Genomic DNA, 72089 nt, shown 5'->3' on the forward strand with positions numbered 1-72089 from the left:
CATTTCTTTGATGGGGCCAAGAAAAGTCATTGATTTTCAATTTGTCTAGCTTTTTTTCTTATTGTAGGACAGGAGTGATGGAGTTCCAAGCTCTTTTCATGTTGAACCAGAAACCTAATTTCTGTCAAAGGTTTTAAATAAAGAAATGGTATAATTCTATTTGTCTTTTTAAAAGATCACTCTAGTTTGCAGAGTAGATTGAAGGTGAGCCACCATGGAAGCAAGGAGATGGGTTAAAAGGCCATTATATTCAATGACTTTAGTAAGAAATGTTGCTGGCTTCTAATGACAAAATAATCTGATGTTGCTGAAGAGATGTAAGGGACAAGAACATACTATATGTTGAGATCAGAGAACTGAGATACTCTGGATAGATGAGTTCTGTGTCACGATCTTGAAGTTTTTCAGTATGAGTATAGAAATTGGTTTGGAGAGAGACATGGAAGCAGAAGAGAAATGCTTCAATAAATGAAGTAGGGCAACAGAAAATTGTTGGATGACAAAATGAATTAAGTAGCATATTCAAATAGCATGAAACTGACTATAACATAATTACATCTATGTGTTTATTTTTCATATCAAGCTGGATGTATAGTGGTCTTACAGTAAAGTGGAGAGAGACAGAGACACCTATTCCTGTTGTTACCTTTAAGCACACAGGGTAAGGGAAAATAAGCAACTTCTGCTTGATAAAAATGAGGAAAATGTGGAGAACTCTAGCTTTCAGAAGAAAATACAGGAGAACCCTAGGTTTCAGTTAACGACCTGCAGGTGTAGGGGAAGTATAGAAAGATTAAGACTACAGTGGAGCTTATTGACCTTCGAATAGGTTCTGAAATTCAGAAGTCTTTTGAGAAAAGTGGAGAGTGTAACATTTGATTGGATATAGGAAACAGAATGCCAAAAGGATGACTACAGTAGGGAATTAGTTGTTTTAGAGTATGTGACAAGCAAGAAGAACAGGGATATGGGCAAGGTGATTATAACTCAGCAACGCTTACAGTTTATGTACCCTCTGACTTCAAATTCCTCTGAGTTTTACCAAAGCATGGGTGACTTCAAGGAGTCATAGGCCAGGCAGATGGCAGCTGTGCTAGGCAATTGTAATTAGCATGCATCTGTAATTCGATAGCAAGCTACAGTGGGCAGAGACAAGAGGCTAGACATATACTCACAAAGGTGTGGGCATTAAGAGTGGGCAGAGGTACTGGAGCATTCTATCGCTGGACTTCCTAAGGGGTAGTTCAGGGCCTTAATGCATACTAACTTCTCTCAACAATAACAGAGTCCGCATTTCTGTGAAAAAGGACCTGAGTGTATCAATTGCATTAAAAGTGAGGGTGTAAGGTAGCTTGAGAACATACCTTAAGACTGCATTTTAGCGCAAGCACATTAATTTTATCAATTTTATATTTATTGTTATGGGAAAGTTGGTAAGGCTTCCTAAATCTCTCTTGGTACCCTGACATTGAAAATTAATAAGACCATTCATCTTGTGGCAGCCACCAAAATTAAACAAATATAAACATTTGCTCTTTTTCTCTTGCTGTTTTTGGCTTGTTATATCCTTCCCCAAATCCTCAGGTATGTATGGCCTTTTTTCAGACTTCCCTCACTTAAACTGGTCTCCCTACTGTCCAACCCCTTACCTGGAGCATCACTCTTTGGGCCTCTCTCCCTGTGTTCATTAGTTCTCCAGCTCTTGAGAATTGGGACTTTTGTATATATTCAATGCAGAATTCTCAATAATAGAATTTTAGGTCTTGCTAATAAGAAAGATTTTGCCTTATTTTAACTTTGTTTTCCCAGGGGGGCAAAAAAACAGCATTACCTGCAGAGAGAAGTGTCTGATGGTAGCATAGCACTAATTATAATTCAGTACATTTATTATATTAGAACAGAAACATTTCATAGAAAAAAGGTTTTTTGTTTTGTTTTGTTTTTGAGATGGAGTCTTGCTCTGCAGCCCAAGCTTGGAGGCAGTGGCATGATCTCAGCTCACTGCAACCTCCGCTTCCCAGGTTTAAGCAATCCTCCCACTTCAGCTTCCTGAGTAGCTGGAATTACAGGCATGTGGCCACCATGTCTGGCTAATTTTTGTATTTTTAGTAGACACGGGGTTTCACCATGTTAGCCAGGCTGGCCTTGAACTCCTGACCTCAAGTGATCCATCCACCTCAGCCTCCCAAAGTGTTGGGATTACAGGCATGAGCCATCTCGCCCGGCCTTTTTTTTTTTTTTTAATTATTTTTGCAATAGTTGTTTTCTAGGGGTTCCAGAGCTACTATTTAAGCGTGGGATCATGGATGAATTACACCTACATTAAGATTTCTTAGAGAATCCAGAACAGTAAATTATTTGCTGACAAGTCTATAAGCAAAAAGTTCCAATCAAATGTTGCAAAAAGTAAATTTTTATTTTTATGGATGTTTCCATTATTTAACTAGTATGTAAAATAGTCATTCATTTTTAATCATTCCATAGGAGAATTCATATAGCTCCCAGGAAACACAGACATAAGAAGTATATTTTCCTTATGAAAATTTTTTTCTGCTAGAGCCCTTCTAAATGACAGTCAAGTATAAATGTGAATTGAGCAAAAGAGTTATCTAGAGTCCCTTTTAGCATATAATTTAGAAGTCAACTGATCAATTGGTTTCACGTTATATTTCAAACACAATAATGTCACTACTGCAGAATTATACAGTTCATCAGAAAGACCCTTCAAAAACTTTATACAAATTTGAATAACAGTGTACAATCCTTTGACAGCAACGTCTGGCGGGCTACCTGGTGGATACAATGCGAATAACTCTGGCTAAAATGGCAACAGTGCAACGTTTGTTTTTTATTCCATTCATTAAGTTCATATATGAAAACTTCAAAGAATAGGTTTCCAAAGACAATAATGACCTAATCTAAAAGCCAAAAAAGTAAAAGTAAATTAAATAATGGGTTGTTGATAAAAGAATATATTCTAGGCTACTGTATTAGTTTTCTATCACTGCTATAATAAGCCACCACAAACCAAACAGCTTAAAATGACATAAATTTATTACCTCATAGTTCTGTAGGTCAGAAGTATGGATTGGCTCAGACAATTTTTCTGCTCCAGTTACAGAGGCCCAAATCAGATTGTCTGCTGGCTGGTTTCTCAACAGGGGACTCTGGGAAGAATCTATAGTTGCTTGCAGCTGAAGGTCTGAAGTCCTCCTTTGCTTGCTGGCTGCTCCTAGCTGAGGCTTCTCCTAGTAAGGCCTCTCTCCAGCCCTTGCTCATGGGCCACTATTGCCCAGGGCTGGCAACAACAGGGGATCCTTCTCATGATTGTAATATCCCTCCTTCTCTTTCTGCTAAATCTCTCTTTTGCTTCTAGCCAGAGAAAGCTCTCAGCTTTTAAGGGTTCATGTGATTATATTGTGCCCACCTGAGTCATTCAAGATAATCACCCTATTTTAAGATGTGTAACATTGATTACACTTGCAGACTCCCTTTTGCCATTTAGTGTAAGATAGTCACAGATTCTAGAATTTGGGGCATGAATATCTTTGGGGATCATTATTTAGCTTACCACACCCACTGAAAATAAGAGAAAAATGCAAAATTACAAAATAAAAGATCTATGAAAAGAGTGTTACACATGGTACTTTTTTTATAAGAAGTATTCTCTGAAAGAATAGCAAAATAATTTATGACATATCAAACTACAAAATATTATGTGGCCCTTAAAAATATCTTATCTTTAAAGTGTATTTAACCATATCAGATTTACATAATATAATTTAAGCAAAATTAAAGTATGTATATTTTAGAAAACATATTTCACCTGTATATATATATACATATATTTGCAGATATATTTGTCTTTATATGCATATTCACATATTTATAAAATGAATATTCACATTTTATATATATTCACATATATATAGAAGTATCTATATATGTGCATAATTTATACAGGACATATATAAATCTTTGGTAGTGTATACCAAAGATACCAAAATATTAGCATGGCAATCTCTGGGTAATAATATTATGCTTCTTTCTTCACATTTTCTATGAGCATCATCACATTTTCCAAAACATTATAATCAGAAAATAAAACTCAATATTTAAAAAAGGGAATAGTATCATACATGCTTTCTCATATAAAATGGAATTTTCTGACAAGAGAATTCAATGAGTCTTACACTCTTTACTGGTCTCAGTTTATTATGAATGAACTACAAAAGGAAATGTGGTACCCTGAGACAGGAACAGGGCTAGAGGAGGACAATTCATACCTTATTGAGAGACAAATCACAGAAGGCGATTGAGGGTTCACAGAAGCTTCTCTACTAGGTAAAATATTTTCTGACTTCCATTTGAAGTCTTTTCTAAGTGTAGTATAATAGGGTAGCAGCCTTTTTTTTGTATCTTGATTTTACATGTCTGAATGTAAAGAATTCTAAGATATGTTGCACATCAGGGTCTTTAGAAGTGTTTCAAGTCCCCACGTGGTGTTCCAAGACCCTTACACCACCAGATTTTCTGATGCAACATCATTGGCGTTCTCTGTTGATGAGGAATAAAGCAAAGGAAGAGACAATAATTCCCTCACCCTGGACGTCAAGTAACTCTAGATTATGAGTTAGAAGAAGGAGCTAGAACCCTTTGACTATAAAAGAAAAATTTCCCGTGCTTCTCATGCATTCCCAATGTCGAAGACATTTCAAAAGGATTTCTATTATCACCTTTTTCTTTGAACAGTAAATCATTACCAATGCAGTTGAGCTCAATTCTAAGCCCTGTTTCATGCCTTTATATTTTATTAATATCAATGAGTCTACTTTAAGTGGGGAACACTGACATAGGTCATTACAATGGGTTTTTACTGTTATTGCTCCATTTTTCTGAATTTCACTAAGAAGACAGTCACTACCCTTTGGTCTAAACAGTACTCTTCTTCCCAGAAGGGAAAAGTTCACAAAAAATTGAGTACTTTTAGGTATGATAGGTAGGCCACATGCACTAAGACTCAAAGACAGCAGAAAAAAGGATCAGAGAATTTGATAATTCTCTATCTTTCCTTAGCAAACCTGACCCACAGAATTGTGGTACGACTGTAACTTTACGTGTTTATTTTTACTTGATTTCAATTTTTAAGGGAGGCGAGCATTGCATAGAAGTTAATCCTTCAATAGAATGCATTGCCACAAACTGAAATGGTTTCTTAGTCACATGCTACAAGTTGAAGACTTCTTATGAGGGTCAAGGTACTAAAGCCCATCATAAGGATCAAGAGAATACTTTGTACTTTGCTGGCATATGTAGCCAAGATTGATTGAATAGTTTTCTTATTTCTCCACTTCATATTATACATGTCTCTGGTTGTAGCTTAATGGTTCTAAAACAAGTCCTAGAAATTGGAATATTTTTATAATCTCTTCTTGTGGATTGATGACTCTCATACTTCAGTATGTATAAGGATTACACGGAAAAAATTATTTTAAAAAATGCCTCCAGGGCTCATTCCTCAGATATTCTGTGTTAATAAGTCTGGGACAGTCTTCTAAATCTGTATCTTGATGCATGTTCAGAAACTATGTAACCGTATAAGAAAGGAATAAAATAGAGGTCCTTTAAAAACTTGGATGAAAATAAAAACATTATCTGGAATATAAATATGAAGGCAACACCTGATGCACCAGAGACTGATAGTGAAACTCTTCAAACTTCTCACTCTTTCTCACTGTCCCGTGTCTCCTTTCAGGGAAAGAATACCCTGACCAGCAAGCAGAAGTGTTTGTTCCCCTTGACAGTTGTGTGTCTTATTGGCATTCTTGGTTGTAGTCTATCTCTGTGAGGCCACACAATGTGAACCTGTTTCTTAGAGATGGATCTGTTTATAGTGGGTTGATCAGCTGATATCTGGCCTTGAGTATGCAGAAAATGAGCAGAGCCTAGACCACAATGAATAAATCAAGGTATTGAATATCCACCCTGGGGACTCTGGGTTGGCAGCAGGCCTGCCCATGGAGTTATCCACTGTATTGCAACTTTGGGGTCACTTTTCTTGATCTTCCACAATTGCTTTTTTTTTCAGATTAATGGAATTAATGGTCGTTTTGTCATCTGAGAGCTTCTGAGGGCAGAGACTAACTATGCTTCATTAATTTCTCTGTCCTCAAAGCCTAGCACAGGGTTCAATAAATAGGTGTTGAATAAATGACTGGAAGCAGGGAAGACAACTACAGAAAGAGATAAGAGAGAGAGAGAAAAAAAACTAGTGCCTTAGGAAGAAATGACTTCATCCTTTACTCCATCCTGATTTACCCCAGACTAAATCCTGCATTTTATTACTCTTCACTTGTTTCTAGTGACATAACCCCCTCAAAACCTTTTTCAAAAATAGGACAGGACATTTGGTTTATGCCATGAAGAAACCCTTCTATATATTTCATATCTGTTGTTTTAAAATCTCTTTTATTTCCTCTTTAGAAATCCACTGATGAGGTAGTGTTAAAGAGCTCAGAATAGAACTGCTTTTTGAAGTCTAATATATGTTCTGTTTGAAAGAACTGCTTCTGGTGTCTAAGAATAATTAACAACACACTTTAATTTATGAAAGTCTTTGCCCAGAGGTCCTCATCTGTGGGAGGGATAGAGAGAGAACCAAAGACTGGTAGGCTAATGGAAAACTTTCATGTCCTTGTGCTTAGCTCTGGTGTAGCATCTGGGAGTGGTATCGAAGAGGTCAGAGGAAACGCTGCTGAGCTCTGTTTTATATATGTGCATTATAAATTGTAACCTCCATATTTTAGATCTTAGACAACCCTCTCTCCCCTCCAGTGGGTATGATTTAAGAATAACAGTGTGACATGAACATTGAGATGAGAGGATACGTGAATAAAGAAAAAGGATGGTGTTGAATAATTAAAAGGAGGGGGAGAGGAGAGGAGGAGAAAGAGACTGACTCATGGGGGAGCAAAATGTATTCATCTTTTCTTTGTCTTTTCCATACACTGTACCTCTCAACCAGGAAAGCAGATGTCTTGATTCTTAAAGAAAATAAAGGTGGCAATTAAATACTGACAAGAAAAATAATAAAAATAAGAAGAAAGAAAAGAACAGAGAAGGAAAGACCGCCTCCTCCCTCAACTGTATACAGCGATCCTGACATCTCCTCTCTATTTATCAACATAATAAAAGTTGGAGAATTCTCTTAAGGGCCTGGGCTGTGGAGATTTTTGAACCACCTGATATATAGGTCTGGTTCCTTTTCACAACCTTCTCACCTGTCCATCTTCCACTCCCCATCCATCCCTATGTGTCAGCTGCTGGTCTTCGGTGAACCCACAAGCCCCACTGCAGCAGTTCCATTAGGCCACTCCTACACATCTAACTGGCCCCGTCTCATGACCACAGCCCTGCTATCTGCTGCCAGCTGCCTCTGTCAATCTCCCACTGCCCCTGACTGTCTTTGAATACTGTGCCACCCAACCTTCGATCACCCCCACTATTTACTATCCGCATGCCTCCCTACATTGTGAGTGCTGAGGAAAAACGCCAAACCAAAAGATCTGGTCTTGAAGGACATTTTCTGTGATTATTTCAACTTCCACTTCCCAGTAAGACTTTTATTGTATGTTACCTACAATTATGCTTCAAACAGCTCTTCTCAACCTCCCTTGCCATAAAAAGATGTTCTAGAGTCTTGGTTAACATTAATTCCATTTCTTCCTACTATGACCAGGCCTTGGTGTGGCCCTAACTGCTCTCTAACTTCATTACCTCGGAACAATCTCCCTCCTGTCCTCACTAGGGTATTGAGTTCGCCAGTGAGCCCCAGTCTACAGGCATAGACCCGAAATTGAAGCAACATATTTCATTGCTGCCCCATTTCTGTGTACTTCCAATGTGCTACCTTCTTCTTGGCAACCTAGTTTTCTCCTGAGTCACACACATGCAAAGTGCATCTGTACCTCAGGTCTTTGAAGTCACAAAGCCTTGACTTTAAGCCTTTGCTTTTTCCCACAATAGCTTTACCTTGCTAAGTCATACACCTCTTTGAGCCTTGCATTGCTGATTTGTAAAGTGAAGACCATGATGACCTCATAGTCATGTCACTGTCAAATAGTGAGAGCCTTATATTCCTTCTCTAGCACTTCAGTACCGAACACAGAACTAAGCACATTACAGGTTCTCAACAAACTAGGGCAGTGGGTAATAGTGCATGGCTCACCAGTGAGAAATGACCTGAACAACAAAAAGAAATAGGATCAAATATAGAAAGAGGGGAGACATTGCTAAGAAGGTTGAAGCAGCTCTTTATGGATATTTAAAAAAATAAAAGATCTGCAAAGTAAAAGGCTCTCTAGTAATCCTGTTGTGAACGCTCCAAGTAAAAAGGCTTACATTAAAGTAGCATAAAATGAGTCAAAGGAAAGTTTCTAGTGTTTCGTGAGAAATTCACAGAGAAGTTAGGGAGGCCATGCTGCATCTATTATCTGCCTTTCAATTTTATTCTTCTTACCTTTTAATGGGGAGTAGGCCCATTTTCTACATTTTCTCTTTAGTTTCAAATGAGGCAAGAACAACACTATGACAAAGGAGATGCTACCCCTCTGCTTTCTGGTTCCCACAGCTTTTAAGCCTATAATTCTGCCTTTGATCACTGCATAATTATCTTCATTATATTAGATCATCATATTATCCTCATTTCATAATGAGGAAACTGAGGTTCAGAAAGATTAAGTGACTCACCTTGTTAAGAAGTCCTCTTAAGACACTAATGTGATTAAATCCCTGTTCCTACAATAGGCCAATTGTAAAAAGCTCCTGCATCAGGCTTGAATGACAGAGAAGTACAATGCAAAATCACTGTTAAGAAAAAGCATCTAGTTGACAGTCCTAGACAGTATCTATTTTTGTACCCCAGAAACATAAAGTTCCTTCTGTTGGAGTGGCTGAAATATGTAAATTCAAGACCAATCTTTGGGGTGGTATGTACCATACTCTTTTACATTTTTTTCGCATCTAAATTAAATAATTAGCTACACCTCAGCTGTGACAAGTTGAGGGATCTTTAATGTGGAGTTTTCAGAGAGAGGAGCTGACTAAAATCTAGAAAGACCAAGGCTGGGAACTAAGCTTTTCAGGTTTGACCTTACAGGGATTAACCAGTTGACCAGTGCTCAAGGTTCTAGGTGGTCTGAAGCTAATCAACAGACTGTGATCTGAGTGGTAAGACATGACAATAGGCTAAGTATATGCAGAAAATGGCAATATTTGGCATCAAAAGTATAGATAATCCAATTGTCAGGGAGCATCAGTCACTTTCATGCAGGATCACAGAAGGAAAGGAAAGGCCCAGATCTTGGAAAACAAGAGGTTGGAAAGAACCAGAGAGATTAGAGATTATCAGGACCCCAGGGAGAGATCTGATGCTTAGAAGACTTCAATAAAAGAAAGGAAATGGCATTATGAATTACAAAATTGATGTACTTTATTAGTAATAATATAAATTAGTAAGGACGATGTCAGAGGCACTGTTTTAGGCATTTTGCCTATAAAATTCAAATAAATTCTTCCTTTCAGTCACTATAAAAATAGTTTATAAGAGGTGGTAGAGTGAAGTTTTAAAAGCCACGAAGTGAATTTTAGTAAAATAAGGATAAAAAATTACCTATGATGAAGGACTTCAAAGAATATCTGGCAAATATGAAGCAATGAATGAATGCTAATTCCTAGTTACTAAAAATAATAAGTAAATATTAATAAAAAAAGAAACTGAGATGCAAAATTCTTAAGAAACTTGCCCACGGTTACATTACTACTAATTGGTTTGAGCCAAGATGTGAACCCATCTTTGTCTGATTCCAAATATTGAGTCCTTTAACCCTGGACTACAGAGCAGAAACCCAGTCATATCTATGAGGCACACATAGGGTCGTAGTGAGCAGTGGTTGCAGCTCGGTGGACATAGAGCCAAAAACATCATCCAGGCATGTAGTGATTCAGGCTTTGAATATAAAAAAAAAGGTTTCAATCATGTTTCAAGAATGGTGTTCCTATTACCAGTAAGGTTTTGATTAGGCTAGGCTCTGGATCTGGATATAGCTGACCTGCTGGGTGAAGTTTAGCAGTATTGGTAGCTAAAGGGACATGAACCATTAAAAAATGTCTGAAAGATATATGGGGAAAGGGTAGTGGTTCCAGATTTTACCTGGCAGATAGTGGGGGTGGGAGATTTGGAAAAGATTAGGGAATAATTTTATACATTTAAAAGCAAACTCTTTAAGCCATATTTTTGAATTATTTCCAAGTACAGATTATGAACACACTCCTGGCCTATTGTCCAGTCTTCAGTCTTACGTTGAATAGTCGGCACAAAAATGGCCACTAATAATGACCACTGTTAGGGCTGCCCACTAACTCCTACTGATTTAATAGTTTAGGACCTTTTATGATCAATGTTTTGTCTCCAAAATTTTGCATCAAATATTGCAAACACTTTGACCTGTGTTTATGGATACCTTTACTACAGCATTGTACCTAATCTGCCAGAGGCTTTTCATTCATTAATTGTGAGAGTTAAGGTGGTATACAGAAAGAGGTACTTCCAGCACTGTCTCTTAAATGGCCAGAAATATGAGTGTATGTGAAAGCTAGTACATTAAATCAGGCATTAAAACAACCCAAACAAATATTTAAAATACCCCAAAATGTAAAAAAATTGCTCTTTATGCTTCACTAACCCACTTTATATGGTGTTAGACACAATATCAGCATGTAAGAAAAGAAGACAACACACGCAAACAATTCTGTGATTGTTCTGATACTTACATATTTTTTTCCTTCTGCAAGTGAACCTTGCTCAAACTCTCTTGAGATGGAAGTTTAAAAAGTGACACATTCATTAACACACACACACACACACACACACACACACACACACACCCCTTCCATCCATCACCTCCCATGGAAATTTGAATAATTAAATAAATATTAAAAACGTGCAAAACTGTATTCTTATATCAAATTAGATAAAAGTTGAATTGTTTCAGATAAAGAGTTTCTCTTTTTTCTTTTTTAAACAATTCTTGACAGACTACCATTAAATCAGGTGAGCACTGCAGCAAGTAATGATATTTAAAATTAAAGAAACTTTTCCATTTCACTGATGCCAATTTTAACATTTTACAATAGGTCTTTTTGGCAGTCTAATTATTATTCCAATCCTATTAACAATTTATGTATAGAATTACCTTCTAATGATTACTAAAATTTTTCATTTGGAATTGTATCACTTCATTAATCTTGATTACTTATAATTAATCAAAAAAGTCTTTTTCTCACATTTAGGTTTCAGAAATGTTTATCTATACTTATTTTATGAATACTTGACTAAATCTATGTTGAAATTTTTTAGAAAATCTGGAAGCTCAATAGGCTTCCTCAGCTGAGAGATGATATAGCTTAATGGTTAAAATCTGACTCTGGAGTCAGGCTATTTAGATTCAAGACCAGTTCATTCCAGCTGAGATTGATGGAGCAAGTTATGTAGCCTCTGTGTACCTATTTATTTTAATCTATAAAACTGCAATCATAGTAATAAAACCTAACTCATAGAGTAATTATATAGATTTAATAAAATAATCTGTGTAACACAGAACAGGGCCTGATACATAGTAAATTTTCAATAAAGTTATATTTTATATTATTTGTAACATAGAAACAATTAGTAAATTGTGGTGTGTCTTGGCCTTTGAAATCAGACAAGTATGAGTTTTAATTCTTGCTCTTTGTTCTTCTAGCTGCATGGTATTATGCAAGTTATTTAATATTCTTGGATTCAATGTTCTTCTAGATATAGACATGGATATACACATGTAGATATAGATATTAAGACTACTCAACTTTGTTAGGAGATTAAATAAAAATACAATTAATATGTTTATCATTGGTTATATAGTGGTTATAATTTATAAAAACTTTTTAAATTTTACATAAAGCTAAAAAGTATATAAAATGCTATCTGGAATCATTTATAATGTTAGATATTTTTCTTGTAATATAGAGAAAAATGCCTATAAGATGTCCAGTATTCATTCATCATATTTGAATGGCTACTATATACCAGGCACTGTGCTAACAACTGAAGATAAAGTATTACAAAGCAGAGACCCCATCTTCCAGGGAGCTCTAGGACTACAAAGCTAGGGAAATAAATAATAGACAATAATGAAACAGCCTATATGCTGTAATAGAGGCATTGGTAGAAGGTAATTGAAGACTAGAGGAGGAGCAAAAAAGCTTCTTACACACGTGGGGTCTAAGCTCATTCTTGAAAAAGTAGGTGTTACCTAGATAACAAATAGAGAAAGAAGAGTCCAGTTAGAGAGAACAACTTATGTAAAAGAACTTAGAAATCATTTTGTCAAGCCTGCAGGTGTGGTGCAAAGCAAACAGTCTGAGTTGAAGAGTCAACAACAAGTCATTAGAAGCACACAAGAAATGGGGAACCTGGGAAAAGTTCATCCAGGGGACTTATATGAGTTGATTTGAGTTTAACAAAGATTACTTGTGTAGGAAATGGGAAGTGGCCAGAAGGAATTAAAAAAATGAGACAGAAAACTTGGTCAGGAAGTTGTATGTAGATAGGAAGGTAGCAAATTATTGAACTCACATTATATATATTTATATTTGTATTTATATATTAATTATAACTTAAAATTGGGAAAATATCCAAAATGCTTCACATGATGCTCATCATAAGCTTTCTTCAATGTTAGCAAATATTCTTTAAAACAATGTTTTACATTCATTTCATGCGATCAGAATCCAAGGAGTACTGGAGTGGATGCTACGACCCATACAGAGTAGGTATGCAACAGAAGCCCCACTGTGAAGAAGCTGCACGTGGTCCCTTCCCTCAAGGCATTCACAGACTAGAGGGAAGTACAGACAAGTAAATTGTGGATCATATTTCAGTGTTCAAAGTGCTCTATGGTGGCCCAGTGAATTGCCACAGGAGCACATAAGAGGATGGCTCCCAAAGGTCTGGATGCAGAGAAGACCACATAGGAATGGATGTTTTACAGACAACTGAAGGATTAGTAGGATCTAGCCTAAGGAGGCCCGAAACAGAAAAGTGTTACAGGCAAATTTACATATGACGGTACAAAGGACAGAGAAGATTTGGCCCCATCTAGGAAAGGAAGAGTTTGGTATGTCTGTGGTACGTCTGGAGTATGGAGGAGGTTGACGTACAAAAGCCAAGGCAGGAGAGATAAGGAGGAAGCACATCACCAAGGGCCCAGGCATCCTGTTAAAGAAATGGGACACAAACTTTTAATTTTAATAATTTCATCCAGGCTACTTTATTACGAAAGGGAATGTTGACTGTCTGGGGATGCCAGGTACCTAAGCAGAAATCTAAATGACTAGACCAGACTACAATCCCCAAGAACTAGAAATGGGATTTCTGTCACGTCATCAATAACCAGCACAGTGGCAGCTAATAGTAGAAACTCACAGGTTTTTTAATAATTGAAAGAATTGAAAAAAACTAGATGCCCAAGGGAAAGTTCATTGAACGAATTGAACTAATTTTCTAATTTTCTTTTTCTTTCTTTTTTTTTTTTTTTTTTTTTTGAGTCGGAGTCTCTCTCTCTGTCGCCCAGGCTGGAGTGCAGTGGCGCGATCTCTCACCCCACTGCAACCTCCACCTCCGGGTTCAAGCAATTCTCCTGCCTCAGCCTCCCGAGTAGCTGGGACTACAGGCACCCACCACCAAGCCTGGCTAATTTTTTTGTATTTTTAGTAGAGACGGGGTTTCACCGTGTTAGCCAGGATGGTCTACATCTCCTGACCTCGTGATCCGCCCGCGTCGGCCTCCCAAAGTGCTGGGATTACAGGCGTGAGCCGCCACGCCCGGTTGAATTGAACTAATTTTCTATTACTCGATAGTGCTTTCTCATTTCTCTTCTATTTTAAATCATGCTGAAATGAACATCCCTGAATTTAAATCTTAAACTACATCTAATTTACTTAAAACAGCATCTTAGTAATGGAATGACTGTTTAATAGTATAAATATTTTTAAGACTCACAATACACTACACTGAAAAAAGAGGACATTCCAAATATGCTCTAACCAGCAAATACTTGAAAGTGCCTATTTCCTCACATCATCTACACAGTTGGACATTTGATAATGATCTGCAATTATTGCATAAAATCCTGGGGAAGGGGATTGTGTCTTTTGATCTATGTCTATTTCTTTTGTCGAATTCCTGAAGTCATGTCCTGCACCCAGTACAAAATGGTTTATTGATTTTACTTGTAATTTGTAATGAAAATATTTTGGCCACAGCTTTACTTGTGAGTCAGTTTTTTCTAAATCTCATAATACATTAATCTGCTGCTTAAATTGTCATCTTCTTTTAAAAAGATGTATAGTCTTGTATTTTGTGGTTCGAGTAAAATCAGTATATCTTTTCCTCTAAGCATAGTATTTCTACTTAATTGTAAGCATACTTTATGAATTAATAACATCATCTCTTTGTCTTATATGTTTCAAACATATTTTCTGTTCATTTGCCTTTCATTTGAATTCATAGAAACTTTTGACATAAATTAATATTTTTGCTATAAAATTTTATTCCTCCCTGCTTTCTATAGTTTATTTTTGTGACTTCATGGGATTAATGCTCCACTTATTATATCACATTTTATTTTTAATTAGTAATAAAAACATTTAAACTAGGGCTTTCTTAAGAGTCAAGTTTGGATTTTGGTTAAACTTTCTATTTTTTTATTAGCAGTATATTCAAAACATATGTACTATAGTGATTAAGAGCTAGAGTTAGGTAAGCTCAAGAATTGAAATTCTGGTCTCTCAATAACTGTGTGACCTTTAGTTAGCTCCTTAGCCCTTCTATGTTTTAGTTTTCTCATCTAAAAAAAGTAGTGATGATAGTATCTACCTTGCAGACTTTGCAAATACTTAGGAAGGATCTGCCACGTTGAGTCGCTGATGTAAGTGCTTGCAGTATAGTGACAAAGAAGCCAGACCACATTCCTGTCCGCATGAAGGTTACATTTTACTGGGCAATTGACAGTAAACAAATGAACATATAAATATATCATATAATGTTGGGGAGTAAATTAGTGCTTGGGGGAAAAGTATGTCATTATAAGGCTGTATATGGGGCCCTGGGGCTGCTATTGTAAATAAATTGTTGTGAGTTTATAATATACACTATATCTAAAGTACTTTCCCCAGGGCCTGACATATAATGGATGCTTAAAAAATATTAGCAGTTATTTATTAATTACAATTTAACTTTCCTCTTAAACTCTCAAGTTATTCATAAGAGTATTTTTTGGTGTATTTGTTTCAATTCCAAGTGACAAGATTATATAGGCATCATTGAAAATAAAATAAAATTTTTAAAGTTTACTTTTTTTAAGCAGAAAATATGGCTTCTAAATATTCTGCATTTTGAAATTTTCGAGTATTTACTGTGGCCTAACACAGAAATTATTTTTAAAATAGGCTGGAGGCTAAAAAGTTAATATTTTCTGTCTAAAGATTATCAAATTAGGTTATCTATATATTTATCTTTTATCTATCAAGTTACTCATTTGACAGATTAAATTCCATTAATTATATTATTTAGATCATCATCCTTTATTATTATTTGATCAATAAAGGGCTAAAAGAAACATGCTATTGCCACTTTCTTTTTGTTTATCTAAAAGTTTGATTTATGCATTTTAATATAATAATGTTTAGGGCATAAATCTTTATGATTCATATCTTTACTGTAGATTGTATCATTTATCAGAATAAAGTGACATTCTATTCACTTTACTGTCTCTTGTTTGGGTTTAATAGTCAGGGAGAAGTCCTTGACGGAAATTTTGCAGTGGAGTATATACAAGGCTATTAGTAAAGAAATGAACAATTTACTTTTTTCTTTTTAAAATTTTAAGTTCTTCTATTTTTGTGTTTGCCTGATATTACTAATTTATACTTTTATTTTTTCAGTGTCATTGTGCTTTAAGTGCATCTCTTTTAAGCAGCATAAAATTTGATTTTTCTTACCATAATTGAGAGCCTTTTAGAAGCTTTTTTAATACTGTGCTGGTTCTATATTACTGTGTTTTTTTTTTCTTTGTGAGTTGGGATGTCGTCAACCTGTTTTTAAATTCAACTAACACTTTCCTTAAGTAAAAACACACCTACGTGCATACGTGAACATGCATTTTTCTATAATCACTATCGTGAAATAATCCATGTTTATTCTTACTCTTCAGACTCTTCTTGTTCCTTCTGTCTGCTTCAAAACTAACCTAACCTCTCTCATGTCCAATGTGTGCTAACTGTGGGAAGGTTTGTAGTTTAGGCTAACAGGTTCCATCATAATGGCCTTTTCTCTATGACAAATTTGCTTCCATGTCTCAGATGCCTGCTAATACCACAAATGTGCTTATCTGGTTAAAACAGTAGCTTGGTATAAACCTTCACTATCAGTAATTATTAGGCCACATACATATACTGAAAGACTATGGGTGCAAGAAAGGGTACAGATACTATTTACTGCATAAGGATATGAGTGCAGGATGACAGCCAATTAGTTCTTTTAGTGGCCACATGGTATAGTTGCCTAGTGTCACTCTATACCACCTGGAAGTGCATGGTGAACTCAGCCCAGAGGTGGTGATACAGCTCAAAAAAGTCAATCTTATTGAATTGATAATATTGACAGAATGTAAGATCTTCTCTCCCTGGCAACTGATTTTGTGCCTAGCTATCTATAACTCAACTTACTAGCAACCTTTATGTGACACAACCCACACAAAATGATAGCTTGAATCCTATATGCACACATGTCCACTCTTTTCATCTCTTTTTAAACATTAATATTTGGGCACCCCCACAGTTAATTTCCAGATAAATGTTACCAAATTCCAAGTCAGTGAAAATAGTATTGACCAAGACAAACACAAGTCAGTGATCTTAGCCAAACCACAAAAAAAAACCCACCCAGCTTGACAATCACCCTTTTTAATCAACATATTTCAGATAATACAGTTTTTCACTATACTTTTGAATTTACCTAATTGTGGAGTAATTACGAGCAGTTAGGAGCCACCAAGAGCTAAAAGTTTTCTTATTCTGTAATTACTCTACAGGTTTTATCCAACTCTATCTTGATGGTTAATTTCATCATATTTAGCTTGATGTTCAAAGAGAATCCTTTTTTATTTTTATTTTTTAGCCTGTATCCTGTGGTATTTCCAGCATTTTTATGAAATGAATAACTTAGACTTCTTGCAGAAAAAATAAATAATGTAAATTGATCTAAGAGTCTGACTAGGGGCAAGGGCTTTCTAATGAAGAGGGGCTACCTCCTCACCTCAAAAGAGCTGCTCTACGTGGTGTGGGTGGGGGAATCTTACTGTAAAATAAAATGGAATCCAGGAATCTGAGTACAGTTTTAGAACACAAGTTGATTTTTGTCAGGAAGGATGACTTTGCCATGATATTGTGTAATGGCATCAATGAATAAGGCCCTAGTAACCTGTGTCTGTAATAAAGAGGTAAAAGTCTATGAAAGTAACTTTAGTAACAACAACAAAAAATTCTGAAGGCGTTATACTAAATGGAAACAACTAGCTACCTATCCACCTTTCTGCTAGCCTAAGTAGGATCAAAATAGTGCTGGCAATGGAACTACCTTCTATTTTAGTAAGAGAACTGACCATGCTAATAGAGTAAGGAGGACAAAAGGCTTCAGGGGACTTGTAATGGCTAAGAAGGAGAACCATTGGGTATCCTGGGGCATAGGATTGGCAAGTAAAATGCAGGGCACTCAGTTAAATTTGGATTTCCAAAAACAACAAGTAACTATTACTATATGTACAATCTTGGCAATTCATTGTTTATCTGAAATTTGAATTTAACTGGACACCCTGTATTTTTCATTTGCTAAATCTGAAAACCTACTCAGAAAGATTCCAGAGAAAGGGAGGCCTCAGGTAGCTTGGAGTCCTTGTTATTCTTCCAAATAAAACATTATTTTAATTAGTTGGTATGGTTTCATCCTCATATCTTAACTATCATCACACAATTTCATCTATCCTGGAAAAGCCAAGGTTTTTTTTTCCCTCACACTGATAAAATATTCTTAAATCATTCTGAAATCCCCTTTTATTTTGCAGCAATATCTGTTTTTTTGTTTGTTTTGTTGTTGTTTTTTTTTTTTTTTTTTTTTGAAACGGAGTCTTGCTCCATCACCCAGGCTGGATTGCCATGGTGCGAACTCAGCTCACTGCAACCTCTGTCTCCTAGGTTCAAGCGATTCTCCTGTCTCAGCCTCCCAAGTAGCTGGGACTACAGGCATACGCCACCATGCCTGGCTAATTTTTGTATTTTCAGTAGAGACGGGGTTTCACCGTGTTGGTCAGGTTGCTCTAATTCCTCATCTCAAATGATCTGCCTGCCTTAGACTCCCAAAGTGCTGGGATTACAGGCATGAGCCACCGCACCTGGCCTATCAATATCTTAATATAAGAACATCTGCTAGAACTTACATTCACTGAGTTCTCACTGATATCAAATTCAAGCTCCCTTTAAAAAGTGTGATGTATAAAGGAAGAAAATGCTATCTAGTAAATGACCAAGTATATAAAGACAGGAAGAAGGAAAAAAAATCTGGTAATTATAAAAAAAAGTTAAAAATAAGTGTTTATATCTGACCATTATAGTGTTTAGCTTCTCTTGCAAGTAAATTAAAATTGAGTAAACTCACTACATTTGCATATTTAGCTCAATCTAAGAATTCTCATGGCTTCTTTCTAATTCTTATATAGACACATTGCCTTGTGTATTTCTCAAGCTTTAAGATGAATGTACCCATTTATCTTGTCACTCTATTTCAACTGAAAAGTTTTTTAACTGATGTCAGTAAGAAAACTACTGCTATTTGTAAAAAGAATTTGAGCAAGGCAGTTTGGAAGCTAGGGATATGTTTCTCTTGCCCACTCTTCCCCTAAAAGAAAAATAGTAGCCTCCATTTTATGAAAAGGAAGTGTACAAAATGCTCGAAGATTCATAATGCAGATTTGAATAATGGGCCCTCAAGTGTGTGGCAGTGAGTGTGTGTGCACATTTAGGGTTGAGATGACATTAGACTGCTACAGATAGCCTGAAGCATAAAACTTACCTCCTTAAAAATCCCAAAGGCAGAAGTGATAGTTTTCTTGCATGGGCTCCCATGCAAGGGTTCCCTTAAGCAGAAGTTACAAGGTAGGAAGGGAAATGCTTGGATAGGGTTTCCTCAACTCCAGCCAGACAATTTACTCCTGTCCCTCACACCATGGATTCTGTGCTCATAATGCTTGTACTCACTGTAACCCAGTCCCATCTGTGGCTCCAAAGAGCATCTCAAGATGGTGAAGCCAGCTGGTTTGCCAGCTGCTGCATCCCCTGAAAAATGGTGGGAGATGTCCTCACTACCCCGAACCACTACTTCTGGGAGTTAGCATATGCATGAGAGAATATCCCAAATGCCACTCTTGTCTCTTGCCAAGGCTGTCCACAATTCTGCACTTCCAGGTTGTGTTCTTTTTAGAGAGCAAAGGGAATGTCAACACAATTGAAGGTGAAGTGACTCTGACTTGTGAAATTAAAGTGCCCAGCTTCATGTCAGGTTCACATGGGCAGAAGCATGCATTGAATGCAGAGCTTAGAAGCACAATACAACTGTGCTGTGCGTCCTTTTGATTGGTTATTTTTTAGGTTAATTCACACATGGTTCTATAGTCCTAACCCTTAGTTCACACTGTTGAAAGAATTGTTGAGGCCTCCAGCTGCCTGACCTTGAGCACATCACTTTACTTTTTAGAACTGCTGTTTCCTTCACTGTAAAATAAAGAGGAAAGGGCTGATTAGCTGATCTCTAATGACCCTCCACCACTCTCTTAGTAAGGGAACATATTTTGTACTGGTAGCAGAAATCCAACTACAGTGGCTGAACCAGCTTCAGAGGCTTATTTTTCTCACATAAAAATAAGTATGGGAGGTAGAGAGTGAAGGCTGCATAGAGGCTCTCCAATGCCAGCAGGGAGCAATACTCTAATATTTCTGCTCAGTGAGTAACTTTTGATTTTATGCTTTTCACTTGTGATTTCAAGAAGGCTGTTCTGTCTCCAGCAATTGCATCTAGATTGGAAGAAGGGCAAGACAGTGTCCAGAAAAGCATACTCCTTTGTTAAAAGCTTACCTAAAAGACCCATCCAAAAACTTATACCTAATCAGCCATAACTGTGTCACAGAGCCATCTATAGCTGTAATAGAGGTTAAAAATATGCATTTTTCACTGGGTACATTGTCACCCACGTAAGCATTGCATTCTCTTAATAAACGAGAAGGGGAGGATAGATATTGGGTACTCAACCTGAACAGAATATACTTTAATCTAAAATTCTATATTTTTGTCATTTTATGTTTTTGTGGAATGCATCTTTTAAATAACTGAGAACAAACACACATCATTTTTTAAAATTTTTGTGAAGAATCTCCATAACTTAGAGACTAGTTAGTCTGAACTAGGAAGAATGGTTTTAGAATGATGACTTCTTGACCCTCCTAAAGTTTGTTCCAGAATGTACCACACCGATACAGTTTGTATCTTTTCTGACCAGTTTTTTCTTACCCTTTCTCTCCTTTCTATACTTATTCACTCAACCTCTCTCTTTTCTTATCTCATCTTAGCAGAGTTATACTTTCCAGATAAAACTCTTTGTGGGAATTGTTTAATAACTTGCAAAACATGTAAGTATTTTAAATAACTTGTATCTAATAACATTCACATCCTCTAATTGGTTCTGTGTCCAGTTCAAGACATGCTCCTCAACCTATAACTACCTTTCCAAGAATAGCCTACTTAAATTCCTAATAGGTATAATTTCACTGTCTAATAATCAATTTTTTTCTCTATTCCATCATTTCAGGTAGATTTCCTTTCTGTGTTCTTTATTGCTGTGGAAGATTAAGTCATTAGATGCCACTCTGAATGCCCTTCCTGATTTAGAACTACTTACACAAGTCCTTTGCCATGTGACTTTGTGGTACTATCTTCTAGAATGGAAAGAGTTTATTTCCCTTCCCCAGTAATATGGAGTTTAGCCATGGTTTACGTAGGTGAAAGTGGAGGTGTTCCAGTTCTACATTAAGTCCTGAAAAAACCTCTCACATTTCCTTTTGCTCTCTTGAACTCCGGTCATTCACCAAGAAAATATTCCTAGATAGCCATTCAACCAAAGCAACACATGCAGATGGTCTGAAATTAACCTAAAATTAAGCCTGAAACCAAACTTAGCTAACTTCCTCCCTAAAACAGAGCTACTGCGGCTGACCCACAGAACTTCAAGCAATATAGAGCTTGTTTTAGGAAGCTACTGATATTTTGGGATGGTTTGTTACACTGCATTATTGTGGCATACCTGATTAATTCAATTGGCCTAGGGGAAATTTGCCTACTTCAGATGGCTAAAATTAGTGGTAATAAACGTTGGTGGGTGCTGGGTGGCAAATGGCCTCTAAACCCTGTGGTAATCCCAAAGTGATTCTCAAGATCTCTGTTAATTCCAGGGTTTATTCAAGAAATAACCACAATAAGGCAAGCAGGGAAAAGAGAGATCTTCACAACCTCAATCAGCCATAGAAAGGGAACCATTGCCCAGATTCTATTCACCTAACTGGTTTCATTTAAGTAATTTTCCAGATACTGTATCTGTCTTCCTGTTAGACGGGACTCCTATGCCTATTCAGCCAGCAAATTTAAGTATACAAATGTGGTATTTTTTTTTTTTTTTTCAGAAACTGTGAGAGGCCTTCAAAAAAGGTGACACAGAGATTTGAGGCATCGTAATAATGAATAATTCATCACACTACTTAGCTTCCCGAAAAGGGCAGTTGAGATCTCAGAAGGAAATTGGAGTTGCTCTCTTCTCCATAATTGACAAGTGCACCTTGGAAAAAACATAAGCATCTCTTTTATCAGCTTGGGTCCTGGATATACTTCTGGGCACACAACAGAAACATGACTTCAGCCCTGGCTGCTTGCCATTTATGGCAGAAGCCCCCTGGGAAGAGATGCATCTTCTATTCCAGTGTTGACCATCACGGCCCAAACAATAAGAGTCTGGAGAGAGTGGGGGAAGAGAAGTTTCCTCAGGAAGCCCAAACTGGCTGCCTGTGTTGGTGGCACGAGGGAGTCCTGAGAGACACCCTCCACTCCTTGTCGCTACACTTTCCATCTCTGAAATAAAATAAACTAGACAGCAGCTACATCTGGCCACCCTCAGAGGGGTAGCTGCTGCAGCTGGTTCATTTCCCACTTGGCTTTGCAGTTACATGGTGCCTACTCTGACGCCTAGTCAGCTGGCAGCCTTTCCTGAAAACTTTTTAGAATTCTATATTCTGTGTTCTAAACACTTGCTGTTATTTATAATCATCCAGTGACCAGTGGAAACTATAGCCGGGAAGTGTATGTGGTCCAGTAAACCCTCTGCAAGCATGAGCTCCCCTCAAATGAAATGTGTCTTGCCTGGGTAACAGGATGACTTGCTGCAAAGTACAGGTAGCTGGAGAGCCTATTGAGAAATTGCCTAATACTGTTTCTTAACATGGTAGGAAAAAAGCAAACATGGAGGAATCTTTTTTTTTCCCCACTAGTGGGAAGTCAACTTCTTTTGCTCTTAAGGTCGGACTGTTCTTCCATAAGAGCTAGGGGAACAATAATCAGCATCGTGTTTCTAGACAAAAGAGAAGTTGCTAAGTAAATGAGTCACTCAGATGATAAATAAGCTTTTGTCCATTGATGGTCTATGGGTCTACGGCCAGAGTTCACAAACTCAAAGCCTTTCAAGGAAGAGGCAGACATGGAAATGACCAATGCTGACCTGGTAAGGTAAATTATAGCTGACCCCTGGACTTTTGGGATACGGTAGGAAATGTTAGAGACTGGCAAGCTAGTGGGTTCATGTCCTGCCTAAAGGGGGTTGATGCCACTCAATTCCAGCTGCCTGTTGCCATAGCATTTGGGAATGCATTTGTTCTTCTTTTCTGGAACAAAAAGCAGCAGCACCCATGAACACAGAAAAAGCAGAGCTTCCTTCCTCTTCAGTATGGGGACTAAATAAGCCTCCCAGGATTCTTCTGTGATAGAAGCACTGCATAGAAAATCTCCACAAAATGATTAATGTTGGATTGTCCTAGGAGTTTGTGTTATTTGAGGACTGAACCAGAAGCTAATAATTACATCCAATAAATTATAGTGGCTTGTACTAGAATAGTGGAGAATATTATTACTAGTGAATTTTCAACAATAAAAATTGCTGTTCTAAGACATATGAATGGTTTGAGTTTTGAGTTGCTTCTACTGAAGATAATTACATAAATAAGAAATCAGGGAATGGGTAGAAAAAAGAATATAAAATGGGTGGCAGAAAAAAATACATTTTGCAATGATCTTCTAGGTAAAGTAAGGGAAGATAGGAGAGGGCAAATCTCTGTGTCCTATTTGTGTTCTGATGGTTGGTACATTTGTGTAAAAGGTATTTGTGTAAAAGGATAGGTGCTTAGTGAGAAGAGGAGACAGGGCTTACTAGCTACAAGTCACACAATCAGGTAGCTCTTTAATATTTGGTTGTAGTACCAGGTGAAGGATTAAAAAATGTTGTTTAACATATTAAAATTAAATATATGAATTAAGTCTATTGAGGAAAGTGATCCAAAAATATATTTATGAGGTAAAGAATCACAAATGGAAATTACAAGCACTTATGTATCATTCATAGTTTAAGATTTTTAGTGTTTTTAATTTGGGTTTTCTTTAGAGAACTATCTTAATTGATTTTTTTTGTACCAGCAGCTGTGGCAAACCACAGAAACCAAACTATACTGGATTTATTGGAAGATGATTTATTTGAATGATATTGGGTAGCTTACAAAATTATCAGGAATGCTATACAGCCAAGTTTAGAAAAGGAACAAAGAATAAATAAAAGTAAGATCTTACTTTAGAAGCCCTACCCCTGAACTTCACTCACTGCTAGGACACTCTCTGCTGGGACATAGGGCTCATGGTTCCATAGCAGAGGCCACACATAATCTCTACGCATGCCTTAATCTTTGTTTTACTTCCTCAATAGTCAAAGCGTGTGTGAGCAGCATCTAATTTGCGAAGTTTAGGGCAATTTTCTATATCATAGCTGCCTCAACCTTTGGATCCCATAGGGAAAGGTAGACTTCTAACAGGAATACTCCAATATAGGAAGAGTCTTTCAAAATGAGCTCATACACACCAATGTCAAATGCCTTTTACATTTATTAAATTGTATGTAGATTATGTAGTTTCTACTAGCTCTCTTGAGATGAGTTTTCTCATAAAAATTTATTTTATCGGTTGTAAATTTTTGTATGATTTAGGACTTTCTAATACCTATGTCAATGACAAGGGAAAGATTACCATACAATTGTATGAACCCAAGAGAAACTGTAAAGATGAAGTAAATCTGCCCAGTGACTGCTCTTTCTGTTCAGCTGAATTCAGGGCTAACGAGTCTGCATTACTAGCACCACTGTGGCAGAAGAAAGCAGGATAGGAAAGGAGAAGTTGAAAGAGAGAGAGAAGGAAAGAAACAGATATACAAAAGATCTTATCTCTATCTAAAGGAATAAACAAGATAAAATTACTTAAGAATATTAATAATATTTATGCCTTAAACTAAGCACATAAATCATGAGTTGTGTAGAGTATGTATTAATCAGAGTCACTCCTGGCATTTCAGCAAGGAATAAATCTAGAGGGGATAAATTTTGACCTAACTTGCACCCATTATTATTGACAGTCACTTATTCATTCACTTCATCAACAGATATACATGGACACCTACTTTACACAGAAGATCAAACAACTGAGAAAAACAAAGAACACTGATGAGCAAAATCAAGATAAGTAAAGAGAGGAATGATAGCTCATTAGGGACAAAAAATGTATTATAAAATTATATTTTAAAGTAGCCTCATGCTTCAGAAAAATTCAAGAGGCAGTGGTGAATGAACAAACTAATCCTAAAATTCTTATGGAAATGCAAGTGACTATAAAAACAATATTAAGAGAAAAAACATGTTAGAAGAATCCCAATTTCAACACTTGCTACAAAGCAACAGTAAACAAAAGAGTATAATACTGGCATGGGAAAGACATATAGACCAATGGAATAAAATGGAAAATCCAGAAATAAACCCATACTTCTATGGTCAATTGACTTTCAGCAGAGATAACAAAACAATTGAATGAGTAGACTAGTCTTTTCAATAAACAGAGCTGAGAAAACCAGACATTCACATGCAAAATAGATAATTTGAACTTCTAGCTTGTATTTTATACCAACCTTAACCCAAGATAGATCAAAGACCTAAACTGAAGAGCTAAAACTTAGAAGAAAACAGGCGTAAGTCTACATGACCTTGGATTAGACCTGTTGCTTAGATATGATACCAAAAGCACAAACAATCAATGACAAAATAGATAAATTGAACCACATCAAAATGAAAACCTTTTGTGCATAAAAATACACTAAAAAGAAAGTGAAAAGATAACCCACAAAATGGGACAAAATATTTGCAAAGCATATATCAGTAAGTGTCTAGTATCCAGAATATATAAAGTCTTACAACTTAAAGAATCAAAAGCAAATAATACACTAAACAACAAGCAAAGAATTTGAATAGACATTTCTTCAAAGATATACAAATGGCAACTAGGCACATAGATATTCATCAGCATTCATCATTTGCAAAGTGCAAATCAAAACCACAATGAGATATCACTACACAATCACAAAGATGTCTACAATAAAAAAAAAAAAAAGCAGAAAACAAGTTGGGGGGAGGATGTGCAGAGGTTGGATCCTTCATACACTTTTGGTAGGAATGTAAGACGATAAAGCCACTGTAAAAATATTTTGGTAGTTCATTTGAAAGTTAAGCAAATTTACCATGTTACCCAGCTGATATGGTTTGGCAGTATCCCCACCCAAATATCATCTTGAATTTCCATGTGTTCTGAGAGGCACCTGGTGGGAGGTATTTGAATCACGGGGGCAGGTCTTTCCTGTGCTGTTCTCATGATAGTGAGTAAGTCTCATGAGATCTGATGGTTATTTTAAGGGGGAGTTTTTCTACACAAGCTCTTTTTATCCACCTCCATCCATGTAAGATGTGGCTTGCTCCTCCTTGCCTTCCACCATGATTGTGAGGCTTCCCCACCTATGGGGAAATGTGAGTTCTCCATTAAACCTCCTTTTATTGTAAATTGCCCAGTCTTGGGCATGTCTTTATCAGCAGCATGAAAACGGACTAATACAGTTAATTGATACCAGAAGTGGGCTGTTGCTGAAAAGACACCTGAAAATGTGGAAGTGACTTTGGAACTGGACAACAGGCAGAGGTTGGAACAGATTGGAGGGCTCAGAAGAAGATAGGAAAATGTGGGAAAGTATGGAACTTCCTAGACACTTGTTGAATGGCTTTGACAAAAATGCTGATAGTGATATGAACAATAAGGATCAGGCAGAGTTGGTCTCAGATGGAGATGAGGAACTTATTGGGAACTGTAGCAAAGGTGACACTTGTTGTGTTTTTGCAAAGAGACTGGTAGCATTTTGCCCCTGCCCTAGAGATCTGTGGAACTTTGAACTTGAGGTAGATGATTTAGGGCACCTAGAGGAAGAAATTTTCAAGCACCAAAGCATTCAAGAGGTGACCTGGGTGCTGTTAAAGGCATTCCATTTTATAAGGCAAGCAGAGCATAAAAGGAAAGTTTGCAACCTGCCAATGCGATAGAAAAGAAAATCTCATTTTCTGAGGAGAAATTCAAGCCAGCTGCAGAAATTTGCATAAGTAGTGAGGAATGCTAATCCCCAAGACAATGGGAAAATGTCTCCAGGGCATGTCAGAGGTTTTCACAGCAGCACCTCCCATCACAGGCCTGGGGGCCTAGAAGGAAAACATGCCTTTGTGGGTCAGGTCCAGGGTCCTCATGCTGTGTGTATCCTAGGGACATGGTGCCCTGCATCTCAGCTGCTCCAGCCATGGCTGAAAGGAGTCAATGTAAAGCTCAGGCCATGGCTTCAGAAGGTACAAACCCCAAGCCTTGGCAGCTTTCACGTGGTATTGAGCCTTTGAGTGCATGGAAGTCAAGAACTGGGGTTTGGGGACCTCTGCCTAGATTTCAGAAAATGTATGGAAATGCCTGGAAGTCCAGGCAGAAGTTTGCTACAGGGGCAGGGCCTTCATGGAGAACCTCTGCTAGGCCAGTGCAGAAGGGAAATGTGGGGTCAGAGCCTCTACACAGAGTCCCTACTGTGGCACTGCCTAGTGGAACTGTGAGAAGAGGGTCACCATCCTCCAGACCCCAGAATGGTAGATCCACTGACAGCTTGCACCATGTGCCTGGAAAAGTCACAGACATTCAACCCTAGCCCATGAAAGCAGTCAGGAAGAGGCGATACCCTGCAAAGCCACAGGGGCGGAACTGCCCAAGACCATGGGAACCAACTACCTCTTGCATCAGTGTGACTTGGATGTGAGACATGGATTCAAAGGAGATCATTTTGGAGCTTTAAGAGTTGACTGCTCTGCTAGATTTTGGACTTACATGGGGCCTCTATCCCCTTTGTTTTGGCCAATGTCTCTCATTTGGAATGGCTTTATGCAATACCTGTACCTCTACTGTATGTAGGAAGTAACTAACTTGCTTTTGATTTTACAGGCTCATAGGTGGAAGGGACTTGCCTTTATCAGATGGGACTTTGGACTGTGGACATTTAGGTTAATGCTGAAATGAGTTAAGACTTTGGGGGACTATGCGAAGGCATGATTAGTTTTGAAATGTGAGGACATGAGATGTGGGAGGGGCACAGGGTGGAATGATATGATTTTGCTGTGTCCCCAACCAAATCTCATCTTGAATTCCCACGTGTTGTAGGAGGGACCCAGTGGGAGGTATTTGAATCAGGGGGGTGGGTCTTACCTATGCTTTTCTTGTGATAGTAAGTCTCATTAGATCTGATGGTTATTATAAGGGTGGGGGGACGGGTTCCTGCACAACCTCTCTTTATCTGCTACCATCCATCAATGTAAGATGAGACTTGCTCCTCCTTGCATTTTGTCATGATTGTGAGGCTTCCCCAGCCATGTGCAATGCGAGTTCTCCATTAAACCTCTTTCCTTTGCAAATTGTCCGGTCTCGGGTATGTCTTTATCAGTAGTGTGAACATGGACTAATATACCAGCAATTCACTTTTAAATATAAATGTATGAAATTGAAAGCACATTTAAAAAACAATTGTACAAAAATGTTCCTAGTAGCATTATTCAAAATAGCCTAAAATTAGAAACAACCAATTTCTATCTGCTGATGAATGGGTAAATAAAATGTAGTATGTCTATACAATGGAATATTAGCCACATAAAAAGGAAAGGAATGAAGAATTGATACATGCTACAACATGGATGAACCCTGAAAATATTGTTGTAAGTAGAGGAAAACAGACACAAAAAGCCACATATTATATGATTTCATTTACACAAAATGTCTACATTAGGCAAATCCACCAGAATGAAAAATAGTAGGGAAAGGGAGGTATTGGAACTGACTGCTAATAGGTACAGATATAGTGGTGATGATTATACAACATAATCAATACACAAAAATACTCCATTAAATTGTATACTTTTAAATAGTGAATTTTATGTTATGTGAATTATATTTTAATTTTTAAAAAGAGGTCATTGTAGCCATAAAACAAGAATAGGCTGCTATATAAACAGTATTTAGAAAGTAAGAAACTGTTCTTAGAAATTAAAAACATAATTAACAAAATAAAATTTCAAATGAAATAGATTGACAAATTAATACATCAAAATCAGCTTAAGACCAATTTACTAACACAAAAGATAAATTTAAAACTGTAACATATATATCAAAAGAGCTGAAAATATGAAATATATATTAGAAATGTCAAGAATAGTTTAAAAAGACATATTAACCAAATACATTGTGTTTCAAGCTGCAGATATAGCCCATTAGTAAGTCATTGCAATGGACTGAATTGTGTTTCCTAAAAATTCATATTTTGAAAATCTTAACCCCTAATAGGTTTGTATTTAGAAATGGGGCTTTTGAGAGCTAATTAGGTCATGAGGGTGGAGCTCCTACAATAGCATTAGTGCCCTTATAAGAAGAGACACAAGAGTGCTCTCTCAACTATGTGAGGATATATCAAGAAAGTGGCTATCTGCAAGCCAAGAAGAGGGCCCTTACCAGAAACGGGGTTACTGGTACCCAGATGATGGTACTTTCCAGCCTCTAGAACTATGAGAAATAAACTTATTTTGTTTAAGCCACCCAGTCTTTGCTAATTTTTTATAGTAGCCCAAGCAAACTAATATGGTCATGATACCAAATTAGTGCTCTATAACCAGCATTTTTAAAAATAAAATAAAATGAAAAGGAACAGACCAGAATACAGAACATTTGGTAATATACATGTACATATTTGATAGCATACAATTCTTTAGATTGTGTTCAAATGTTTGAGTCAATTATGATCTATTGGAATATCAATCAGGTAGAGATGATAACAATACAGGGTGCAGCTCAGAAAAATAATGAGATAATTTTCCCCATATTGAAGAAAGGCACTAAATCTGTTAGTTTGAAGAACCAATCACATACTTAACAGAACAAATGAAAACACCCATATCCAGGTGAAATTTTATGCTTTCAATGAAAATTATAAAGATTCAACAACTTAAGGAGCAGAGAATAATGCAGTGCCATCCTCAACCTTCTCTAGGAGAAAAGAGTCACAATCAAAACTTTATGCCTAAAAAATATCAATCAAGCAGGAGAGAAAAATTAGGGCACTTAGTGACAGTCAAGAACTTAGAAAGTCTACAACTCACATATTCTATGAATAAATGAAATTACACAATAAGGTAATCCAAGAAAATGAAAAAAGAATATGTGATCCAAGAATGAGGATGGTCTAGGATGTATATTTAAGTATCACGCAAAAGAAGGGAAGAAAGCTTAAAAGTATAGAAAAGGGAATCATTTAAAATGAGATGCTTAGAAAATTCCCCTATCATAGTTTAAATGACTGACACTGAGTAACAATTCCTTCTCTGAGTAGCACACACTTCTTGGTCCCACAGTGAATAATATGTATGTAATTATAATACTGTGAATTGTGTGCAGTGAGTTTCAGTATGTGATATCAACTGATAAAGTATGAAAGACATAGGTATATAAAGCTGATAAATATTAAGATAAATCTTAATGAAAATATAGCATAGAGAAAAGATGACATAGACAAAAGAATAATTATGGAAAAGTGATAAATGCTTTAATTCTCTCATTTCATATCAGGAAATAAACAGAAACTGTCTAACGCCAATAGACCTAAAAATTTATGGGGCTGAAGTCATAAACACAACAAATAAACTGAAAATAATAGTATGAACACAAAAAGTGGAGACAGCATGAATATTTTATCAATGAGCTATTTACCAAAGGAGTGATCTACCAAAGGAGATATTTACCAATAGCTCATTTCATAGCCCATTTAAGGGATAATATGGCTGTGTTTGTAACTGTAGGGCAGTTCTCTGAAGGAGTATGTAGTTGATGAATTATAATGATGGCCTCAACTAATGTGACCTACCTGTATCCAAGCCATGTGCCCTGTAAGTTAGTAGTCCTTTTCTATTCTGACTCTGGGCTTAGATAAGTCATTTGCTTTTGGTCACTCGTTTCATAGTAGAGTGAATGCAAGAAGAGGCTTGAAAATGCATGTCGTATTTCCCTTCCCGCTCTTGTTTCCTTTAATTGCCTTAAGAACATGCCCTGACTAGCTTGCTTCTGCTGGATAAAATACATACTACCAATTCCAACTTACTACCTGAGGGTTCTTTCTTGTCTTCTTTTTTTCTATGTGTATAAATCCCTTCTCTGTCAGTAAGTGCTTAATCCTCCTGTCAGTAACCAATCTCTGGACCACGCTGGACACCTCAGCAGCCCTTGGCCCTGCAGCTTCCCAGCACCACCATCTCCTCAGATCCCAGCAGGGCTGCTTCTTGGCCCTTGGCCCTGCCACTAGTTCCTTGGGTGTGACTAATACCCCTTCATCCCCCACACCCCACATGCCATCTCCTCACCTCCACAAGCCACACTGCTGCCTCCTAAAGCAGGAAACAAAAAAGAAGAGAAAGAGAAACTTCAACGAACATTTCTATTTCAAATAATTTATCTGTTAAAATCGTAATTCAAAAAAGATGCTCATTTCACTATTCACTTATTAGAGGTAACAAGAGAGAGGAAGGATTTCTTAATCTTATAACAACACTCTACTTTGAATGTCATCGTTTTTGGAGATATTCATCTACTGGGATCGTATTTAATATCTTCTGCCTGATATGCATAAAACTGAATTCAGGTACTAGTATGAAATGTTCTGCAGTAATACCATAAAGCATAACTATTTGCTGAATATCTACTACATTTCAGTATACAAGGAGTCTTTAAGCCAATAAAATACCATTCCACAACCAACAGATGAGCAAATTTAAAAAGTTCGACAATGTTAAGTACTGACAAGACTATGAAGAAAAAGGAACTCTCATATCCTGCTGACATAAAATAAATCAGTATGTTTTGGAGAATGTTTTGAAAATATCTAGTACATTTGAAGATGAACTTGTTCTTTGACTGTAAACCTTTACTTTGAGGATTAATTCTTAGAGAAAATTTGCAGATTTTCACAGAGAGACATGAAAAACTAGTTCATTACAGCCTTGATACAGATAGGAAAAATTGGGAATGGCATAAATGTTCATCATCAAGATAACAAACAAATGCAGTATATACATCAAATTTCATAGGATATATTCATGAAAATTAATGAACTGGAACTACTGATATCTAGGTTGATACCTAGATAAAAATTTAAAACATAATATGGAGGAAAAAAAGAATAATGCAGTATGATACAATCACAATGATAAATTCTTTGCATAAAATATATAAATATGCTAAATAATGCTGCATATTTTTTAAGATATATACATCTATAATAATAAATATATATACAGGCATGGAGGTGATAAATACCAAATTCAACAAAATGATTACCTCTGAATAGAGTGGAGTCTTCAACCATATCTGAATTATTTTATATTTTAAAAATATAAAGTGAACATAGTTAAAAATTGATAAAGTTATATAATAAACACATACTATTTATGACATTTTTCCATAAAACTTTCTATATGATTACACAACCACAGGTACCTATATATCTCAAGGAGGTTCAAACTTGTTGGAATGGTAGAATGTCTGGCAAAGGATGCCTATAAATAAATGAGACTCTTTTTGCAGTCCACATAGTATTGCACAAAACAAATAAGTCTCTACTCTTATAAGGTTAACAGTATATTAGTAGAGGCAAATATTAAGCAAATAAATACATAAATACATAATGAACACTTATAATAAGTGCTATGAAGTACTGATGTCATTTATCAGAGGTGAGAAACTGAGGAAGTGATGTAGTCAACGGTGTCTTCTCTGAAAGTAAAATATGTAAGCTGAGGGTTAAAAGATGAATGCAAATTAACCAAAAGAAAAGAAAGATGAAGATTCTTCCAGTTACAGGTAATATCAGGTGTAAAATCCCTGATGCTGTGAACAGATTGTCAATTTCAAGAAAGGGAAAGGACATTGTATTGCTGAGCAAAGTGAATAAAAAGTGGAAGTTGTAACAGGCAGGGCAGATACCAGATCATGTAGGGCCTTTCAGGCCATGATAAGAAATTTAGATTTTATGGAAGGAACAATGGAAAGCCATTGAAGGAGCTTAGGAAGGAATGTGCTGTGATCCTACTTATATATTTAGAAGGTCATTTTGCTGCTAGGTGGAGAATTGATCTAACAGGTTGAAGACCTTCAAAACAATAGTTTCAAACCAGCATACTCCAGCAAATATTGGGTATAATTGCTCACAAATTATTGTAGACTAATGACGTCTCTGGAAACATAGTACATTGGTAAGCATTGAATTCAGGTTTCAGCTGCATCATGTATTAGCTCTATAATCTTGAACAATGATAATCATCACAGACACTTACTGAATTAAACTGGCAACCTTACTTTGATTGCTAAAAAAAGTGAAAACAAAAAGCCAAGAATACAAAAAATTATATAATTTAACTCCTCTCCACTTCCACATTTTGAATTTTTGATATTACAATTTACAGCTTTTTGATTGCATATTCCATAACCAGTTATAGTTATTATTTTAATAGTTTTGTCTTTTCATTTTCATACTAAAGACATGAGGTTTATATTCTATGATTACATTATTAGGGTATTATGAATTTGATTATATACTTAATTTTGCCAGTGAGTTTTATACCTTCAGATGTTTTTATATTATTCATTATTGTCCTTTTCCTTCTGTTTGAAAATCTCTTTTTAGCATTTCTTGTAAGACAGATCTGGTAGTGATAAACTTCCTCAGCTTTTGTTTGTCTGGGGAAGTATTTGTCTCTCTTTCATTTTGAACACTATCTTTGCTGGGTACAGTATTCTTGATTGGCTGTTTGTTTTTTTCCTTCAGTACTTTTAATACATCATCCCACTTCTTCCTGGCCTTCTTAGCTAAGAAGTCTGCAGCCAGGTGTATTGGAATCTCATATGTTATTTGCTTTCTTTCACTTGCTGCTTTTATAAATCTCTCCATATTTTTGACCTTTGAGAGTTTTATTATCATATGTCTTGGGATAGTTTTACAAGAATTGAATCTGATTGTTCACGCTCGCTGTTGCATTTTTTATTTTATTCCTTCTACTTTTTAGCTCTATGATTTCTGTTTAATTATTTTTTATTATTTCAATCTTTCTGTTAAATTTATCTGACAATTTCTAAAGTGCTTCTGTGCATTTTCTTGAAGATCACTGAGCTTTTTTGAAACAATTGTTTTGAATCTTTAATCAGGAAAATCACACATCTCTGTCTCTTTAGAGTCAAGTCACTGGCACCTTGATTTGACTTTTTGGTGATGTCATGTTTCCCTAATTGTTCTTGATTTTTGTGGTTATCAGTGTCTGAACACTGAATATGTAAGTATTTATTCCAGTCTTCATAGTCTCACTTTGTGACAATCCTCACACAGTATACCTGTACAAAAATTCTTACTGACCAGACTGCTGTTTTGATCTCTTAGCACATGACCACTGTATCTATTGTAGCAATAGAGGGTAGCCTAAGCCCAGTTCTGTAGAGGCTGGCACCAAGGCTTATGAATTGGCTGCTGTGCACTCAACCCCTATTCTTTGTTTCTAATTGACCCATGTTGGGCTAGTCCTATTCGCACTTGCAATGCCTCCCATGGGAAAGGACTGGAGAGATCCTCCTGCATAAAAGTCTCAGAATGGTGGGAAAGCTGAATGCCCACCTCTACTTCACTTTTTTCACTGTAGAAACTGTACATACAGAGGACTTTTCTGCTTGTGGTGCTGTGTAAGTTTGGGGGTGTGGCCATTGTGGTCACAGAGCACATTTCATTTCTCTTATCACTTCACTATGTTTTTTCTCAGCTCTGTGGTCCAATGGAATGACACACTTTTGCTCCCAACTTCTGGGATATTCAGGTGGTAACCTTGCCACTAGATAATTGCCAGTTGAAATTCTGTAGGAGTGCAGTGGAGAGAAGCTGGAGAACTTTTTCTCTGTCATTTTGCTGTCATCACTCCTCACTGATGATGTGTTGTTGCCATGGTGATTCTGCTCAGTACAATGGGAACCACAGGATTAAACACTGTTGTACATGCTTGGCTTCATATCAAGTGTCTGGTTGTATAAATAAATTTCTTGTTTAAAATTTAAAAAATAAAAGTTAATAACACTGAATCAAGTTTCTCTAACTGTAAAATGTGTTGACTGGACTGAAGATGACAAAGGTGGGGTTTTGGTCATTGGACAGTTCTAAATCTCCATGGGAGCTTGAGAACTGCTCATGCCTCCTGAGAGTCTTTGTATTAAATTCTTTTTGTATACTAGATACTATGCTAAAAAGTTTTATATTTATTATCTTATTGAATTATCAGAACAACCCTATGGAGTTAGGTATTATTATATTTTGTCCATTACATACACATTAAGAAAATTGAGACTTACAAGGTTTGTTAAATTATTCATGCCACATAATTAAGTAAGCAGTGAAGTCAGGGTTTGAACTCATGTAATTTTGAAACTTCATGATCTGCTGTGTTATTTCATGTATGAACTAGATATAAAGAGAACAGTTCATTGAATTGACAAGATTAAATGAAATAACTTATGCAATGTTGCAAGTCCCATATTAGTATGAGATTGCTATTTTTACATTTATCTTAAAAGAATAATATAAACTTATAACCTTACTTTTTTAAAGCAATGTTTTAAAATTTTCAAGGTACTTTAGGTGCTCATGAATTACATAATTTGGTAAGTTTAGAAAAGTTGAGAACAATTAATGTGATGCACAAATGAATCATTCCCACTTGCCTAAAGTTATAACTTTTCATTGACATCATTGCTCAGAAATCAGTCATCAACAATCATATCTGGAAAACACAAAATACAAATGAGGAACTGGTGACTGTTTTGGCAGTTTTTAACTGGAGAGCCAAAACAGTAGAGCTGGAAGGAACTGGATCAACTGGGTAGCTGACAAAACGGAGATCTAGAAAGATAAACATAGGGCGAATGAATAGATATTTTCTTACTTTAATCCTCTGACTGTTTTATAGTATATCGCAAATTGATTTTCTTATGAAACAGAGGTAGTAGGGTCAACCACCAAAATGCTGGCAGAACAAATTGTGGTAACAATCCTCATAATCCTTCTACCTGATCTTTCTATAGCAAGGATAGCAACAAAGTTGTATCACTTCTAAAAAGATGCTACCTACTCTCATATACATATAACACTTTATGAATTATGGAGTACCTCAGAAAACATTTTGCAGCTTAATAATGATGAAACAATAATTATCATTATTTAATGAGCACTAAAATCATAATAAATTTTGACTATATCTTGGTGCACTATATTCTTTCTACACAACAGAAATTAAAAGTATTGTATCAATAAGTCTAATACTGAGTATAATTGCAACTCTATTTCCTAGACCATTCATTTCTAAGTGCAAATCTTAAGGTTTCAAGACAGTCAGAAAATGTAAGTAAACTTATTTTCTATTCTGCATTCTCACAATTGCCTTATTTCTCCATTTTACCTCATATGTGAAAAGACAAGAAGTATATGAGAAGAACAATTGTCTCTAATTAGCAAAACACTTGGAACTGTAGATTGAAAAAGAATGTGTGGAGATAAGTTCAGCCTTAGGTGGGAAAGTAAAACATATCCCAACCCCACCTATGCCTCTTGCCAGATAGGTGTGAGAAATCAAAAACAAGAGAGACACAGAGAGAGAGAAAGAAACAGACAGACAGATGGAGATTGCTCCTTTTTTTTTTTTTTACCTCAATAACAACAAAAAGCAACAGAAAGAGACAGTGGAATGGAGAGATGGGGAGGAAACATAGGCTTTTGCATCAAATACAATTTCTGTCACATCTCATTTTTTTCTATCTGGTGACCTTAGCTAAGTCACTTAACTCCTCGAGTCTCAGTTATTACCATGTTTAAAAAATAATATGAAAATAGGTACCTCATGGTTTTTCTGAGGATGAAATGAGACAATGTGTATATAGGGTCTATAGCAGTGCCTGGAACATAGTAGTAACTCAACAAATGGTACTTATTATTTTTATAATATTACCATTACTAGAAGTCTCTGAAGCCACAAAACACTACTTTTTAGCCTCTTGGTACTTCCAAACTTCCCTGTTCATAGAGTATAATGCAATAAAAAATGTTCAATGCTTAATAAATTATTGAACAATTCGACATTTTTTTTTCAGTAGTTTCAGCAGTTCAGCATGCAGTGAGAAAGGAGATACGGCTTTGCCATCATGCATGGTTATATAAAATAATGTAGCCTTCCCCAGGCTCCCAAAGAGAAGGTAGGTACCCTGGACACGCTTACTAGGAACACTTTTGACATCTATCATACAAAAAATTAGGAAAGATTTTGTCTACCAACACCCCAGCCTGGGATATGGGATTTTTCTCTTTTTATTTATCTGTGGTAACTACTTCCATAACATTCAATGTGATGTGCACTATGGTAATTTTTATATTGTGCAAAATTTGTACTCACAGTGTAAACTCTGTAATCACAATTGTGTAAGCTCTTTGAGGAAAAGAACGCTTCCTATTGAGAGGTGACAGCGTGCTGGCAGCCCTCTACAGCCCTTGCTCGCTCTCGGAGCCTCCTCGGCCTCCCGGCGTCCACTCTGGCCGCGCTTGAGGAGCCCTTCAGCCCGCCGCTGCACTGTGGGAGGCCTTCTCTGGGCTGGCCGAGGCCGGAGCCGGCTCCCTCGGCTTGCGGGGAGGTGTGGAGGGAGAGGCACTGCCTGGAACTGGGGCTGCGCGCGGCACTTGCAGGCCAGCTAGAGTTCCCGGTGGGCGTGGGCTTGGCGGGCTCTGCACTCGGAGCGACAGGCCGGCCCTGCCTGCCAGGCCAGCAGCTGCGGAGGGTGCGCTGGGGCCCCCAGCAGTGCTGGCCCACTGGCGCTGCACTCGATTTCTCACCCAGCTTTAGCTGCCTCCCCGAGGGGCAGGGCTCGGGACCTGCAGCCCGCCATACCTGAGTCCACCCCTGCGACATCCCGCCCTGGGCTCCTGCGTAGCCTGAGCCTCCCAGACGAGCACTGCCCCCTGCTCCATGGCGCCCAGTCCCATCAACCGCCCAAGGGCTGAGGAGTGCGGGTGCACGGTGCAGGACTGGCAGGCAGCTCCACCTGCCACCCTGTTGGGACATCCACTGGGTGAAGCCAGATGAGCTCCTGAATCTAATGGGGACTTGGAAAACCTTTATGTCTAGCTAAGGGATTGTAAACACACCAATCAGCACCCTGTGTCTAGCTCAGGGTTTGTGAATGCATCAATTGGCACTCTGTTATCTAACTAATCTGGTGGGGACTTGGAGAATCTTTATGTCTAGCTAAGGGATTGTGAATGCACCAATCGGCACTTCGTATCTAGCTCAGGGATTTTTTTAAATGCACCAATCAGCACCCTGTCAAAACGGACCAATCAGCTCTCTGTAAAACAGACCAATCAGCTCTCTGTAAAATGGACCAATCAGCAGGATGTGGGTGGGGCCAGATAAGAGAATAAAAGCTGGCTGCCTGAGCCAGCAGTGGCAACCTGCTGAGTTTACATTCTGCAGTGGGGTTGCTTTGTTCTTTTGCTCTTTGCAATAATTCTTGCTACTGCTCACTCTTTGGGTTCGTACTGTCTTTATGAGCTGTAACACTCACTGAGAAGGTCTGCAGCTTCACTCGTGAAGCCAGTGAGACCATGAACCCACCGGGAGGAACGAACAGCTCCAGACGCGCTGCCTTAAGAGTTGTAACACTCACCGCGAAGGTCTGCAGCTTCACTCCGGAGCCAGCGAGACCATGAACCCACCAGAAGGAAGAAACTCGGAACACATCTGAACTTCAGAGGGAACAAACTCTGGACACGCCACCTTTAAGAACTGTAACACTCACTGCGAGGGTCTGTGGCTTCATTCTTGAAGTCAGACCAAGAACCCACCAATTCCGGACATGCTATTTGCCTCTGTATTTCTAGAATATGAATAAAGCCAACACATAGTAAATACTCACATGGATGGGTGCATTTCTCTAAGATAATAATTACTCAAAATTTGCCATGTATCATACTAAATACTTTATACAGATTATCTCCTTTAATTCTGATGAGATCCCTGTGAGCTTTTTACAGATGAGAAAACCGAAGTAACTTGTTCAAGGATTTACAGTTACTAAATTTTCCAGCCAAAGTCAGGATGTTAGATTCCAAGCCCAGACTGCTGGCCATGACTGTAACCATGCCTCTTCCCTTTGGGGCTTGTGTATTGTCCCTTTGAAGATGGTCTACCCTGCCCTGAAGTTAGTGCCTCCTCTGTTACTCCAATAATTACGTCCTGTGCATTTCCTTCAGAGCATTTATCCTAATTTGTAATTACATATTCATTCACATACGTATTTTGCTTGTTTCCCCAACAAATTGCGATCCCCTAAATGGTAGGGTTAACCCGTTTTATTTGCTAATCTATACCTAGCACCTCATAAGCTGTTTGGTGCATGGTAAGTGCTTGAGAAACATGTGAAAATGAGAGGAAGAATCAATGCAGAAATAAGTACATGAAGGTCAAAGAAACTATTTGTTTCTTAACAAGAACTGTGACTATTCATCCTAGTTTCTCTGGCATCTGGCATAATGCTTGATAGAGTAGGAACTTAATACATGTTTGTTGAGTGAATTAATGTCTATAGATAAGTAGGTTATATGGAAATAGATTCTTATTCCTATATGTAAGCCATTATATGCTTTTTCTCATTAATCCCACAATTAACAAGCAAAGCATGAATTGTGATCACAGAGTTCCCTTCTACTAGGGAAAGATGTTAAACAAAATTGGAAATCATTTTGAGCATTTTAGTTTCTCCCATACTTCCTGCCCCTACCTTCTAATTTTGTTTTTAAATCCACTTTCTTCCTTCCTAGTTAAGTTCATTTGTAAACTCTGCTAAAGCCATAATGCCTCTGTCTTTCTCTCCCTGATCTCCTTCATGGAGACCTGTGGCCTCAAAGTAAGGTCTTACTCCCTTCCAAGACCTACAGAGTTAGGCAAGTGGGAGCAACAATGTCTTTTCACAAGCCCTCTCCTGGAACCCTAGGTTCTCAAACTTAGTATCTATCTGAGAGGTTGTAATACAGATTCCTGGGCTCCACCCTCAGAGTTTCTGGTTTAGTTGGCCTAGGGGGGTTGGGGGCTGAGAATCTGCATTTCTAACAAGTTCCCAGGTGATGTTAATATTGATGCTGCTGACCTGGGATTATATGTTGGGAACCAACAATATAGGGTGTAGATATAAGTCTAGAGTTCTCAAACCTAACCATATATTTGAATCACTTGAGAATTCAATGTCTGGGCTGCATTCCAGAACAACTAAATCAAATGTCTGGGTATCGATCTATTTTCAAGTTTCTCAGGTGTTCTAATGTATAGCCCAAGTTCGAGAATCACTGTAGTTCAGCGCTTCTCCAACTTAATGTTCATGCTATTGACTAAGAAATGTGGTGGGCCCCTTGCTCATAAAATGTGGTCAGCAGAGCGGCAGCTTGGAGATCTCCTGGGGCTTATTAGAAATGTAGTGCTCTGGCCCCACATCATATTCTCGCTTTTGAATTTATATTTTAACAATACCCTGTGATAATTCTCAAGCATACTAGAATTTAAGAAGAATCAGAGACCATGAAAGATATAAAATCTATTAGAAAAGAATAAACAGAATCCCAGATTCACCACTTAGGGTCAGGTAGAAAGTAGTCCTTCAGGGTCTCTGAACTCTGATTTGGTGGTTCTCTTCTAGTCATTCTGGGGCTTTTTAATCAACTGTCTGTGCATGCATATGCATCCATGTGTGACATGTGAGAGTAGACACAAATCACGTGCAAGGGCGTGCTTTCTCCAAGTCCTCTATTCTTGTTTACTGCTGTCCACATTTTACCCTGGATTTCACATCATATTATTCTCCTTTCTATTCACTCAAGGTCTTCAAACTTTCTGAACAATAGAAAATTTGCAATCCCTTTGTGGCTATATCACAAAGTACTATAATTTCCATAATTTTAGAGGAACAGGCATCCCAGGGAATGAGGTAGTGGGTGGATGCATCCATAGGGGAGGCAGATGTGCTAAGATGGGATGGGTATTCCTTCCTAATTCTACCAATAAGTGAAGCACAAGAACCACCAGTCTCTTTATGCGTTTAGAACAGATGGAGAAAATGTTTAAACTGCCTCTGATGAGTCAGAAATCCAAGTTCTATTCTGAGTTCTGTGGCTTTGGAAAGCTTATTTATCTCAGCTCCAACTAGTCAAGTTGTGGAATAACTTTGCCTTTAAAAAAAGAGAAGTCATAGAAAGCAGCAGTGCCAACAGCCAAGTTCATATTTCCCCTCTTACTCTGAGGGATAAAAATGGCTGCGCTGGCATCAGCCTTCAGCTTTAGAGAAGAAAGGATGAAGAATAGAAACTCTTAAATATTCCTCTCTGGATCAAAAAGGTATGAAAAGAAAAAAAGAGAGAGAGAACAGAGTCTGTGCAGCACAAAAAAGCACCCTTAGCTATGTCATTGAAAAGACAAGAGAGGAAGAAAATAATTGAAGATTAATGGGGAAAATTATCCCTGGGTAGCTGAAGCACCAATGAAAGAATGATAATAATAATAATAACTAACATTTATGTTAAATTTTGCTCTTTGTTTTATTTGGTCTTGCAATCTTATGAAGAACCTACTATGTGATTATTTCCATTTTATAGGTAGAAAAACCAAAGGCATCAAAAGTCAGTGTCCTCAACAAAGTCACACAGACCATAAGTGTCAGAACTAGAGGATAACCATATTGTAGCTTTAAATTCTCTAAGGTTTCTTGAAAATATTCTTCTATGGTTAAAAGATGGTAAATGGTTCCCAACTGGCATTAGGCCTTTGATGATGTTCACTTGTAATCTTTCACTAGGGCAGCATTAATGATTTCCCCTAATCTAAGATAAATTCTATGAAGACTCACAGTGGGAGACAAAGGAGACAGGTCAGGTTACCAAATGATCTTCCAACTCAGTGTTTTCCAAACATCAATCAAAAATACAAATCACATGTATACCTGTTAAACATTTTGTTTTACTGGGAATCTCTCCCAGTAAGATTCTGATTTAAAGCATCTTGGATGGGCCTGGGAACCATATTTTTAAGTATTGTCTTAGCTCAGGCTGCTATAATAAATTATCATAGACTGGGTGGTTTAAACAACAAACATTTATTTTTTGCAGTTCTAAAGGCTAGAAAATCCAAGATCAAGGTGCTGGCAGATCTAGTTGTCAGGCGAGGGCTCCCTTCCTGGTTTGCAGATGTACATCTTCTTACTATGTCTTCACAGGGCAAAGAGCAAAGAAAAAGGAAGCAAGCTTTCTCATGTCTCTTCTTATAAGAGCACTAATCCCATCATGAAGTTTTCATCCTCATGAACTAATTACTTTCCAAAGGCCCCACCTTCTGATACCATCCCACTTGGGGGTTAGAGTTTCAACATATGAATTTTGGAAAGAAACAAACATGGAGTCCATAACAAGTATGTACGCCCATGTTTTTCTTTTTATTAGAGAAGATTAGAAAGAATTGATCTTCTTAACGCATAAAGCTACAATTGTGATTAGAACAGTAATTAACTGAAAGTATATGTCATTTTAATATTTTTAATGCCTGCTTCTTTAATCCAGACATCCCTTCCACAGCTTTTTATCAATCCTATTTGTTATTTTTGTTTTAGTAAAATTACCTGGTAATTAATGGGATGTTTTGATATAATATGATCTGTGAGCTTGCTGGCTGTATGTCTGAGCATTCTGCCCTGTGTTCACATATCACTTGCATACAAATATGTGAGCCTAAAGCTCTGATATTTTAGTTTAAATAATCTGGCAACCCTCTCTAGCATTTAATGACCCTTGCTCTTAGGAAAAGAATTTCACATACATTCTAAATCTTTAACATGGCAATTTAGCTCATTTTGAGAGTATTGCTAGCTTTCTGTTATTGATGTTTACTGCCTCCGTCCTTTTTTAAATAGATGGGGTATAAATTCTAGTAGATAAATAACCAAAAAGCTAGGTTGGAAATACTGTATGGAAAACCAGATGGGCAAGGTAGGGGAATCCCTGCTGTTGATCACTGTGTTCACTGATGAGGATTTATGGAGTTTGGATGGAATTGATTCAATGTATAGGCATTGAGTGAGAACAGATGCAAGTTAAATTACAGCATGTGTGGATCATAGGAGTTGTCAGAGGAGGAAGTGGTGATAACATAACAATTTAGACATAAAGAAGCTAGAGGCTAAATAAGTAATGGTAATATAATTTAGTTTGGTTAGCCTTAGCAAGAAAAACTAACAGGAATAAAATACAAAGCAATAATGATAACAAAAATACTAATAGCCAATATTATTCAGCATTTAACTATGTGCCACAAATTATTCTAAGCACTTCATATAAAATACCTCAATTAACCTTGAAATAGGTACTATTGCTATCCCTGTTTTACAAATAAAGTATTCAGCAGGAAAACCATCAGATCCTAGGCTCTTCTATCTTACAGATAAAGAAACTGAGGCAGAGAGAGTTTAATAAATTTCACAAAGGTTAAGCAGCTTATAAGTACCTGAGGTAATTGTGTTGATATGCAAATAATATGTGATTTGAAATTCTACCTCAAGGTAGGTAACTGAGCTGCATACTTTATGCCAAATCTCAGGTTCCCCAGCGTGGATGCCTACCATTGCCTTAGAGGGTCTTCTCTTATTGAAATCTGCAATTACCACCATGATAACTAACTCCTGGCTCCCCAGTGAGGCCTCTTCTGATATCTTCAGCCTACCACCCCAAAAGGGAATTCAGCCCATTGAAGAATAGAATGGGAATAATGGGAATTGTTAAGTCATACAAACAAATCCAAAATGATGTACTATGATGGAAAATTTCTACCAAATTGATAAAACATACACAACCAGTCTTTACAATTCAGAACCAAACAACTCCGTGTCCTTCATAAATTAGAGTGATTAAATCTAATCAAAGGTAATGACTACATGATCCCAGGCATAGCTCATCTACAGTTTTTGAATGTGTGAAGTCTTGCTGAGGAAGGGTCTAGAGCCCTTTAGGGATTACTGTCCATGTCCTAGATGCTGCTTGAAAATTAAAGCAGACCTGTTCAAAGTCAGTACATCCATGGAGAACATTCAGATCTTGTCTAACACAGGTACTAAGCAGCTACAATTTGAAGAGCCTTTTTGCTTTTCTGTTCACTTCCTCCATCTAGTTTGAAAAGAACTCAAGAATTTTGGTTACATGAAGTACCCTCTTTACTTCTACAAAATCTCCCTTACAGCCAAAAAGAAATCCCCCATGGAAACAGTTGTAATGGGGTTTGAGCTATGATAAGATATGCACATTTATGTGGAGAAGTAAAGATTGATTGACTCTTTTACTCTATGAAGAGAACAGGGTTATTTATCGATTGGATGTTTTATAGCATCTTTCCTCTGAAAGGTTCAACTTACGCACAGTTGGGGAAAAGTTTGTCCAAGGGATATAATTTATGAGAGGGGAGGGAAGCAGGTGAGGGAAATAGTGAAAAATCATTAGGAAATATGTAACTCCCTGAAAGACCAGGTATGGGAAAATGCACATGTCAGAGAATATGTTATCAATGAGCTTGGAGAAAAATCTGAACCCTAGTTTATCGTGAAATGAATAAAGGTCAAGATGCATGCACACATATGCACACACACACAAATGGGATTTTAGAAATCATTAACTGAAAATATTTGTAATTAAAGTAATAAACACACATGGAATCTGTGACCACCAAGCAATGCTGCCAATGACCAGGGCCCAGATTTCCAGAGCTCAGTAACTTCAGATTCCTATTTTCCCTTTCTCCCAGCACAGGGAGATCTATAGATGAGAGGGCCCCCAGCGGGTTTGATGCATCCCTATGTGCTTCTCCCAGACATAGTGTTCCACCCCAAAGTTTTCTCCCATTCTGATCCTTCAGCTTTGAGAATAAAAGTTTAGGCAGTCTTTCCAGTCTATGTCTAATGTCCTCTCTGCCACAGGGAGGAACGGGCAGAACATCAGTTATCTGTTTGAATGGGGAAGCGGGGGATAGGAAAAATATAGAGAGCAAGAAATAAAAATTAATAGGTCAAAATATTATTCATTCACACATGTGCACCAGCACAATGTAAGGGACAGTGAAAGAGAAAATTGATGGATATATGTAACAAGCAAAGAGCTAAAGAGCTGATGAAGAAACAACTAGCTTTAGTTGAGGGATTTTTTTTTTTTTTCAACAGTGCGCTAGAAGACAAATACCTTAAAATAGCCAAAAACTCTCAAGGGTTTATTAATCCTTATATGCAAACAGAGAATAAATCATCTGTGGCAAACATGCCACTAAATGGCTAGCAATATATTTAAAGCACTGTAATGTCTTTCCTCAATTAATTACTTGACTACAACAATGCAAAATGATTCACTATTTTTTTGGCTTCGCTATCAATGTTAGGGAGAATACAGACTTAATTTGTCCCTTTAGTAATTATAGCCTCCATCTTTCTCAGACAAAATAGGCAAAATAACACCCAATTACCAAGGTTACCAATAGGCTTAAATGAGAAAACACACGTGAATTTACTTTGTAAACTTTAACCACTGCAAAATATGGTAGTTACTGCTATGTGATCCTTTACATCTCCTTAACATGCACCTATTAGCTACCAGCTCAAATTTTCACCCCCACCCTCTGCCACTGTAGACTTTTCTTACCCACCTGAAATTCATGTCTGTCCTGCCTACTATCATCAAGTGATTGGTTTTTCCTTGATGCACCTATCATTGCCATCGGTTCCCTATGCCCATATGATAGCTTCATCTCTTTGCTGCTGATTGGCTGCTGTTACAGGTGATGGAGGCTGATGCAGATGGATTCCAGCAGTTCTCATGAGTATTTTATGTGCTTCTGCTGATTTACAGCCAGTTCAGCATTCCTTTAAATGGCCATAAATTGGATTGATGTCATAAATCATATCCAGAGAAAGTGCCTGAGTACCAGCTCAGGCAGCTATGCTAATGTCTGTGAAAATAACAAAGAAACATCCTCATTCAGGCCTGACTCTACTGCATTAAAAGGCCAGATTGTAAGGAGCTGTCAGTTACTGAGAGGAGAAAAGGTAAAAGGGGGAGAAAGGTCTTTGTAGGGATTATTAATAACACAGCCAGGAAGAAAGTATAGGTGTGTGTCAGTGAGAATAAACAGGGGGGAGAAGAGGGGCCATGGGAAGAGTGATAAAAGAGAGTGCTGTGTATGGAAAAGATAAATGCAAATGAAATATACTGTATGGCAATGGATTATATCAGTGGTTGATATATGGGATCGAGTATCAAATTGTTGAGCTGGCACCCATTAATGTGATATAGTGGACTTGATATGCTGGGCGACGGCAGCCCTGGTGCAGGGAAAATAAAGAACACACTGCAGTCTTTCAAAACAATGGTTCAAAGAAAAGACAGAAAATTATAGCATTACAAGTTTATGAAACTAAAATTGTGTGAGATAATTATGGCTTCTGATAGGGTTCATTATTCTTTATCTATTGGCTCTCCAATCTCATAATGAAGAAAAGGGATCTTAAGGGGAGACTATCTGTTTGTTCTACAGGGAGGATCAGGGTGGGAGAACTTTTCATTCCATCAAGGATAGCAAAAGTGACCCAGAAGTTTTCTCTGGTGAATGAGCTCCCCCTGGACATCTTAGCCGGGGAGGCTGGAATCCCCAGACTACCTCAATAGAACTGTTTTGAACCAGCAGTCATTTTTAGGATTTCTAGGAATTTAATTTACTCCCAGAAATTGCTAGTCTGGTTCATTTACTAATTCCTTCATCAGACCTTTATTGATAGCCTACTATGTGCCAAGCACAGTACTGGGGCTTCAGAAATTAATGCAAGGAAGTCTTTGAAACAGTTACCTATTTCTGGGTATCTATCCCTTGGCCTCTGCATTTGGCTAGTTTGTCACACAACATACTGTGGCTGGCCCATTTAAAGAAAGTCCCGGGACACAATACATAGACAGAGGCCTCCAAACCACTCCCAGTGATTTCAAGTCCACTGCTGGCTGTCCTTCTGCTGGCTCCTGAGTCCTGACTCTGTACTCTAGCATGCAGCACCTGCTATGGGAACTGAGATTTTCATAATTGTTTGGACTTCACTTTTTGGCTTATTGAAGCTTAATTTCCCACTCTGATTTGGCTTTCCCCATGCATCTCCTATGGCTGAAGGCTAGTGGAGAAAAGTCTTCATTGAACACTCCCACATCCTCATTCTCCTCATCACCACCACCATGCACAAACTCAAAACCAGCATCCCATCAGCCACCCAGCCTCCCCCACCAGGAACTGAGTATTCAGACAATTTGTTCAATGCTTCCTTTTAATGGACCCTGAAACTATACTACCTCTTTTTTCTTTCGTGCACATGTCTTCATCCTTGGTTTCCCCCTCATTTTGTGCATTCCACATGAGCAATCTTATCCACCCCTCTAAGGATCAAATTGCTTCCCCAATGGCCTATCTCCCCAAGTTCTCCATTTCCTCTTTCTTGCTCTTGAACTCTAGTCCCAAGCATCAGGCTGAACCACCTAATGAACAGGCTCACCTCCATGTCCCAAAGGCATGTCAAGCTGAGCAGAGAAAAGCCAAGCCTACTCTTCCTAATGTGTCTTCAGCCTCTGTTTAGAGTATGTCCGTCTTTCTAGTCACTCCAATTAAAGCATCGGAGTCATCCCCCATTCCTCCTTTTCTATAACCGGTCTCACAAAGTCATTTAAAGAAGTTCTTCTAGTCCTACCTAAGGCATGTGTTTGAAATCTGCTCCTGACTCTATCTTCTGATAGCCACTGCCTGAGATCAAGCTCTTTCCACCATGGTACTTATCTCCCCACTTCTAATTTTTTTCCCATTCCAATCCATCCCGCTTACTGCTAACTGCATATCATTCAAAAACATATATCTCATGGTATCACTCTTTTGTAAAAATTCCATATTAATTGCATTATTTAAAAGTGTAATAAATGCACATATAGTTGTTTACTTGCTTGAAAGTAAAGAAAGATCATATTACATAGCAGGCATTCTCTATGGCACAAACATACTTTCTAATCTCATCTCAAAACACACATCCTCACTACAATTTACATTGCTCTCAACAGTTTGAAATACTTGCCAATCCCTTAAAATACTTTAGGGTACTAACCAGGTCAATGAAGGCAGCCCACAAAAGACACAGACTTTCCAGAGTGATTCCACAACAAATCTATTTTCCATTTCTGCAACCCCAGGCAGAGCCTCCACAAGATTCAGAAATTGACCTAGTCTCTCCAGAAGGAGACATATGACATGCTTTTGCCATGACCCTTGGGATTCTTTGGCCTGGAGCAACTTTCGAGTTATCAATAGGGATAGATACTCTGTGCATCCCAGTTCAGACACTAATCAGATTGGAAAGTTACCCATTTCAATAGTTCCCAAAAACAAGATTGTATAAGAATCACTGCAGAAATTCGAAAAATACAGATTCCTATATCATATAGAAAGTACAATTTAGAGCTCTGGAATGGGACCCAAGAATATGTATATATGTATTTCAAATAACCTCTCCCAGATAGCTCTGAGGCTCAGGCAAGTGTACAAATCAGTGGTTTGAATTAGCTGAATAACAAAACCAGCTTAATTAACTGGCATTCACATTGAAGCAGAGGAATTCAAAACAATAACAAAAGTTGGCTGGGGGTGGGAGTGGTGGTGATGAGGGGATGAGGAAGAAAACTAAAGCCTCCAACATTCTTTTCAAATCCCAGAGATGATAGCATTTTATTTTGAGGCTGATAAATAAAAGATAGCCTCTCCCATCTGGCTTTACGATATGGAAACATTGTTAATGAGACATTTGTAAAAGTGCCCCAGAATCGTTAAAAGAGCGTGACTATGGTTCTTAAATTTTAAAATTCGAGCACCAGGTTGCTGTGTGTTCTGTCTTACACAAATGCTAGAGTCACTAATGTAGGCACCTGGCATTTCCAGAGGATCGTATTTGCATTTCTCACAAATTAATGTTGTTTAAAACCATTGCAAATCTCACTTTATAGCTCACAGTTTTCCTGTTTTTAAATAATATCAGTTCTAACCATCTATCCAACCCTTGTGCTTATTCTAGCGTGGCAGTTGATTAACCTGGCAGCAGAGCCACCATCATGGTGGCTCAATGGCAGCCGAAGCACTGCTGAGTGTCCAGGCTGTCAGGAGTGGTTGCAGAAGCAGCTCTGCTGAGGAGCCCCCTATCACCACCATGGACTCATATGTCACATTCTTTTACCTGGTTAACTTGGTAAGCACCCAATCTTGAGTGGCATTACTTTGGATGCCACTGAGAACTCCCCAGATACAGTCATTTTTCAGCATGCATAAGTAGACTTTTCTGTAATTGAGTTAACATTTGTTAATCTGCATTTTAAATGGCTTTCCTTCTTTCATCAAGACCTTTCTGGACTTATGTTTCTTTATTGGCAAAAAAATAATAGTAACCCCTTTACTTCTGCCTCTTGTTAGTGAAGGCCAGAGACACAAATAACGTGTATCTGTGAGTGAATGAGCTAGTGAGTTACTGAATCCTGCTGAGAGGTGGCTGATGTCGCCTTGGGGTGAGGAGAATAGTGAGCTCTGTAAGACATATGACAGCAATTCGAGCAACTGGAGGAAGAGTAAAGCAAGAAGAAGCCTGTGGGTGCATGGCACATGGCCACACAGAAGCTGGTAAAAGGACAAAACCTTCAACATCAATGGCAGAAAGAATGACAGCAGGAGCAGAGATTATGAAGCCCGGAATTTTTCTTTCTTCTAAGTTCAGAATCACCATCAGTGTCAGTAAGTGGGGACTGAAAAAAAAAAAAAAAAAAAAAAAAAAGCATAGCCAAAAAGGCTGAAGAGTGGTGATGGGGAAAGGATATAGAGGAAAAAAACTGGAAAGGTGCAGTAGGAAAGAAAAAATAAAGGCATGACTGCTTTTGTTGTTATTGTTGTGTTGGCCATTTGGGCAAAAGGAAGATAAGAGAAAAACTCTTCTGCTTCTGGGAATTAGAAATACCCCTTTAAAAACGTTTTTAAACCTAAATATCTTAGCCTTACCAGTCTGAGGCTATAAAATTAATATTCAATTATGATGTTTGAACTCCCAGTCTGTTTAACTTTGTAAAGTCTTACCTTTTACCAAGTTTCCCTTCCAAAACATTGCGAGGAATATGAAAATGAATGGTAAATCTGACTTCTTCTGCCTGCCACCCCACACTCTACCCAGGCCTCTGATTACCCAGCCATGCTCCTCCTCCTCCTCAGACGGCTTTCCTCAGGTGGCTGCAGCTTGGCTCAAACCCCTTCACTCTCAATATCCTCCCTCCTAGCATCTTCCCCACATTCTCATGGTGGAAGCCGGGAAATCTGCAACTTTAAAGAGAGTTTTACAGATGGTTTGGAGATAGTGAGACACAACCTGAAGAATAACTCATATCGACCATTAGATGTGTTCATGCTCTGAGTGCACGGACCCAAGTCTTCCTTTAATGTGCTTTAATAGTTCAGACAGCCCTAACTTACACCTTATCTGTCTCCTTAAAGCAGAAGCAAGCATTCCTCCCTCACCCTGACCTAAACAGCTCCAGGCATCTCTGTGTCTCAGTACCAAACTGTCAAAAGAACCCAGGAAAAGGGAAACAGTTTGCCAGTAATGTCAACTTCAGGTGACACTCAACCTCCTCAGCTACTCAACACTCAATACTCAACCACCTCCTGTGTGGTCACTTATTGCCCCAGAATTGATCTCTCAATGGGAAGATTCTCTTCTTGTGCAGCTATCCCAGCCATTGTGGTATTGTCTTAAATATTTTTGCTCAAATATTATGAATATACTATATTTCACACACCTTTAATAACTCCAAGGGTAGGTAATGACTGCAACGTAGACCAGACCATACATATGCACATTTACATCCCCACAAGAACAAGCACATCAATGTGGGATCATGTCTTTCTCAGTCTTTGACCATTTCCTAGAGCCTCTTTCTCTCTTTCTCCTCTGCTGGTTGGGCTTGGGGTATACCCATGATGTTACCTACTTTTCCAGAATTATTTTAAGTGCATTCCCTTTTATTTTCAATATTTTCCAATTTTGATAATAAACTACATTGTCATTTCAGATCGATGGGGATTAACTGTGATGATGAAATGAGGCATATTAACAAAGGCCCTTGCCATCACTTCCTATACTATTGTATAAGCCTTTTACCTAAAATGTCTGTTTCCACTATTAGCTACCATTCATTTATTTAACAAATATTGTTAAGCACTTACTATACAGTTGGATTTTTCTCAACACTGTGTATATAATAATAAAACAATCAAGATTAGTACTTTCAAGCCCAGCATGGTGGCTTGCTCATATAATCCCAACATTTTGGGAGGCTGAGGTGGGAGGATCACTGGAGCTCAGGAGTTCGAGGCTGCAGTGAGCTGTGATTATACCACTGCACTTCAGTCTGGATGACAGAGAGACATCCCACCTCTACATTTTTTTTTAAGAAAAGGTTACTACTTTCACAAAGCCTACATTCTAGGGGACCAGAATAAAATATTTTACAACAAAAATGTGATCATAACACTTCCCTTTCCAAAACCTTTTAGGCCCAAACTGGTAGCTCACTCCTGTAATTCCAGCACTTTGGGAGGCCAAGCAGGAAGAGCCCTTGAGGCAAGAAGTTTGAGACCAACCTGGGCCACTTAGTGATAACCCGTCTCTATAAAAAAATACCAAAATAACAATAATAATAACTGGGCATGAGCTGCTACCAGCTATTTTTTGCTTCCAGGAGACTGTAGTGGGAGGATTGCTTGAGCTTGGAAGGTTGAGGCTGCAGTGAGCCTAGGTCATGCCACTGCACTCTAGTTTGGGTGACAGAGGGAGATCCTGTCTGTAAAAGAAAAAAAAAATTCCTTGCAAACTAAAATCCAAACTCCTTAGCCAGAAACTCCAACCTTCCCTAACCCCTAACCCCTAGGCTTTTTCCCTGACTTAGCTTCTTAATGTAATCACATTTCACTAACAATGTCCCACATTCCCCATATCTTTTCACATCTTAGTCATTTGTGCTCTTTAGCCTTCTCAGAATAGCCCTGCTCACTTTTTCCCTTCTGGAAACCCCTGCTTATGTGTCAAGTTTCAACTTAATGCCATTTAATTTCTATAGCTTTTCCTCACCCTTGAAGGCAGAATTAATCACCTGCTTATCTGTGAGCCCAAAATACTTTATAAACATGTTGGTCTTAGCACATTTTATATCATAGTTTAGTAAATACGATTATGGGTCTTTTTCTTCCCTTAGACTGTGAGTTCCTCAAAGGTAAGGACCATATCTTATTTATCTCTTAGTTATCTATGCCAAGAATATCCAAGTTGCTCAATAAATATTTGTTAAATTTACTTAGAAACTGGAGGACAGTAATATGTGTAAAACACAAGATTTTTATAAGAATCTTTCATAAGAGGTTGTCAAGAATAGCAGAGAATGTGATCAACAATGTGCAGTGGTTTTCATAGAGGGCTGGAAAAATCTAAAAGTTTGGTAAATATAAAGTAAATAACAAAATATCAAAGAACAATGGTGAAAAAGTATTTATTATGTTGGTATCAAACATGAATGCATGAATGTTTAAGTTATGAAAGAAATACATTCTATTCCCTTAAGACCATACCTTGTGGTGGAGTCATGTAATATCTGCAAATATGCTAGGACATTGTATGCCAATTTGACTGTGTTTCTCCCCTCTATAGATGGGTGAGGAAAAGAAAATGTCAAGGGTTAAGATTAAGAAAATGTGGCACATAGACACCATGGAGTACTATGCAGCCATAAAAAATGATGAGTTCATGTCCTTTGTAGGGACATGGATGAAGCTGGAAACCATCATTCTCAGCAAACTATCTCAAGGACAAAAAACCAAACACTGCATGTTCTCACTCATAGGTGGGAATTCAACAATGAGAACACTTGGACACAGGAAGGGGAACATCACACACCCAGGCCTGTTGTAGGGCAGGGGGAGGGATAGCATTAGGAGATATACCTAATGTAAATGACGAGTTAATGGGTGCAGCACACCAACATGGCATATGTATACATATGTAACAAACCTGCATGGTGTGCACATGTACCCTAGAACTTAAAGTATAATAAAAATATATATTATATATATATAAAAAGAAAGAAGGAAAGAAAAATGGAGTCAAGGACGGAGGAAGAGAGAGAGGGAAGGAGAAAGAAAAATGTAGCAATTGAAAGAAAATAATAAAAAAAAAGTCAAGGGGACAATGCAAGGTTATTCATACAGTCCTCTCCAAGTAAAGTAAAACTTTTTATTCAGTAAAACTGAATACAAGTAAAAACACAGCATGGAGGTGTATTTCCCAATTTTCCAACCCAGATGATGAATTGAGCACATAATTTTACCTCCCTTCCAAGAAAACTCCCATCAAATCGGAATGAAGAAATGCATACAAAAAAATAAGAAAATCCAAACATTGCTGGAAAATAGAAATGAGTATAATTGTTGAATTTGAAAGTTCAGAGACTTTCTGAAAGATAAGAGACAACATGATGTTAATTTCAATGCTAGAACAAACAGACTCAGGAGAGAATAGCAGCCGAGGTATCTATCACTCTTCCTAGGACCTCCAAGGAACTCCAAAGAAGGATCATTTGCAGGTCTTTGCCTCATTAATCTTGGCTTGGCTACAGAATTAGACCCTTAGCTCTAAACGAAATATGTATTTCAATAGCGGAAGTAGAGGGTAGAATCCAGCAAGGAGAGCAAAGCAAAACCCCACATAAGTTGGAACTCGTACTTAAGTATATTAAAAAAATGGAGAGTAATAAAGACACAAAGAAAGAAATGAACAAACAATAGTGCTTTGTATGTCTTCAAATTTTATATGAATGAATTCATATTGTATCCACCCACAAGTGACCTTTTTCACTAATTTTGTTTTTGTTTCAAATGCCCATTTTGATACACTGTATTCCAGAATAATCGTCTCAAATCTTGGTCAAGATTTTTGCCTCTGGTCCATCTTAATTTTTTTTAGTAAGCTGACATGCATATTAAATGTTTATAACCATGCCTAGCACATAGTTAATACTCAATAAAACTTATCTATCATTACTATTTTCATCATTTATTATAACTTATTTGTATGAATATACCACCATTTATTCATTTCCCTTTTGATAAACCTTTAAATTTTATTCAATATTTTACTTGTTAGAAAAAATTATAATGAACATACTTGTATTTTTTTGTATGTATGTGTAAGAATATCTTATACCTGGTAGTGAATTATTTTACTGAAGACTGTGACACATTGCTACAGTACTGACTCTAAACGAATCACACCTCTCTGTGTCCATGCATATTGTTTCTGCCCGTATTGGCTTGGCTTGTCCATGTGACTTTTTTGGGCAGTAGATCATTGCTGACAGATAATTCTCTATTGGCTTCTCATATTTCTGCACATCTTACAAGCAACTTACTGATTGGCCTTTTGTTTCAGCCTGTCTCTTCAAGGGTTTGTAGAGCAAACAGCTTTAGAAGATAAAGATAGTGTCTCCTTGCAGTGCAAAGGACAGATGTTGTTAACATCCAGTATCACAGAGGTGATGTCTTCCTTTGGGGCAAAGGGCAGCCTTCCTTATATTGCAGCTTGTTATAAAAGATTCAGGTTCCCACAAGCTCAGAGTTTCTCAGCTGTCAATGAAACCCACTGCATGTGGTATACAGGAATGCTATTGATTTTTGCCTATTGACTAATTTCCAGCAACATTATTGAATTCTTTGCTTAATTATAACAGATTGAAAAAGATCTTCTAGAATTGTCTATGTGCTTAGTCATATTATCTTTAGAAAATAAGAATTCAATTATTCCTTTCAAAACCTTATCATGTATATGTGTTACTTCTTGCCTCTTAACAAAGACTAGGACCTGTAATGTTGTGTTGAATAAGAGGAGTAACATCAAGTAACTTTAAGATCTTTCTCACTTTACAAAAATGTTTCTGTATTTCATGTGGCACATACTCCCAGGTAGGTTTTTGACAGAGAACTTTATGAAGGTAAGGAAGGTGTCTTCTATTCTTAGTTGGCCTTAAATGTTGTAACACAAATGGGTGTTAAATTAAGTTGGATGATTTTCCATGAATCTATTGATAAAATAATATTTTTTGGTTTTAATCAGTGCTGTTTATGTGAAACTGTCCTTGCATTTCTGAGAAAAACACTATTTGGCAGCTTCTTCATTCGGTTTTGCTTAGTTCCCAGAATGCATTGTAAAATATTCTCTATTTAAATTTTCTTTGTAAAAGTGAACATAGGACAGGTGATAATTTCACTAAAAGTTTGGCAAACACTAGCCTGTGGAACTGTGTTAGTCTGAGGTCATTTTGTTAATACATTTTGACAAATGAATAATGATTATAAGTTTATTCTAGTTTGTAATTACTTTATAAATTAGTAACTTTGGCACTTCTGAAAATTATGTATATTTTCTACTTTTTAAAAATTATTACTAAAGAGTACGTATTGTTTTCTTATTATTTTAAACTCCATTTACATTTTGCCATACACTTTTTAAAATTCCTAATATTATTAGTACTTTCTTCTTTCCCCTCTAGCTGTTGTCAAATGACTATTTCACTTGTCTTTTAAAATAACCATGCTTTGATTTTGGTTGCTACATTTAACAAAATTGGTGATATTTCAACAATCTTGACTCTTACTTCTATTTTTTTCTTTTGTAATGTTGTTTTGAATTTACTTTGCTATTATAGTTATAGACACTGAGATGTGCTTGACACAAAATAAAGTGAACATAGAAAAGTTTACAATTGGATGCATTTTCACATACGTATGTACCTGTGAACAATCATCATAATCAAAATATTGAACATTTCTGTCGCCCTAAGAGGTTCCTCGCACCCTTTTGTAATGCACCTGTCATTTTCCTCAATATTGCATGATCTCCCAGAAAACCACTGGTATGCATCCCATCAATATGGATTATTTTTCATCTCTAAAATTTTATATAAGTAAAAACAGAGTTTTCACTTTTTGGCCTGGCTTCTTTCACTGAGCATATTTCTTTTGAAATTCATCTATGCTAAGACATGTGTCTATAGCTTGTTCTTACTGCTGAGTATTATTTTGATTTAACAGATTACACAACACTTTGTTAATCCATTCAATATTGAAAGACTTTGAGTTGCCTCCAGTTTCTGCCTATTACAAATAAAGCTGCCACAAAGATTAGTGTGTATAGGTGTTTCTTTTGGCTAAGTATCTAGGAATGCAATGACTATTTCACATGATATAGCCAGGTTTAAATTTTTACAAAAATGCCAAACTGTTTTGCAAAGTAGTTGTACTATTTTATATCTCCGCAAGCAGTGTATTAGAATTCCAGTTGCTACAATTTCATGTCAGCACTTGGTAGGAAGAGCCTTTTAAATTTTATCTGTTTTAGAAGGTGGCGTAGTTATCTCATAGTGGTTTTAATTCGCACTGATCTAATTACCAGTTAAGCCTCTTCTCATGTACCTATTTTAAATCCTCTTTTTTAGTGGAGTGTCTATTCAAATATTTTTCTATTTTGTTGTCATATTGGATTGTAATTGTTCTTTAAATATTATAGACACAAATCTTTCCTCAGATAAAAGTTTTATAGGTACATTTTCACAGTATATAGCTGTTCTTTATAATTTCTTAACTAACTTTTGAAAAGCAGTTTTTCTGGTGAAATACAATGTATTATGTTTTTATAGCTTATTCTTTTTTATCTCATACTTAAAAATCTTTGCTTAACTCACAGTCATTAAGGTTTTCTCCTATACTTTCCTTTAGAAATTACAGAATTTTAGATCTTATATTTAGATCTATGATCCATGTTAAGTATTACATGTAATATGAGGTAAGAGTGAAAAACTTTTTTTTTTTTTGCATTTGGATATCAAACACCCTGTCTTGAAAGATTGTCCTTTACTCATTAAATTGACATAGCACTGTTCTTAAAATCAAATGACATTATGTGTGAGAATTTATTTTGAAGGGTTTTTTTTCTCTGACTACCTAATTATGTCTTTATGCCCATGCTGTGATGTGGAGATAGGTGTAGCATTATATTAAGTTTTGAATAAAATACTGTAACTCTTCCAAATTTGTTCATAATTTTTAAAATTGTTTTTAATATTATAGATCTTTGACTTTTTCATAGAACTTTTATAATTTGTCAATTTCTACAAAATAAAACAATTTCTAGGACTTTTAATCAGTTTTGCATTGAATATACAGATAGACTTTGAGAGAATTGACATCTTGACAATATTAAGTATTCCAAACCATGATCAGTTCTCTCAATTTATGTCATTTTATTTTTCTCAGCAATACAGGCACTTCTTGACTTGCAATGGGGTCATATTGTTAATATATTTTGACAAATGAAAAATTATTATGTTTATTCTAGATTTTAATTGCTTTACAAATTATCTGTATTTTCTATGTTTTAAAAATTATTACTAAAGAGTACTTTTTTATTATTTTAACCTCTATATACAATGAGGTTCAGGCCCTAATAAATTCATCATAAATTGAGGAGAGTAGTAAATGCGTATTGCTTTTGTACCACTGTAAGTTTAGAAAATCCTAAGTCAAACCATTGTAAGTCAGAAACCATCTATATTTTATAGTTCTCAAATTGCGAGTTTTGTACATATTTTGTTAAAATAATTCCTATTTCACATTTAAATAATATTTAAAAGGAATTATTTTTCAATTTTGACCTCTACTGTTTATTGCTAGTATATATACAATCATTGCTTGTTATTACGATCTTCATCCTGCAACATTAATTCTAGAAGCTTTTTTAATCTACTTCTTAGAATTTTCTACACAAATAATTATGTTGTCTGCAACTAAAGAGAATTTCACCTCTTCCTCTAAAATCTAGATTTATCTTATTTTGTTTTCTTTTTATTTTTCCTGTCTTTTTGAACTAGCTTCAAACTCCAGTTCTATGTTTAATAGAAGTGGAAATAGACATTCTCACTTTTCTCTGATTTTAGAAAGAATACGTTCAGCTTTCACCAACAAGTATGATGCTAGCTGCAAGGTTTACACACATGCTTTTTAAAAGGTTGAGGAAGTTCACTTCTGTCTTATATTTGCAGTGAATTTTTAGTCAAAGAATTGATGGTTTTTTTAAAATGATTTATCTATACATATTACAATGATCATATGGTTTTTCCTTTTATATCATTTAATGTAGTGGATATTGGTTGATTTCAGAATGCCAAATTAACCTTATATTCCAAGTATAAGCCAAGGTGTATTACTTTCATATATTTTGTTAATGAAATTTGCTAAAAATTTTGTTAAGAATATTTTTGTGGCCAGGTGCAGTGACTCATTAATTTTATTGTTGTTGCATTTGCTTTGGGGGTCTTAGTCATAAATTTTTTACCCCGGCCAATGTCCAGAAAAATTTTTCCTACGTTTGCTTCTGGAAATTTTATGGCTTCAGATCTTACATTTAAGTCTTTAATCCACCTTGAGTTAATTTTTCTATATGGAGAGAGATAGGAATCCAGTTTCATTCTTCTGCATGTGGCTATCCAATTTTCCCAGCACTATTTATTAAATAGGGTGTCCTTTTCTTAGTACACGTTTTTGTCAACTATGTGAAAGATCAGATGGTTGTAGGTTTGTGGCTTTATTTCTACATGCTCTGTTCTATTCTATCAGTCTATGCATGTACCTTTATACAAGTATTATGCTGTTTTGGTTACTATAGCCTTGTAATGTGATTTGAGGTTGGGTAATGTGATGCCTCCAGATTTGTTCTTTTCGCTTGGGATTGCATTGATTATTCAGGCCCTTTTTGGGGTTCCATATTTGTTTTACGATTTTTTTTTCTAATTATGTGAAAAATGACATTGATATTTTGGTAGGAATTGCATTGAATCTGTAGATTACTTTGGGCAGCATGGCCATTTTCACAATATTGATTTTTCCAATCCATGAGCATTTGACTTTTTTTATTTATTTGTGTCATCTATGATTTCTTTTAACAGTGTTTTATAGTTTTCCTTATACTTCCTTATACAGGTGTTTCACTTTCTTAGTTGAGTTTATTCCTGGGTATTTTTTTTTAACTATTGTAAATAGAATCAAGTTTTTGATTTAATTGTCAGGTTGGTCCTTATTGCTATATAACATTGTGATTGATTTGTCTACACTGATTGCATAATATAAACTTTACTGAATTCATTTACCAAATCTAGGAGTCTTTTCAAGGATTCCTTAGGGTTTTTGGCATTACATCATCAGCAGATGAGATAGTTTGATTTTCTCTTTTCCAGTTCGGATGTCCTTTATTACTCTTGCTTGATTGCTCCGGCTAGGACTTCTAATAGTCTGTTAAATAGAAGTGGTGAAAGTAAGCATCCTCGTCTTGTTACAGTTCTGAACAGGAATGTTTTCAACTTTTCTCCATTCAGTGTAATGCTGGCTGTGGGTTTGTCATATACGGCTTTCATTAATTTTTAGATATGGTCTTCCTATGCGTAGTTGGTTGAGGATTTTTATCATGATAGAATGCTGAATTTTACGAAATTCTTTTTCTGTGTCTATTGAGATGATCATATGCTTTTTTTTAAAATTCTGTTTATGTGGTGAATCATATTTATTGACTTGCATGTGCTGAACCATCCTTGCATCCCTTGGATGAAACCCATTGGTTCATGGTGAATTATCTTTTTGATGTGCCTGTTGGATTCAGTTTGCCAGTATTTTCTTGAAGACTCTTGCATTTATATTTGCCACGGATATTGGCCTGTAGTTTTTTTGTTTGTTTGTTTCGTTTCCTTTCCTAGCTTTGGTATCGAGGTGATACTGGATTCACAGAATGAGTTAGCGAGGATTTTCTCCTTCTTGATCTTTTGGAAGAGTTTCAGTAGAATTAGTACCAGTTCTTCTTTGAACATCTGGTAGAATTTGGCTGTGAATCCATTTGGTCTGGCTTTTTTTTTTTCCGTATATAATAGGTCTTTTCCTTACCTTTGTCTTCTTCTTTGAAGATTTTCTGTATCACTGGTTTAATACAACTTTATTGTGACATGTGTTAGTGTAGATTTCTGCTGATTGTGGTTTACTGGGTTTCTTGGTTTTGTGGTTTTAGAATCCTATCATATTAGGAAAATTTTGGTCATGTCTTAAAATAGCTTTATCTTTTTCCTCTCCTATGTTTTTGAAACTCCAGTGGCATATATATTAGGATGTTTGATATTTTCTCACAATTCATTACCATACTGTTCCTTTCTGCCATGTCTTCAAGATCACTAATATTTTCTTCCAGAGTGTTTAATCCACCATTAAATCTGCCCAGTGTATTTTTTCACTTTATACAGGCTAATTTTTTCTAGCAGCTTAATTTGATTCCTTTGATATCATCCATATCTCTCTTTAACAAGCTCAAGTTTTCCTCTTCACTGTGAGCATATGGTATATATTTATAATCTGTTTTATGTATATATTTATAATCTGTATTTAATTTATAATTTATAATCTGTTCTTTTCTGCTAATTCTCCAATGTCTGTTATTTCTTGTTCTATTTCTGATGATTGATTTTTCTCCTCATTATGGTTTGTATTTCTATGCTTCTTTTCATGCCAATTTTTTTTATTTGATGCCAGCCTTTCTCAATTTTATATTTTGAATACTAAATTTCTTTAAATAATTGTGGGCTTTGTTCTGTTATGCAGGTAGGGTACTTTGTAACATTTTGTTTAAGTCTTTTTTTTTTTAAGATATTTTAGGTGAGTCCAGACAGCCTTTATACTAGTCATTGCCTAATAAGAACTCTGACTAATAAGAACATCAGCTCATCCTGGTGCTGTGTAAGGATTGTTCTACAGGCTTCTTTCTAATTGGAATTTGCCCAACCATGTTAGTTTCCACAACTACACGCACTCATCAGTACTCATCTGAAGACTCTGGGGGAATCCTATGCAGATCCCTAGAGCTCTGTCTTCCTGTGCAGTTTTCTTTTGTCTAGTATTCTTTTCTGTGAATTTTCCTCATCTTGGCCTCCAAATACCTGAATTCTATCCTGTTAACCACTTGGGATGAATTTATTTTCCTCTCCCTGCTCTGCATCCTGGAAAATCTCTTCAAACGTTGAGTTGGCGTAATCATACAGCTAACATTATTTGTTTCTCTTTCCTCATATCTCACTGTATTGTCTGCCTACATTCCAATGTTTGAAAATTACGGCTTTATATATTTTGTTCAGTTTTATAATTATTTTACATTAACAGGTTAAATACAGTTCCTATTTCCATGTTCTGAAGCAAAAGTCTCAAACTTTATTATTCTTTTTATAATTGTCTTCTGACAAATGGATTTAAGGCTATATATGTCATCTAAAATAAAGCTTCATCCTGCAAGTCTGTTGTTCATGTCTAAATATTTCGTTATTTTGATTAGAATTTCCTATTTGATTCCTAAGTTATTAAAAGTAGGCTTTTGGATTCTAACTTTATTGAATTTTATTGACCAACTTCAATTACTATTTCTAATTATAATGCTTTCTTTTTAGAGAATTTGGTAAGCATAATTTTGGTTTGTGTTATTCATTAAGTTTTCTTATGACCTAATATGTGGTCAGTTTTATATGTGCTTTAAAATAATACTTATTCATTATTTGTTGCATGTAGTTTCTTTATAAAAACCAATTGTACTAAGCTTATTAATTTTTGTTCCATTTTTCTATATCTTCACTAATTTTCTCTTTTCATCATTGCTCATATTCTGAATTAGCTGGTAAATGTTTACACTATGATAAGAAATCTATCACTCTCTCCTTGAAATTCTTTGCTTTTTTGCTTCATATATTTTAAGTCTATTTTTAGAGATATGAAATTCATGATCATTATGTACTCTATTCTATTTGTAATTAAGCATAATTAATTTATGTGCATATATGACTTCCTGACATTAACAAATTTATATATTTTTCAAAATACAGCATTTTACAAATAAAGTAGGGTTAAAAATAAATAACAATCAATCATATACCATTTGTATTTAATTTTATTGTGTGATAAGAAAGAATGAATTTGTAAATAGGATTACAATAAAAATGCACGTGAGAATGGAATGAAATTTTAACTATTAAAGTGCTTTCATAAGGATAAAAATACTCTACCAATACAGTCATGTGCTGTATAATGACATTTTTATCGAGACTGGTCGGCATATACAATGGTGATCTCATAAGATTATAATGCTGCATTTTTACTAGACATTTCCTATGTTTAGAGATGCTCAGTTATACAAATACTTACTGTTGTGTTACCATTTCCTGCAGTGTTCAGAACATTAACATATTGTACAGGTTTGTAAACTAGGAGCAACAGGCTATAATATGTAACTTAATGTGTAGTAAGTTTTGTCATCCATGTTTGTGCAAATACAGTGTATGATGTTCACACAAGGAGATAATCTCCTAACAATGTATTTCTCAGAACATATCCCCATCATTAAGTGACACATACCTGTACTAGATATCACTGGTTCTGACTTGTTATTCTTGATTAGTCCACAAAAGTACAAAGTCCACCCTTAGTTGGTAATTAAAAAATGGGAAAAAGGGAAGTAATTGATCTGCCAAAATAATTTTAAAAATCCATTTCAAAAACTAAAATATCGTAGAGGAACCACATAAATTCATGGATTAAGCCATTAAGGGTTAAATTAAAGCATACAGACTAACAAAAGACTCTCATTTTGTTAATGTGTATCTCTTTGACTTTCATAAAGAACAATTTAACTAGGTGGTTTTGTCATTATTAATGACTAATAATTCTAACTATTAATAACCTGTACATACATTTTGGCTATTTTATAAGTTTATTCATCTATTTTGTTACTAAGTGTTACAATATATTATATAACAATGTTATTAAACATTGCAAACATTTTATGATTTTAAGTTTCTTATGTTAATATTGGTAACTTTATAATATATATCAATTTTAATTTTTATACAAAATGTCAACCTGACTGTATGATTTTTCTTTCATACATAATATATCTTCCCTGAGCCCCATTTATTTTCTTCTAGACATTTTATGGTTCTCCCTCCTTTTCAGTTTTAACTATTTAACCATTTAGAATTAATCTTTCCCCCCAAATACAGCTTACTTTCAGTATTGACTTCATATAAATTGTGTCACATTCTATATATCAATGTGGTCAGATCTATTTTTCTACTTTCTTTGTGTACTATTTATCAGTCAGTTTTTATGCATACCAATTTTAATGACTCTGGCATTCTAATACCATCTCAATGTTAACCAATACAAACTACCTCTCACTATTCTTTTCAGAATTTACAGAATCTTATAAACATTAATTTTCAAGATGACCTTTAAAACTTTTTTAACTGTTCAAAAACATCCATTGATATTTTGACTGGAATTATATAATTGTATAAATTGTATTATATGGAGAGTTAATATTCTTAGTATTGAATCTTGGTATTTGCCTCACTATATTCATTATTTTTGATAAGTTTTTTTGCACTTATCTTACATCTCTCATTAGGTCTATTTGTATATATTTTATATTTATTATTGCTTATTATTAAAGTGGATATATAACTTGCTATTCAAACCATTGGAATTTAATAGTGAAAGGAAACACTATTAATAATTACAATAATTACTCTTAAATAACAGGCATAAATTGAATCTTATAGCTATTATTAACATGCTTGTTTTTCTATCTTATGTTCTAACAGGTTAATGCAACTGAATAAGAAGGAAATGCTGTATATGTACATATTTTTTTACATAAGCAAACCTCTCTATTTCTACTCTGTGATAATTTATAGTGAATGCTCTTAGTTTTTCAAATTATCAAACACGTTACTTACATATAATGATAATTTTGACATCACCTCTTAAAAATTACACCATTAATTTATTTTTCTTTACGTATTGCATCATATAGAACTTCCATAAAGTTATTAAATACTGGTAGTGGAAAAGGGTATTTTTTTTGTTGTTCCCTGAGTTTATTGGAACCATCATTAAGTGGCACATACCTGTACTAGATATCACTGGTTCTAAATTGCTATTCTTGTTTAGTCCACAAAAGTAAAAAGTCCACTTTTTGTACTTTGTTTTTTGCACCTAGTTAAATTGTTCTTTATGAAAATCAAAGAGATACACATTAACAAAATGAGAATCTCTAGTTAGCTTATACACTTTAAATTTAACCCTTAATGGCTTAATCCATGAATTTATGTAGTTCCTCTACGATTTTTTAGTTTTTGAAATGGATTTTTTGAACTAGCACAATATCGTTTTGACAATAATGGTAGTTGTTTAATATTAAGGAAGTATCCTTCCAATATTTCTGTAAATAATTCTTTAATCAAAATAATAGATATGAAGAATATGCAAAATTATACATATGTAGCTCAATGGAGTTTCACATTCATGTAATCAGCACCAGAGAAGGACAGGGAAAATATCCAACCCTCTAAAGGTATCATGGTACCCTCATAGAGTTACTATATTCACCTACAAAAGAAACAAATACTGTTGTCCTAAGGATCCATGAGGGATTGGTTCCAAAACATCCCCACAACCCCTACTCCCACAGTTACCAAAATCCACTGATGCTCAAGTCACTTATGTAAAATGATGTCATATTTTTATATAAGTGACACACATCTCCCCATATACTTTTAATCATCTCTGGATTACTTATAACCCTAATACAATGTAAGCACTATGTAAATAGGTATTATATTGCATTGTTTACAGAATAATGACAAGAAAGAGTATGTACATGTTCAGTACAGATGCAACTATCTTCCTTTTAATATAAATTGATTTTGATCATGGTTTTGTGAACATGTGAGAATAAGAACAAAGTACAAATATTTTTGTGTATACAAAATAAGTATGTTAATCCCAACAGAAAGAATTCTCCAGGGGGCCCGAGGGTACATTAAACAAACAGACAAAATCGTTGGACTAGTGGACCTTAGTCAGCCTCTGTTGTAAGCTATAATGAATGCTGGCACAGTGGACACATTAACATTATAGCCATGCAACTTATGGATGAAGGCCATAAATAGGCCCAAGAGCTGCACTCTCACTATTATCAAAGGTGATCTAGCTACTACCATGGCTTGGGGTTCGACCTGCCTGCAACATAAGTCAATATTGAATTTCTAATATGAACAATCTTTATAGAAAAACCAACCAGTTACTCAGTGGCAAGTTGACTTAATAGGAACCCTTCTATCTTGGAAGACAAGTGATTTTGTTTAGTAAGAATAGATTCTGTTGTGAGTTTGCCTTTTATGACAGCTGAGTGTCAGTCAGCACCACTCTTGAAGGGTTGCCTTTGGATCCAACTTAATACTGTGTCAGCCAAGACAGTCACTACACACAGAAAGGTGCCAGAGTGGGCACATGCTCATGGGATCCTCTGAGAGTTTCATATACCATGAGATTCATAGAGCAATGGGGCAATCCTTCACACATAGCTGAAGCACCTGTGTCAAGCAATTACTTAGACATTACTTGGTGAGGATAAGGTGACATACTACAGGATACAGTGTAAACTTTAATGACTTTTATATTGGGCTTTGTCCCTAACAGATGGAATACATGGGACTGGAAACTAATAGATGGAAGCTAGATTGACCCTGCTTTTCATGACTTCTAAGTACCTACTTAAAGAATTTGTGATAGTTTGCTGAGAATGATGGTTTCCAGCTTCATCCATGTCCCTACAAAGGACATGGGGGGAGAGGGGAGGGATAGCATTAAGAGATATACCTAATGTTAAATGACAAGTTAATGGGTGCACCACACCAACATGGCACATGTATACATATGTAACAAACCTGCACGTTGTGCACATGTACCCTAAAACTTAGAGTATAATAATAAAAAAAAAAAAGAATTTGTGCTCACCATTTCCACAGCTCTGGGCTCTGCAGGCTTGTCCTGATCTCCAAAGGAAGGACACATCCACCCAGGAGAAATAGCAAGAGTCATTTAAACTATAAACTACAGCTACTTTCTGGACACTTTGTATTCAGCAGACAATTCAGAGAGTCATCAATACAGGCATTGCCCTTTTAACAAATCTGATGAGTAACCTAAGTTTCAGAACTCTATTGAAACTGCATCATAGTTTAAGTTTTCTATCTACCCAATACTACTTCCTTCCCTTCCCATCAATAGAGAAGAAGACATATGTGTGCTAATTTCTACCACAGTGTCTGCTTTTCAGGAAATTCAACCTGCAAAATCATATAAATTTTAAAATCAGGTTGTCAGTTTTCCTCACTAATTTACTTTGATGTTTCTATTAGTATTGCATTGAATCTACAATTTGGTGAGAATTGACATAAAAGATTGACTCTTTAAAGTCTTGAATGTGGTATATCCACTTATTTTATAGGACTTCATCCTTTCTCCTAATAATGTTTTGTAAATTCTTCTGTTGAAATCCTGATTTATTTTTATATACTCGATGATTTTTTTAAAAAATTGTCAAGGGTACTTGAGAAAATTAATTTTTGCTTGTTTGTAGAAATAAAAATGTTTCTATATTGGTTGTGAAATACTGATGTTGCTTTTACTAATTAAGTCTAATAGTTTATAGATAGTATTGGAATTTCTATGTGCATTTCTTCCATTCTAATCTTTTTAAAATTTATATAGGATACACTAATATATTTATTTATGTTTATTTTAAATTAGTATGTTTTGCTAATTCATGTTTTTCTAGGTATTTGCCAACTTCACCTACAGTGTCAATTGTATCAGCTAAAGTTGTTCTTAAGCTATGCTTATTTTTTATATCCGTAACATCTATGGTGATGTCCTCTTTTTCATTTCAGAAACTGAAATTTGTGTCATCTCTTTTTATTTTTATTTATTCTTATTAGAGTTCACTAATTTTATTATTTTTAAAGAAACTAATTTTAATTTTTGTTCTATGTACTTTACATTATCATAAAATCATCTAATAGTTATTTGATTTTATGCTTATCATTTACTTTTTCCTATAATTTTGGTGATTTCTTCATAGACTTTTTCTATCTACATGAAATAAATTATTTTTAATTTCTTTAGAGTTTGTTTTCTAATAGATGTTTAAAACTCTAAACTTCCCTCTAAGTAAAGCTTTAGCTGTATCTCAAAATTTTTTATGTCTTCTTTCTGTTATCATTTAAGATCAACATATTTTCAAATTTCCAATATGGTTTATTCTTTGAGATGTACATATTTAAAAAGCACACATTTTGGCATTTTCTTATCATCGTTTTATTATTTATTTCTAGTTTAATTGGATTAAGGTCAAAGAATCTATCAGGAAATGAGTTTCTATTTTGAAATTTTAAAAATAATCTTTCATGGACTAACAATTATAATAAAGTTTTTTTTAAATGTTCCATATTCAGAGAAATACACACATACACATATATACATATATATTCCTTTACATATGTAATTTGTAATTGTATCATTAAATTATGTTTTTCAGACCTATATGCTTGTTGATTTTGTATTTGGTTTTCTATCAGTTATGGAAATAGTAATGTTGCATTCTTAATTGAATATTTATTTTTTATTTCTGTCACTTTTATTAATGTATTTTGAAATTATGTAATTAATGCACACAATTCATAATTTTTATTTTTCTGCTAATCAACCTCATTATTTTGAAGTCACTTCTTATTACTAGTCATACTTAGTGACTTATTGTCTAATATTAATATGACTACACTTGCCTTCTTTCCATTACTATTTGTATTGTACAGATTCTTCATCATTTTGTAACCTGTGAAACATAATGTTTTTATTTCTATGTTTATATGTTTAAGTTGGTTACCAAGTATTTAGATTTTGCATTGTTATCCACACATACTTCTTCTGTTTTAAACTTGATTATTTAATCCACTTATACTTTATTTAATTACTGATTTATCTGTATCTACCATCTTACCATTTATTTTCTATTTAACTTACGTTTTTATTCCCGTTTCTCTAATTTGTCCTTTCTTTTGTATTTATATTATATGCTATTTCCATTCTAATTTATATTTAACATATTAATTATATGTTTTAAGCATTCCTTTAGTAATCACCTTGAAGCAGCACTGTCAAATAGAAATACAAGGTAAGCCACATTGGCCAGGTGTGGTGGCTCACACATATAATCCCGGCACTTTGAGAGGCTGAGGCAGGAGGATCGTTTGAGCCCAGGTGTTTGAGATCATCCTGGGCAACATGGCTAACCCCATCTCTAGTGTATGCCTGTAGTCCCAGCTACTTGGAAGGCTAAACTGGGAGTATCTCCTAAGCCCAGGAGGTTGAGGCTGCAGTGAGCCATGATAGCACCACTGCACTCCAACCTGAGTGACAGAAGTAGATCCTATCTCAAAAAAAGAAAACGAAAAGAAATATGAGGCAAGTCACCTATGTAATTTAAAAGTTTCTAGTAGTCACATTAAAAAAGTAAAGAGAAAAAATAAATAAATTTTAACAATAGATTTTATTTAGCACAATAATCCTAAAATACTATTGCAGTGACTTATAATCAGTATAAAATCATTAATAAGATATTTTACATTCTTTTACACTTAAAGCACATCCCAATTTGGTCTAGTCATATTTCAACAGTTGTACACGATTAGTGACTAGTATATTGGTCAGTGTAAGTACTCACCAGTCATCCACAACTAGTGGCTAGTATATTGGACAGCTTAGTGATTTCAAAATGCATCCTTGATTTATCATCCTCTAACATAGTACATTTACTACTTTCCAGAAAATAACAAAACCTTAAAAATACAACTTGCCTGCGTTTTCTGTTACTTTCCATGCCTTTTATTGCAGTATGTATTTAAGTACCTTAAAAGTATCATGATAACTATTTCATCCCATCAATATTTAGTCATATTTGCCTGCCTGTTTGCCATTTAATTTTTGCTCCTTTCTTCCTGTCTTATAGTGGTTTGTTTGGTTACATATTCTTACTGCCTGAACTTCTTTTGTATTTATTTTATGGTGGGTATATGGGTGGAAAATTATCTCACGTTATTTCCCCCTCTTCCTTGGAAATTTCTTTATTTGGCCTTCTGTCTTGAAGGATAATTTTGCTAGGTCTAAAATTCTAAGTTGACACCTGTTTAATTTTAGCCTGTTTGAGTTGTCATTCCACGGCCTTTAGCTTCTATTATAACTATTTAGATGTCAGTAATCCATTTGATTCCTTTTCCTTTGAAGTTAATGCTTCCTTTTTAATCTAGCTGTTAAGATTTTCTTTTGTCATCAGTTTTCAAGTTTCATTATTAGGCTTCTATGTATCCTTCCTTGTATATTTCCTGCCTGCCATTCTTAGAATATTTTGAATCTCTTATTTATTGTTTTTTGTCAGTTTTGGAGATTCTTAGCTGTTTACATTTCAAATATTTTTTCTGTTCTATATTATCTTTCTCCCCAGTCTGGGCCTCCAATTATATTTATTTTAGTAACTTTTATTAAGTTCTGTATTTTTTCATATTACCTATTACTGTATATATATGTGCTTCAATATAAATATATTCTACTGACTTAGCTTTCTATCTATAATCATCTATTCTGCCATGTCTAATATGCTAATAAATGTATTTAATAGATACCATTTGTATATGCATACATCTAGCACCTTTATCTCTTAGTTACAGGACTGCCCTCAAGCTTCTTTAGACATCTTTTCTGCATAGCTGGTGTTTTCATCCCCCTGAGGTAAACCCTTAAACAAGAATTGAAAAGTAGAGGAATATAAGATATAAACACTTCTGTTCTCTTACTTCTGATAGGAGCAGAATTCACATGTCATCTACACTTTCTCTAGAATTCCTCTGAGTGATTTTAATTGACACCTCACCCTTGGAAAAGAAAGGTTTCCTTTCCTTCCTGGTCCCACTTTCTCACTCTCATGTCAATATTTTTTCCTGGAAATATCTTCTAATAAGTCAGTTGCACACAAATCAGTTGCACTCATTTCAATATTTGTTTCTTGGGAACCTGACCAAAAATGCATGAATATTGACTTCTACATTTTAATTATTGATTTTATTCAGTACCAGATTTTCCCTTAACATTTGTATTTATATAATATAATTCTCGATAGAAGTCTCAGTCTTGTCATCTATTTTCATGAATGTATTAATCATGACTATTTTAACATTTATTTCTGAAAAATCTGGTATCTAGTACACATGTGGATCTCTTTCTATTACCATTTTTTCTCTTTACACTAATTTTTATAATCATAGATAATATTTTCTTAATTTATGAACAATGCACATAAAAATTATCACCTGTCAATGGCTCCATTCTTTTCAAGATTTTATTCCTTCAAGTCCTAGTTGCCTCAGAAACATAGCCTTCCAATGTCTCCATATTAACTTTTTTCCAGCAATTCCAATTGTTATTGGCAGGTGCATAGATATGCCACAAATCACTTCAAAGCCAGACTACGACATCTTATCCTATTACTCTTTATTTACTAAAAGTATTTTGCCAAAAATATAATTTGAATTTTATAAAGCAACTTTCCAGTATTTGGAAAGTTTCATTCTTTCTACTATTACAAACATACTTGAACAAGTGTTTCCTTATATATCAATATTGTATATAAATCCATATCTAATGAATTCCTTTGTTAAATATGAAAACATAAGAAAAACGTACCCATTTCTTTTGTCCCAAATTATTTTTATATAATCAGTAATTTATACCCAGTTTATTATCATTTAATATTTTGATTTAAATTATTTCTTTGAACTATAAGTTTTATTTTTATGTGTTACTCTGTAATCAGATTTGTCAACCATGAATCAGCCTTATTTTCTATTAATAATGGTAAATTGACAACATGTAGTCATCTCTACTCACAAGATAGACCCTGCCAAAATGATACTAAAGGACCTAAACCAGTATTAACATAAAAGACAATGAAAACTGGAGTAAATTTGAGATATAAATATATTTGAGATGTCAAAAACCCAAAGGAGGAGTACTAACTGACATGTTACTAACTGCCTACGATGGGGAAATAATTGTAATATTTGACTGCATTAGTACTGTAGAATCTCCAGACTCACATAGGTACACAGAATGTGGGACATAAAATAGAAGAATTAGTTAAAAATATGTATACACTGCTGTTAAACAGTAAACCTATTTCCTATACCTGCACATTATTTAGTAGTCAACCCTCTCACAAAGACTTATCATTGTAAAATTTCAGAATAAAGGATAAGGAACATCCTAAAAGTTCCACAGGAAAAAACAGAAAGTGATAGGAGCCAGAAAGTAAACAATATTCTTAATACCAAAATAAAACAGAGCAATATTTTCAAGATTCTAAGAAAAAAGTGATTTTCAGTGTATAATTCTCCATTCAATCAAATTATAAATAAGAAAAGAAGATAGAATGATCTCAATGTTAGACTGCAAGAATCCAAAAATATATCTCTCAAAGACTCTTTGGAAGTTCCTGGAAGGCGCATTTAGCAAAACAAGAGAGCAAAGCATACAGAAGGACGTGGTGCTAGAAACAAAATAACACAAAAACTCTCAGGACTACATTGTGAAGTAAGACAAGTAAAAATCCAGCACAAACTCTAGGAGAAAATAAAAAAGGTGAAGAAGGAACGCCTGCCTCTGTGATTAAAATAATAGTGATAATGACAATAATCCTAATAATACAGGAAAAGGAAAGAAATATGTATATATATTAGGAAAATTTATTGTGAGTCTTCTGACAGATCAAGTCTTAGGGAAAATATACTATATAGAAAACTAAGAGTTAAATAATGGAATAATTCTTAATTCCAGGAAAACAATATTTGTATGATAAAGAAAAAATAATCATTGTACACTACTTGGCTCAAGAATTATATTTTCAT

General features: G+C 35.8%; 1 long non-coding RNA gene across 1 annotated transcript; it reads right to left on the minus strand.

Annotated features, from left to right (window-relative positions):
• Positions 1-42120: 42120 nt before the first annotated feature.
• On the minus strand, positions 42121-43738 carry LOC124909416 (uncharacterized). The gene is made up of 2 exons (XR_007096024.1): positions 43655-43738; positions 42121-42251 (listed from the first exon to the last, which is right to left on the minus strand). It is a non-coding gene; the product is annotated as an uncharacterized LOC124909416 (long non-coding RNA).
• Between the last annotated feature and the right edge of the window lie 28351 nt (positions 43739-72089).

The sequence above is a fragment of the Homo sapiens genome, chromosome 3, assembly GCF_000001405.40.
Source record: "Homo sapiens chromosome 3, GRCh38.p14 Primary Assembly".
NCBI classification, from domain to species: Eukaryota; Metazoa; Chordata; class Mammalia; order Primates; family Hominidae; genus Homo; species Homo sapiens.